At 41.5% G+C, this 60948-nt stretch overlaps 5 protein-coding genes across 8 annotated transcripts; 3 read left to right on the top strand and 2 right to left on the bottom strand.

Annotated features, from left to right (window-relative positions):
* Nucleotides 1–253: 253 nt before the first annotated feature.
* On the bottom strand, nt 254–3262 carry LOC139559403 (uncharacterized). The gene is made up of 3 exons (XM_071375404.1): nt 3065–3262; nt 2210–2404; nt 254–2132 (listed from the first exon to the last, which is right to left on the bottom strand). The coding sequence occupies exon 3, from the start codon at nt 1802–1804 to the stop codon at nt 818–820; it is 987 nt and encodes a 328-aa protein (XP_071231505.1). The 5' UTR covers nt 1805–2132; nt 2210–2404; nt 3065–3262; the 3' UTR covers nt 254–817.
* A 10602-nt stretch (nt 3263–13864) lies between these two features.
* On the top strand, nt 13865–19501 carry LOC139559375 (nucleolar protein dao-5-like). Its single transcript, XM_071375345.1, has 9 exons — nt 13865–14062; nt 14141–14269; nt 14556–14708; nt 14837–15016; nt 17667–17774; nt 17916–18065; nt 18171–18338; nt 18461–18622; nt 18824–19501. The coding sequence occupies exons 1-9, from the start codon at nt 14044–14046 to the stop codon at nt 18907–18909; spliced, it is 1155 nt and encodes a 384-aa protein (XP_071231446.1). The 5' UTR covers nt 13865–14043; the 3' UTR covers nt 18910–19501.
* A 3957-nt stretch (nt 19502–23458) lies between these two features.
* Nucleotides 23459–25557, bottom strand: ccdc127b (coiled-coil domain containing 127b). 2 transcript variants are annotated; one of them, XM_071375343.1, is made up of 4 exons: nt 25421–25557; nt 25225–25312; nt 24652–24783; nt 23459–24301 (listed from the first exon to the last, which is right to left on the bottom strand). In XM_071375343.1, exons 3-4 carry the CDS (start codon nt 24776–24778, stop codon nt 23616–23618), a joined length of 813 nt encoding a protein of 270 aa, XP_071231444.1. In that variant the 5' UTR covers nt 24779–24783; nt 25225–25312; nt 25421–25557; the 3' UTR covers nt 23459–23615. The 2 variants fall into 2 exon arrangements, with proteins under 2 accessions (XP_071231444.1, XP_071231445.1); XM_071375344.1 differs by lacking the exons at nt 25225–25312; nt 25421–25557 and adding an exon at nt 24985–25176.
* On the top strand, nt 25468–35819 carry LOC139559373 (succinate dehydrogenase [ubiquinone] flavoprotein subunit, mitochondrial). Of its 2 annotated transcripts, XM_071375342.1 has the most exons (16): nt 25560–25600; nt 27879–27956; nt 28154–28315; nt 29965–30108; nt 30940–31006; nt 31300–31464; nt 31656–31804; nt 32010–32134; nt 32521–32689; nt 33211–33406; nt 33652–33826; nt 33970–34088; nt 34252–34363; nt 34523–34653; nt 34941–35054; nt 35257–35819. In XM_071375342.1, the coding sequence occupies exons 4-16, from the start codon at nt 30095–30097 to the stop codon at nt 35341–35343; spliced, it is 1623 nt and encodes a 540-aa protein (XP_071231443.1). In that variant the 5' UTR covers nt 25560–25600; nt 27879–27956; nt 28154–28315; nt 29965–30094; the 3' UTR covers nt 35344–35819. The 2 variants fall into 2 exon arrangements, with proteins under 2 accessions (XP_071231442.1, XP_071231443.1); XM_071375341.1 differs by lacking the exon at nt 30940–31006 and having other exon boundaries at nt 25468–25600.
* A 1188-nt stretch (nt 35820–37007) lies between these two features.
* Nucleotides 37008–45030, top strand: LOC139559372 (proteasome subunit alpha type-2-like). 2 transcript variants are annotated; one of them, XM_071375340.1, is made up of 9 exons: nt 37008–37053; nt 38444–38562; nt 39112–39188; nt 39483–39615; nt 39854–39976; nt 44193–44274; nt 44372–44445; nt 44554–44611; nt 44753–45030. In XM_071375340.1, the coding sequence occupies exons 2-9, from the start codon at nt 38462–38464 to the stop codon at nt 44867–44869; spliced, it is 765 nt and encodes a 254-aa protein (XP_071231441.1). In that variant the 5' UTR covers nt 37008–37053; nt 38444–38461; the 3' UTR covers nt 44870–45030. The 2 variants fall into 2 exon arrangements, with proteins under 2 accessions (XP_071231441.1, XP_071231440.1); XM_071375339.1 differs by lacking the exon at nt 37008–37053 and having other exon boundaries at nt 38425–38562.
* Nucleotides 45031–60948: the final 15918 nt, after the last annotated feature.

Genomic DNA, 60948 nt, shown 5'->3' with positions numbered 1-60948 from the left:
ATTGTTTTTATCATTAGCTTACTAGCTATCGTCGATGCATTTCTGACTGAAATAGTTCACAATGACTACGTTTAAATTACAGCCCCCCGAAGGAGGTGCTAATGAACATTGTTCAGTGCCTTTGTGTTCAGTTTCTTCCAAATGTAATGGTATTGTGACCTTCCATCGTTTCCCAGTCGATGTAGAGCTCAGAAAAAGGTGGTTAGAGGCAGTACGTCGTGCCAACTTTACTGTCACCAAACACACAAAGGTGTGTAGTACACATTTCATCGAAAGTGACTTTGTTGAGGGAAAAATTGGGGGGCGACAATACCTAAAAAGAGGTGTTGTTCCTACTGTCTTCGCGTGGAACTGGCAAATTCAAAAGAGACCTGGTGTTTGGGAAAGAAGACTGAAACCTCCTGCTCCGACTGAGGGGGGTGAAGAACAAGGTGCGCTGCCTATGGACTGTGCCGTCTCTGATCCGATCCAGAGCATGGGCCAAGCCAGTGTAAATGTACATGTGTTTATTTGCTAGCAGCAAAATAATAATTTGTTTATCTACGACATGTATCAATCATTTGTGTTGTAGTGAATATCAGTTTGTGTGGAGCTTGTATTGGCTTTAATTAGGCAATGAGTAACAGGGGTGGGGGAAAGAAATCAAGTAAACACAGTACAGCCAGAATGCAAGATTGAATACAATGTTAGAGATGTTGAACATTTGCTGAAATACATTTTTTAAAACAAATCTATTATACTGTAGATTTCTTCACAAGAACATCAATACTTATTTTTCATAAAACCACTAAACTTGGCACCCATGCAGGGGATCCATTCAGGTGCGAGATAGACACTTCTGCAAGTAGTGGTAAAAATAAAAGTGGTCAACCATCTCTCTTATAGTTTTTGAAACCTGTAGATCTTTATATATCCTTTCAACTAGGATGTCCTCCTGTGCACAGATGACAAAGTCACACCAGCTACAACCTGTGAGAAGGATTTGACCTTGCACCTGCCAGTAGTAAGCATGAGATCTCTTCAACTTCAGCTCTCCATTCTGTATCTTCAGGTAAGGGCAGTCAACATAACTTGGTACATTTGGGCACTTGACCTCTAAGAGTCCAAAGTGTGGTCTTACACTGGGATCAAATATGATGCCATCTGGAGAGGATCCTAACCATGGAGCATCTGGGGGCACTACGAAGCCACACGGAAAGAATGTAACATTCTTCAGTGTGCAGTACTCCTGTACAGCCACTGGCTCCATGGCTAGCCCCCTCTTCATCTCCATGGTCTGCATACCAGATCCCTTGAACATCCGCTCAGCTTGGTGGTCAGCTGAGGTCTCTCCCCGAACATGGCAAACCTCTCGGAAACGAGAGGATGTTATTCTCATTTTCCTGAGCTGATGCCATTCCGGGCTGCTGCTCTGCTCCCTTGTAGCAACCTCGACTTTGTGTGACATCTCGTAGGTTGTCTCTAATGCCTTGAGGTGGAACTGCTCCTGATGGCTAAGGACGTAAGCACACTGGGAAGCCTGAAGCCTGTAGCCATCTAATGGAAGTATTGGTGGAGAAGGGGCATCGGCAATCTTCACAATTTCACGGGTCTTTGGCTGTGGAAGCTGATAGGACAGAACACTGCCGGCTTGCACTGGCCCGAAGGTGGATTCAACCAGGGGCACGTCAGCTGACATTTCCATTGTTGTCACAAGAGGGGCAGTAAGTGGGGAAAAGTTGGCATACGTTTCTGAGACGCGGAGAAGGTCCACGTCAGGCATGTATCCATTGAGTGCTTTGTCGAGAGAACTTCTGCAAAACATTTTAAAACCTTAACATCAGGTTGGAGAGATTACTATGACAAAGACTCATGTAACTTTTCCAGAAACAGCACAAGCCCGAAAGTTCAAATAAAATGAATTAAAATATACAGATTTATAGATGATATATTTCCTCCCAGTCTTTGTCCCAAACATTTGTCATTACATCGTAAAGACGCCACTGTTTAGGCTTATCATCTGGATACAATCACAAGAAGATGTTTTCTAAAATGTTTCCATTCTAGGAACCTCCAATTTACCTTATTCCATCAGCACACGAGTTAGTAGGTTTACGGAACTCTATCCCATCAACCGGACCTGGCTTCACACCCTAATTAACAAGAATTTACTGTTACATAGGCTGAATACTTTTCAGGTCCATTTCTTTATGGATATTGATAGACTCACAAGTGTTCTTGGCTTGTGCCAACGCTGTTCTGTGTCTGTGCAGCTGTGAACTGGTGGTGCAGCAGGAATGTTTAGTTGAGAGTAGTGCGCTGTCTGGTAAAGAAGGGCCACCAGATGATTGCACAGAGCACTTCCTGCAACACAGGAGCAGTGGCTTTGGACCACTATCACTGGTATGGAGTGCTTTAACACCATCTGTGAAGATAAGTGTGATGAAAGACTGAAGTGAGAAACAAGAATGATGCGGTCCATAAATAACAATAAACATAATAGTGTCTAGTCTTCTTAACTAGGGGCTCATTTAACTATACAGGAATACATTGTGTCTCAGTAACACAATTACCAAACACTGCATCAACAGATCTTTACCAAATAACCTGTTAAGTGGGCAATTCTAAATTGGGATTGGGACCCATCATTAATATCTATCTACTGATAAGATTAAACGTTGACACTCTCCAACACATTTTGACCATGATGACAGTGTCTCACAGAAGATGTTTAAGAAGGTCCCTAGTAGCTATCTATAACCTTTCCCTACTCTCATGCTGTGCTGTGCGGCTTTTCACTCTTCCTCATGGACCTGTGACAGGCAGCCCTCACGGTGATCTCCCCTGTCAATGTATCTTTGTTAGATACTGTGTAGAAGACATGAATAACAATTATTTTTAGCTAGCAAATATAGCTAGCAAGCATAACTTAACCAAGCTACCGAAAATACACACATTCTCAGGTAGATTCTGTCAACGTTACATAATTTTACGAAGTAACTAGCTAGCTACAGTTATGAGTTAAATTAGCTAGCTAATGATTGTAGCTAGCTAATGTCATATCTGTCATTGACTTAGTACTCACCTTCATAGTTGTCTATGTAGCTTCCTATATACATCTTGAACCCCTTTTCATTCTTGCTAGCTGGAGTCTCGGAGGCTGATTTAACAATTCGATGTACATCATTAATATTAATTTGAGGCAAGTCCTGAAGACACCTAGTAAAAAACTGCGACATAGTGGTAGTAACGTTATATCGTCGATAACAACTAGACTGACCTGAAATTGCCAAACCGATAGGAAGTGTGTTTAGAACGTTCGATCATGGAATGTGCATAAGGGCTATTGTGAGACAGCATTGCGGGGCCATGACGAGTCGGCCGACTCCTTGAACCCAGGCGTTTTCAGGTGTATTTTTGAGACCATGCGTGAAGGAGATTACAGGCTACAAAGGCATTATGACGACCAACACATTTTTAAGGGTACATCAAGCACGATCCAAAATGAACTTTTGGATTGTATGTTTGTAGTGTATATAGAAGCTATAGCTGAGGTGTCTGCGACTCCTTTTCCATCTGTACAGGCAGACGAGACCACTGATGTCTCCTGTAAATCACAGATGGTAATAGTGCTGCGCTACATATTACCAGACAACAGTGTGTGAGAGGTTTTTGTAGAGGTGAAACACAAAACTGGTGTTGGCCTCTCCAACACTATCAAACAAGTCCTAGCGCCACTGAATGTCAAGGAGAAGCTGGCTGCACAAACCTACGACAGGGCAGTGGTGATGAGTGGTAATGTACGTGGTGTCCAACCGCTACTGAAGGATTCCTTTCTGACTGCAGATCTCCAGTGTGCTACTGTACCAAGCTATGGCCTGTGGGCAACCAGGAGAAGTTGAAAAGGGAGCTGTTCACTGTCTACCGGCATCCTGAGCTGCACACTGGAAAGACAGCACTTTCTTTAATTGAAATCACTCTACGAGAACAACCTGCAGGAAGCCTTGTCTAAGACGGCCTCTCTTTTCAAAATCATCATCACCACTCCGATGACAACCGCCGAGTCAGAGAGAAACTTTTCCACCCTTAAAAGGATAAAAACCTTCATACGCAACTCCATGGGCCAGAAAAGGTTAAATGCATTGGCCATGCTGTCAATCCAGCATGACTTCATCCAGAGAATGCCAGACTTTTATGACAAAGTAATTGAGAAGTTTGCCCAGAAGAAAGACTGCTGTGCCAACTTCCTGTTCAAGTGAGCACAGCACAACAATGGTGAGACCATAAATATGTCTAGTATGCTGCTGCAAAAGTGATGTATTATGTCAGGGACATATGTACACTACCGTTCAAAAGTTTGGGGTCACTTAGAAATGTCCTTGTTTTTGAAAGAAAAGCACATTTTCAGTGCATTAAAATAATATCAAATTGATCAGAAATACAGTGTAGACATTGGTTAATGTTGTAAATGACTATTGTAGCTGGAAACGGCAGATTTTTTATGGAATATCTACATAGGTGTACAGAGGCCCATTATCAGCAACCATCACTCCTGTGTTCCAATGGCATGTTGTATTAGCTAATCCAAGTTTACCATTTTAAAAGGCTAATTGATCATTAGAAAACTCTTTTGCAATTATGTTAGCACAGCTGAAAACTGTTGTTCTGATTAAAGAAGCAATACAACTGGCCTTCTTTAGACTAGTTGAGTATCTGGAGCATCAGCATTTGTGGGTTTGATTACAGGCTCAAAATGGCCAGAAACAAAGCACTTTCTTCTGAAACTCGTCATGACAGCCTTGAGTTGGGGAGGAGTGAGCACTTTGGGGTAGAGGTCAGGTTAGATGAAGTGAGGAAGAACAGATATAACTAAGGTTCTGTCTAGCAACAGAAATGCATTGGCTGTTCAGTTGTGGAGGAGGAGATAACTGAACAGCCTAGGAGAAAGGGTTAAGTACTATGGCTATGTTCCAATTATCTCTCCTACCTCCCAAAGTGTGCACTTGTTCACTTCCTGTCACTGATTTGAAAGGAAATGACTGGTATGAGAAATATGGTGGTGGAAACTCCCACTAGCCCATGCTTTCACCAATTCAATGCTTTTTAGATGTGATAACGAGTGCACACTAAAGGAGAAAGTGTAGGTTCAAGCTATTGACTACTCAAGGGATTACCTCATTCAATGGGACTCTTTGAACAGCACAGAAAGTAAGGATTAATTATCTTAATCTACGGAAGACACATTTCAGTTGCACAACTGACTAGGTATCCCCCTTTCCCTTACAGTCATTTTAGAGAGAAACTAACGTCCTATCAGTTTGTATAAAAGGGGTGGCAGTTTTCTTTTAGGTTCTGGTGATAGTCCCACTGACTTTTCTTCAGAAGAATATAATTAAATTCAACCCTCCTGTAACGGTTTTCTTCCAGGGGTGAAGGAGAGGACCAAAGTGCAGCGCGGCTAGTGTTAAACATGTTTAATAAAGAACAAGTGAAACACTACAAACAACAATACAAAATAACAAATGTGCAAAAACCGAGACAGACCTATCTGGTGCAGACAATCACAGAGACAGGAAACAAACACCCACCAAATCCCAACACAAAACAAGCCTCCTATATATGATTCTCAATCAGGGACAACGATTACCATCTGCCTCTGATTGAGAACCATATTAGGCTGGACATAGAAACAGACAAACTAGACACACAACATAGAATTCCCACCCAGCTCACGTCCTGACCAACACTAAACAAGCAAAACACATAATAACTCTGGTCAGGACGTTACACCTCCACTTCCTGAGAGAAAGCTGAAAGCCATCCACAGTCTTGGAGCAGGCTTCATTGAAAATGTAAGGGTTTAGAGCTATAATATCTTCTGGGTGATTTAAAAGAAACTGGTTTATCCTGTCACCAAAAACGGTGTCTTGACACACCTAATCCGCAAATTGCTTTGCCGTTCCCATACCGCTTTTAGGACGAGAAGATCTAAGGTGCAGACTACTTTGGTCACGAAGATGTTGCTGGTCAGTGCATGAAGGTCCTGCGTGAACTCTTCAAGGAGCAGGTAATGGAATAACCCTCTACTAGGAAGAGAATATCGCGCAGATGACATTAATACACAGTTTACATTACTACACAGATTTTATTACTACACAGATTACGTTAGTTACTACACAGATTACGTTATTAAACAGATTACGTTACTACACAGATTATGTTACTACACAGATTACGTTACATTACTACACAGATGGCATTACTACACAGAGGACATGACTACACACATTACATTACTATACAGATTACATTACTACATTACTATACAGATTACATTACTACACAGATTACATTACTACACAGATTATACTACTACATTACATTGCTCCACATATTACATTACTACACATTACATTACTACACATTAGATTTTCAAGATATTCAAGGTCTCCCTTGTAAAAGAGGTCTCCTAACCTCAATGGGACTTCCTGGATAAATAAAGGTTAAAGCTGCAATATGTAACTTTTTTTGTATTAACTTGTACCTTATCCTCACGACTTTTCCATTGTCTTGGCCAGGAGTTCCTAGAGCAAGTGAAGTACTTTGTGATGTGGTAGAGCAGACATGTGGTCTCAGATGTCATACAGCTTTGTGAAGACTGGAGGCAACGGGAGGCCTATGACATCATCGCTGAAGATGTCCAAGGAAAAGTGTTCTTTGCTGGGGAGGTAAGATCCATTTTATCATTCTACCCCAATGTATCACACTACAGGGCCCATATTCACAAAGTGTCAGAGTAGAATTGATAATCTAGGATCAGGTTCCACCAGTCCATGTAATCTTATTCTAAAAGGCACAAACCGTCCTGGATCAGTACTCCTACTCTTGAGACACTTCATGAATATAGGCCCAGGTCTTCACAGCAAAGATAATATCGGTGAGAGTAGATTTTCAATGCATTTCATTCTTTGTGTCTTTCTCTCTCCAGGAAACCAACAGAAACGTTCCTATTTGAGTGGTGTCCGTGAAGCAAGTAAAATCGCCTTACCTGTGAGCAGTCAGTCACACAATACCAGCATGACTACATCTCAGTCGTACAGAGCAACGCTTCAGTTCCTCACTCAACTGAGTCACTACTCTTTTAAGTAGTGTTTTCAACCAGTGTGTACTGTACCTCGTGTGTGAGCAGAGATGACCAATGCTGTTTGTAATGCGGCAATGTTATGGACATTGAATCAATGTGGAAAACTGATTGGATTTGCACAAATTAACATAAGGGAATTGCATAATTTTCTTACCCAGCTTTTAACCTAAATGTAATGACATTACGAAATGTTTTGTTGATTTCACGTTAGTTGACAACTAGACATGGAACTGACGTCTGTGCCCAGTGGGACAACTCGTGTTGGTTTAGTTGGAGATCACTGTAATAAGAAATTAAATGATTGGCAGCGCAAGTATGCTTCTAAACAATTAATTTTGATGTACAAATGGACATACAGTATTTCTATTATATATGGATTGTTTGTCAATAACTATTTAGTGAGGTGCATGCCAATGTTGTGCACACATCATCAATGGCTTTCAAAGTTCCAATGTGTTGGTACAATGAGCGCTTAACTGTTGAAGTAATAAAAGTTGATAACTTAAATGGATAAATTAGTAGTTTTTGCATTAGCACTTTTGTGTTTTATAATGATGAATTAATTAATTATAATTTCTGTTTTCAGAACAAAACTGGGCCTGAATATACTTTAAATTACCAAGATAGAACTGCCAAAGGGGGATGAGTTGCAATCTACTGCAGAGTTCTGTCATACTTCCAGGTCTATGCCCAAACAGTTCGAGCTTCTAATTTAAAAAATGAATCTCTCCAGAAATAAGTCTCTCACTGTTGCCGCCTGTTATAGACCCCCCTCAGCTCCCAGCTGTGCCCTGGACACCTGTGGCGGATGAATCAGAATTAGTTGGGTAACATAGATAAATAAGATGTTTTATTGACATAATATGCTTATGTGAGATACTTGTCATTAGAATGTCTCCCTTTGGACTATACTGTTGGCATTTGCACTTTTCCCTTCTCATCTAGGGAAAAGTCACTTGGGGCCCAGAGAGGGGAGAGGTCAGGCTTGTCTTTTACATGTCTCTGGTAATATGCAGAATATCAGAGAGGTGAGAGGTCAGAATGGAACATTGTCTTCATATGTGAATGTATCTGTTAAACCATGTGAAGGGATGGCGTGATTAAGGGGGAACCAATTATCTCTTGGCTCCATAATGTCTGTCCGCAAGTCACTCCCCTCAGTGAGCTTGTCCAGGAGTGGGGAGAAGAGGGGATGTACTTGAGATGGGGGTATCTAGAGTTGACAATTGATATATGCCATTGGATGAGTTGGTGTTTTTGTACTATGAAGTACCAGGAACGAGATTAGAACCTCCTCTTAGAGACCAAACTGAACGATAATTTATAGCTAATGCTATCTGGCTATGGGATACTCCTTTCTCAAGTAAAAGGCCCTTCGTGAAGTTTTACTAAGATCTGTGGTTCGTCATGTATGTTGAGAGAGGTGTGTCTTGGCTATAAAAGATCTTGGCATTCTTTTGTAGGGACTCTCAGAATTCATTATAGACACTGAATTGATCTGAGAGTCAAAGGGCTATGGTGAAGCTCATATAATTAAAGATGAGGTTTAAGTATAACGCTGACTGGTGTGTAGTTTGTAACTCTCCTCATTTGGTAATACAAGAAATTGCCACAACACACCATATGTGAATTGATTGCCCCCCATCTATCTTCAGAGTTCGTTCTATTGGGTGACCTAAACTGGGATATGCTTTACACCCCGGCCGTCCTACAATCTAAACTAGATGCCCTCAATCTCAAACAAATTTTCAAGGAACCCACCAGGTACAACCCTAAATCCGTAAACATAGGCAACCTCATAGATATTATCCTGACCAACTTGCCCTCCAAATACACCTCTGCTGTTTTCTACCAGGATCTCAGCGAACACTGCCTCATTGCATGCATCCGTTATGGGTCCGCGGTCAAACGACCACCCCTCATCACTGTCAAACACTCCCTAAAACACTTCTGCGAGCATGCCTTTCTAATCGACCCAGCCCGGGTATCCTGGAAGGATATTGACCTCATCCTGTCAGTAGAGGAAGCCTGGTTGTTCTTTAAAAGTAATTTCCTCAACATCTTAAATAAGCATGCCCCTTTCAAAAAATGTAGAACTAAGAACAGATATAGCACTTGGTTCACTCCAGACCTGACTGCCCTTGACCAGCACAAAAACAACCTGTGGCGTGCTGCACTAGCATCAAATACAGTGGGGCAAAAAAGTATTTAGTCAGCCACCAATTGTGCAAGTTCTCCCACTTAAAAAGATGAGAGAGGCCTGTAATTGTCATCATAGGTACACTTCAACTATGACAGACAAAATGAGAAAAAAAAATCCAGAAAATCACATTGTAGGATTTTTTATGAATTTATTTGCAAATTATGGTGGAAAATAAGTAGTCCCCACGATATGCAACTTTTCAGGGAAGTCAGGAACCAATACACACACTCAGTTAGGAAAGCAAAGGCTAGCTTTTTCAAACAGAAATTTGCAACCTGTAGCTCTAACTCCAAAAGGTTTGGGACACTGTAAAGTCCATGGAGAATAAGAGCACCTCCTCCCTTCTGCCCACTGCACTGAGGCTAGGAAACACTGTCACCACCAAGTCCACGATAATCGAGAATTTCAATAAGCATTTCTCTACGGCTGGACATGCTTTCCTCCTGGCTACCCCAACCCCGGCCAACAGCTCTGCACCCCCCGCAGCTACTTGCCCAAGCCTCCCCTGCTTCTCCTTCACCCAAATCCAGATAGCAGATGTTCTGAAAGAGCTGTAAAACCTAGACCTGTACAAATCAGCTGGGCTAGACAATCTGGACCCTCTCTTTCTAAAATTATCTGCCACCATTGTCGCAACCCCTATTACTAGTCTGTTCAACCTCTCTTTCGTATCGTCCGAGATTCCTAAAGATTGGAAAGCTGCCGCGGTCATCCCCCTCTTCAAAGGGGGTGACACTCTTGACCCAAACTGTTACAGACCTATATCCATCCTGCCCTGTCTTTCTAAAGTCTTCGAAAGCCAAGTTAACAAACAGATCACTGACCATTTCGAATCCCACCGTACCCTTTCCACTGTGCACTCCGGTTTCCGAGCTGGTCACGGGTGCACCTCAGCTACGCTCAAGATACTAAACGATATTATAACTGCTGTCGATAAAAGACAGTACTGTGCAGCCATCTTCATCAACCTGGCAAAGGCTTTCAACTCTGTCAATCACCGTAATTCTTATTGGCAGACTCAACAGCCTTGGTTTCTCAAATGACGGCCTCGCCAGGTTCTCCAACTACTTCTCAGATAGAGTTCAGTGTGTCAAATCGGAGGGCCTGTTGTCCGGACCTCTGGCAGTCTCTATGGGGGTACCACAGGGTTCAATTCTCGGACCGACTCTTTTCTCTGTATATATCAATGATGTCGCTCTTGCTGCGGGTGATTCCTTGATCCACCTCTATGCAGACGACACCATTCTGCATACATCTGGCCCTTCTTTGGAAACTGTGTTAACAAACCTCCAAACGAGCAATGCCATACAACACTCCTTCCGTGGCCTCCAACTGCTTTTAAATGCTGGTAAAACTAAGTGCATGCTCTTCAACCAATTGCTGACTAGCATCATTACTCTGGACGGTTCTGACTTAGAATATGTGGACAACTACAAATACCTAGGTGTCTGGTTAGACTGTAAACTCTCCTTCCAGACTCACATTAAGCATCTTCAATACAAAATTACATCTAGAATCGGCTTCCTACTTCGCAACAAAGCCTTCTTCACTAACGCTGCCAAACATACCCTCGTAAAACGGACTATTCTACCGATCCTCGACTTCGGCGATGTCATTTACAAAATAGCCTCCAACACTCTACTCAGCAAATTGGATGCAGTCTATCACAGTGCCATCCGTTTTGTCACCAAAGCCCCATATACCATCCACCACTGCGACCTGTATGCTCTCGTCGGCTGGCCCTCGCTACATATTCGTCGCCAGACCCACTGGCTCCAGGTCATCTATAAGTCTATGCTAAGTAAAGCTCCGCCTTATCTCAGCTCACTGGTCACCATAGCAGCACCCACCCATAGCACGCGCTTCAGCAGGTATATTTCACTGGTCATCCCCAAAGCCAACACCTTCTTTGGTCACCTTTCCTTCCAGTTCTCTGCTGCCAATGACTGGAACGAATTGCAAAAATCGCTGAAGTTGGAGACTTATATCTCCCTCACTAACTTTAAGCATCAGCTATCTGAGCAGTTTACTGATCGCTGCAGCTGTACACAGCCCATCTGTAAATAGCCCATCCAACTACCTACCTACCTCATCTCCATATTGTTTTTATTTACTTTTTATTTTATTTACAGTATTTCTACTTGCATATCATCATCTGCACATCTATCACTCCAGTGTTACTTTGCTAAATTGTAATTACTTCGCTACTATGGCCTATTTATTGCCTTACATCTTTACTCCATTCGCACACATTGTATATAGATTTTTCTATTGTGTTATTCACTGTACTTTTGTTTATCCCACGTGTAACTGTGTTGTTGTTTATTGTCGCACTGCTTTACTTTATCTTGGCCAGGTCGCAGTTGTAAATGAGAACTTGTTCTCAACTGGCATACCTGGTTAAATAAAGGTGAAATAAAAAATACATTTAAAAAATTTTTAAATAAGGATGGTCCATTTGGTTTTAATCAGTGACTGGTTCGTGTAAAGACAGTTGTGTATTGGTTGTACTTGCATTGTTTTAGCAAGTAACTTGGACTAATGTCTCTGTATGAAAGGGATATAATATCCTTTTCATACACAGACCAGATTCCCACATATTTACCATGGCTGCTTTTTTTATGTGTGTTTTTTCGTATATCTGATACCAGTACCCATTTCAGACAGAATACGTGGTATATTACCTTTCAAAAATATAAGGCAATGTTTATATGACCCCCTTTCAAACAGCCCCTTATTTACCACTTTCTTGCAGGTATATCCCTTTTAGGGTTGTTAAACCATGGGGCTGTTTACATTTCAAATTAGGGAGATGTTTTTTTAGCAACAAAACCGACAAGGTTCTCTCAGATTGTTGACAACATATAAAGTATACATATAAAAAACACCCAGTTTAAACATTCCTACATTTGCACAATAAGCACTTGTCTCTCAAATACATCGTTACAGTTGTTGGTTTGCTAGCTAAAGAATTGTTGCCATATTAGCATATACGTCAAAACAAGACATGGTATCAAGAACAAGATAAAACTAGCTGAAACGAGCCACCTACGATTCTCCACATTGCAGCTCCTTGTCACTAGGCGGGTAGCCTAGTGGATAGAGAGTTGGGCCAGTAACCCGAATGGTTGGTGGAACGAATCCCCGAGTTGACTAGGTAAAATCTGTTGTGCTACCCCTGAACAACGTTCCCCGGTAGGCCGTCATTGTAAATAAGAATTTGTTCATAACTGACTTGCCTAGTAAAAGAAAAAATGTGAGAACGTTTACATGCACCGTAATAATTCTGCTGATCTTAATCAAAGTAAACATGCACTTATTAAAACACCTGGTTTTCTGAGCAATCTTTCAAATTATTAGAACATGTAAACCCCTTAATCGGCGTTCCAGCAGTGTATTTGATCTGTGCGAGTGAAGTGATTTGGGAACAACTGAATGTATGCGTTCTAGTAGTTTTATATGTCCGAACTCAGAATCAAATATGCTTAACAAAAATAACATGCTTGCTGTGGTATAACGTTTATTTTGATTGTCTGCATTTATTAGAGTAGCCAGATTTCAGATGTGTCCATGTAAACAGGATTATTAGCGATATCGTTTTTCCTAAAACGTGCAATGCCTGTAAACATTTTAATCTAACTACTAATCTGTCTATTCACAATAATCGCATTATTGTGTGCAAGTACTACTTCCGTTCCTCTCTTCGCCCCTACTTGGGCTTTAACCAGGGACACTCTGCACACATAGCCACCCTCGAAGCATCGTTACCCATCGCTCCATAAAAGCCGCAGCCCTGGCAGAGCAAGGGGAACAACTACTTCAAGGTATCAGAGCGAGTGACGTTACCGATTGAAACGTTATTAGCGCGCACCCCGCTAACTAGCTAGTCATTTCACATCGGTTACACATGTAACCATACTCATTGTTGCTGGCTATCCAGAATCACAACAACACACATATTTCTGCCACATTGAAGTGTGTGCATTGTTTTAATGATATTGTCAGCTAACCCTTCTAATGGAAGTGTTAATGAATTTACCTGCAAAAAAAGCAGAGAACCATTCACACAGACCCGATACCTGTATTTTGGTTACATGGTCCGTGAAAATAAACACTCGTGATTATGTATTTTACTTGTCCATGTCCATGTTTTTACCTCCTACTCTTACTCTCTCCAAGTAATTGAGGCTTTTTTGGTAGGCTACCACACTTTGTTTGTAACACAACATGGGTTTGTTGTTTTGTTTTCTATCAGGTTCCTCCATATTCTGTCAGATGTTACCACGTTTGAACATGCCATTCATGAAACGTGTAGCTTAATAAATTAGCCAAACTGCTCTAAATGACGACTGCCTTACTTAATTGAGACTGAAGGTCGACTGCAATCAATTCTCATTATCTGCACACTACATTGGTGTAATGATTAGTCGAAAGAGTTTCTATTGTACAATGATAGTTTTTATTGGACAAATTCAGGTATGTCCCTCCCCGTTTCGTTCTGTTTGCTTCCATTTAAGAAACGTTTTTGCAACAAAATCGGCGTTTTGAATACGTCCCACCAAACGCTGGACCATGACGTCATCAAAAAAGGACAGCGGGCAATCTCGCAATCGTAAACAAAAGGACATTTTATCTCGCAATTTTTCTACTCCTGGAAAAGTCTCTCCGCACATAGACCTTTGCGTAAACAGCTGTCATAATATTACAAGGCGAAAACATGGTGGATATACGCACAGGTGAATATGCCTCTTGAATCTATACAATGACCGATATTGGTTTTATTCTTTGTGTTCACATCTAACATGTTTTTTTAGCTGTACCGTCAGAGTCCTTAAATATAAGATCATCCGACGATGAACCCTTAATTACATTAATAAACAAGAAGCACCAGCCCAATGAGACCCAGGGTAAAAAAAGCCGGAATATCACTAGACAAGATTCAGGTGAGAGAACATGTGAAATGAAAACCTTTATAAACACCTATTAAATAAAGTAACCCTTACAAAAAATATTGCAATTTTCAAACTGCAGTAAAAGTGCAGTTAACTGGTATTTTGGACGCAATAATTGTAGAATATACTGCAGTTATGCTGCACAATTACTGCAGTAACAAAAACTTATTTTGGATGCAGTATTTGCAGCATACTGCAGTTATACTGCAATCTTTTTTCGTAAGGGAAATGACCTTATTTCGAGTAATATGTTGATATTTGCTGCTTGTGTGATTAGGGTTAGATGACACTTCAGATGATGAACCCTTGACCAAGTTGGAGAAACTTCCCAGACCTAAACAAGCCACTGTACAAGCGAAGGGGCAAGGGACTACTTATATCAAAAGAGGAACAGGTAATGGCATCCAGAAGACAAACAACAAGATCGCAGGTGAGAACCTCTCTCAAGCTCCTCTAAATGTATGTCCTGAATACTGTAAAATACACACACACTACTACTATTCTGAATGGATGAATGGAAGGAGGCATCAATTTGTTTGGTCTTTGTTGTAATTATAGGTTCAACCCAGGATGAGCACTCCTATGACAGCTCAGACGAGGAACCCTTGATAAAGATGGTTAAAAAGCTCCCTAAACAGACATTATTGCCATTCAAAAAGAGACCCTTCAACACAGCCAGAGAGGTGAACGATGTGAAGGGCAGAAATAACATCCAGAACACTCATAACATATGCACAGGTGAGACTAGTTACTCAATTCTTGTATCAAGGCTATATTTCTAAGCTACAGGACAGGTATTGAGGAGTTTACCACATCAGTCACCGGCTTCATTAATAAGTGCATCGACGATGTTGTCGCCACAGTGTCCTTACGTACATATCCCAACCACAAGCCATGGATTACAGGCAACTTCTGCCCATAGCTAAAGGCTAGAGCTGCCGCTTTCAAGGAGCAGGACACTAATCCGGACACATAAGAAATCCTGCTACGCCCTCCGACGAACAATCAAACAGACAAAGTGTCAATACAGGACTAAGCTTGAATCCTACTACACCGGCTTGTCGGATGTGGTAGGGCTTGCAAACTGTCATAAATTACAAAAGGAAAACCCAGCCGAGACCTGCCCAGTGACGCAATCCTACCAGACGAGCTGCTGAGGAAGGACGGCTCATAATAATGGCCGGAACGGAGCGAATGGAATGGCATCAAACCCATGTTTGATGTACAGTGCCTCCGGAAAGTATTCAGACCCCTTGACTTATTCCACATTTTGTTACGTTACAGCCTTATTCTACAATTGATTAAATTGTTTTGTCTTCAATCTACACACAATACCCCATAATGACAAATAAAACCCGGAAATATTACATTTACATAAGTATTCAGACCCTTTACTCAATACTTTGTTGACGCGCCTTTGGCAGCGATTACAGTGTAGAGTCTCTTGGGTATGACGCTACAAGCTTGGCACACCTGTATTTCGGAAGTTTCTCCCATTCTCTGCAGATCCTCTCAAGCTCTGTCAGGTTGGATGGGGAGGGTTGCGACACAGCTATTTTTAAGTCCGGGCACTGGCTGGGCCACTCAAGGACATTCAGCGACTTGTCCCAAAGCCACTCCAGCGTTGTCTTGGCTGTGTGCTTCGAGTCGTTGACCTGTTGGAAGGTGAACTTTCGCCCCAGTCTGAGGTCCTGAGCACTCTGGAGCAGGTTTTTATCAAGAATAACTGTGTACTTTGGTCCGTTCATCTTTGCCTTGATCCTGACTAGTCTCCCTGTCCCTGCCACTGAAAAACATCCCCACAACATGATGCTGCCACCAGCATGCTTCACCGTAGGGATGGTGCTGGGTTTCCTCCAGATGTGACACTTGGCATTCAGGCAAAATAGTTAAATCTTGGTTCTCATGGTCGGAGAATCTTTAGGTGCCTTTTGGAAAACTCCAAGCGGCGTGCCATGTGTGTTTTACTGAGGAGTGGCTTCTGTCTGGCCACTCTTAACCATAAAAACATGATTGGGGAAGTGAGGCAGAGATGGGAGAACCTTCCAGAAGGACAACCATCTCCACAGAGGAACTCTGGAGCTCTGTCAGAGTGACCATCGGGTTCTTGGTCACCTCCCTGACCAAAGCCCTTCTCCCCCGATTGCTCAGTTTGGCCGGGCAGGCCAGCTCTAGGAAGAGTCTTGGTGGTTCAAAACTTCTTCCATTTTAAGAATGATGGAGGCCACTGTGTTCTTGGACCTTCAATGCTGTAGATGTTTTTTGGTACCCTTCCCCAGATCTGTGCCTCGACACAGTCCTGTCTCTGAGCTCTACTGACAATTCCTTCAACCTCATGGCTTGGTTTTTGATCTGACATGCAGTCAACTGTGAGACCTTATATAGACAGGTGTGGGCCTTTCCAAATCATGTCCAATCAATTGAATTTACCCCGGGTGGACTCCAATCAAGTTGCACAAACATCCCAAGGATGATCAATGGAAACAGGATGCACCTGCGCTCAATGTCAAGTCTCATAGCAAAGGTTCTGAAAACTAAATGGAATTAAGGTGTATATATATTTTTTGTAATACAATTGAAAACATGCTAAAAACCTGTTTTCGCTTGGTATTGTGTATTTTTTATTTATTTAATCCATAACATAACAAATTGTGGAAAAAGTCAAAGGGTGTAAATACTTTCCGAAGGCACTGTATTTGATACCATTCCACTCATTCTGCTCCCTTGGTGTCCCTATCACTAAGAACCATGGACAACGCCTTGTCCCCCTGGCTGATCTTAAAAGATTTGTCATGGGCCCTCAAATCCTCAAAAAGTTATACAGCTGCACCATTGAGAGCATTTTAACTGGCCGCATCACTGCTTGGTGTGGCAACTGCTTGGCATCCGACCGCAAGGCGCTACAGACGGTAGTGGGTACGGCCCAGTACATCATTGGGACCGAACTCCCTGCCTTCCAGGACTTCTATACCAGGGGGTGTCAGAGGAAGGCTCTAAAAATTGTCAGACTGCCATCCAAGTCGTAGACTGTTCTCTCTGCTACCGCACGGCAATGAGTATTGGAGTGCCAAGTCTTGGACCAACAGGCACCTGAACAGCTTCTACCCCATGCCATAAGACTGTTAGGTTAATAAAATGGCCAACCGGAGTATTTACATTGACACCCTTTTATTTATCTTTTATTTTGTAAATAATTGTCTTACTTTTTTAACTCTGCATTGTTGGGAATGGGCTCGTAAGTAAGCATTTCACTGTGAAGTTTACACCTGTTGTATGCAACGCATTATACCAATAAAATTGGATTTGATTCATATACAGAAATGTACTAAATGGCTTTAGCGGGGAATAAACTTGCTTTTCCTGTTCATCTTATTGTCTATTTAACCAGACTCATCAGGTGACAGCTCCGATAATGTGCCACTGATCAAGATGGTAAACAAGCTGAAGACACAAACCCGAACAAAGACACTCCCTACAACAGCCAGAAAAACACCCAGTAAAGTTCTTAAACACAACAGGAGTATAGTTGAGAACACACAGCATCTCTTGTCTCTATACTTTCACTATGGCATAATATGTCTGACAGTTGTATCATTGATTCTAATCCAATAGTCTTGTTTTCTGATTACATGGTCAGAATCCTCCGATGACAGCTCAGATGATGAACCATTGATTAATCTAACCAGGTCTCCATCTAAAGACACTGTGAGGACAATACTGAAGAGCTGTGTCGCTAAAGAATCCAACGGCAACAACTGTAGTCAAAGAAAAGGCAAAACCAGCAGAGGTAATTTATCCTATAGAGCACATTTTTACAAATATTGCTGAGTATGCTGACAGATCATTTTTTTGATGGGTCTCTGTTTTTCCTTTATCCTGTTTGAATTGTCAGAGGAAGCGGGGAATTCTGATTCTGATGACGAGCACTTAATGAGCCTAGTTAAAAAGCCTCTTAAAGCTGTAAAGAAGACCATGACACCAGCGAAGAAGAGTGTGCCAGGAAAGACAAACAAAGCAGTCAACAGATGGAGCACCAACATTGTTCAAAGCACGAGTGAAGGTGAGAATACTTTTTCAGCACTTGTCGAAGCATGGATTTAAAACAATCCAAAATACACCCTAACATAGATTAGGTTAGGTTGAGTCTTGTTATGCAACGGTTGATTTGTATTGCTTTTTTAGGGTCTTTGGATGATAGATTAGATGATGAGCTGTTGATTAAGAAGATGGTGAGGAATCCATCAATGAAGACCCTGATGGTTATTCTGGAGAGGTGTGAAACTAAAGAAGCCTTGGCAGATTACTATAGAGCCAATGTGGGAAACGCTGGCGAAAGAAGTGCAGGTAAGAATTCCACTTATTGTATATTTCCCTTCCCATTTAGATTATCTTTGACATAGTCGAGAGCTTCACTGTTTGATAAATCACATTGAAATCTGTCAGTGTCTACCTATTATGCAGTACTCATAGGGTTTTTGTGTATTTATTTGGAAGAGGATTAACTCTTGTGAAAAATGGTCACGAATCCCCCTCATTCTTCAACAGAAGCTATGGCAGAGAAGAGAAATCGGTCACAAGACTGCTCTGACGATGAACCTTTGATAAAGATGGTTGGAAACCCAGAGTCATGATTATGGACTAGTATAGATACCGGAATAGTACTTCATTTTAGGACGACAGCATTCAGTAACAAACTTGTTGAAGATGGCACAATAGTTACTGACACAACCACTTTTTTTCTTGCTTGAGTTGACTGTTTTATGGTGAAAAGAAATGTGTGTTGTCTAACTATTAGGTGATTTGGGATAACTATTTTCATTTTTTAATTTGTGTTTTTATAACTTATTTATTTTTGTATCATGTTTACCACATGGATGCTCGTGGTAGCATGTTTTATAGTATATTTATGGCCATGCAAAAGTTGACTCATTCAACAATAGGCCTGATTATTTTTAATTGTTGCCAATTATGGGTCTCCAGCTTAATGAATTACAGTACATTTTTGTGATTAATAGGGGGGGAGTCAGGTACTCCATTTATTTTGACTGGTATGTACCATGAAATAGGGAGCAGTACTATTCTTTTTCAAACACTGAAACTGTAGATGTGCTTGTTACAGTCCACGCATATAATGGCTTGCCATTCAATTGTGTGATATTACATTATAAAAAAATTATTCATTAATTGTTTTCACAATTTTAATTAAAGAACAGAAGTTTCCCATTTGTCTTAGTCATTAACAAAAAACACACCTTCACTTTAATGGGAGATATTAAATCGGCGAAGGATTCCAGCTTCTAAACTGAGGCATCTGTAAAATGAGAGGCTTTTTTTTGCAACTCTGCCTAGAAGGCCAGCATTCCGGGGGTCGCCTCTTCACTGTTGATGTTGAGACTGGTGTTTTGCGGGTACTATTTAATGAAGCTGCCAGTTGAGGACTTGAGGAGTCTTTCTCAAACTAGACACTCTAATGTACTTGTCCTCTTGCTCAGTTGTGCACCGGGGCCTCCCACTCCTCTTTCTATTCTGGTTAGAGCCAGTTAGCGCTGTTCTGTGAAGGGAGAAGTACACAGCGTTGTACGAGATCTTCAGTTTCTTGGCAATTTCTCGCATGGAATAGCCTTCATTTCTCAGAACAAGAATAGACTGATGAGCTTCAGAAGAAATGTCTTTGTTTCAGGCCATTTTGAGCCTGTAATTGAACCCACAAATGCTTATGCTCCAGATTAGATGTCGACGATTATGATTTTTCAACGCCGATATCGATTATTGGAGGACAAAAAAAGCCGATACGATTAATCGGCCGATTAATTTTTGAATAATAAAAAAATAATATATTAATAATAATAAATAAAAAAAATACATATAAAAAATAATAATCATAATAATAAAAAATATATATATTATTTGTAATAATGACAATTGCAACAATACTGAATGAACACTTATTTGAACTTAATATAATACATCAATAAAATCAATTTAGCCTCAAATAAATAATGAAACATGTTCAATTTGGTTTAAATAATGCAAAAACAAAGTGTTGGAGAAGAAAGTAAGTGCAATATGTGCCATGTAAGAAAGCTAACGTTTAAGTTCCTTGCTCAGAACATGAGAACATATGAAAGCTGGTGGTTCCTTTTAACATGAGTCTTCAATATTCCCAGGTAAGAAGTTTTAGGTTGTAGTTATTATAGGAATTATAGGACTAGTTTAAAAATGTATACTTCTGTGTATTGATTTTAAGAAAGGCATTGATGTTTATGGTTAGGTACAAGTTGGAGCAACGACAGTCCTTTTTCGCGAATGCGCACCGCATCGATTATATGCAATGCAGGACACGCTAGATAAACTAGTAATATCATCAACCATGTGTATTTATAACTAGATTTTGCCAAATTTGGAAATTTGGCAATTTCCAAATGCCTGAAGGTACCACGTTCATCTGTACAAACAATAGCTTGTCTTAATAGCTTCTACCCCCCAAGCCATAAGACAGCTAATCAAATGGCTACTGGGACTATTTGCATTGACCCCCCCCCACCCCTTTTTTTTCACGCTCCTGCTACTTGCTGTTTATTATCTATTATCCATGCATAATTACTTTACCCCTACCTACATGTACATATTACCTCAGTTACCTCGACTAACCTGTACCCCCGCACATCGACTCAGAATCGGTACCCATGTATATAGCCTCGTTATTGTATTGTTGCTCATATTCTTTTTACTTTAGTCTATTTAGTAAATATTTTTCTTAACTGCATTGTTGATTTAAAGGGCTTGTAAGTAAGCATTTCACAGTAAGGTCTACACTTGTTGTATTCTGCGCATGTGACAAATAAAAATTGATTTGATGTCAAGGCTTCAAAATTCTTGTGACATCAATAAGGGATCTTAGCTTTCACCTGGATTCACCTAGTCAGTTTCATGACTAGAGACGGTGATCCTAATATTTTGTACACTCAGCACAGGAGGTTGGTGGCACCTTAATTGGGGAGAATGGAATCCTGGTAATGGCTGGGGTGGAATGGTATTAAATACAGCAAACACATGACATTCCATCACTTCGTTCCATCCGTTATTATGAGCCGTCCTCCCCTCAGCAGCTTCCACTGACACTCATTGTATGTCAGGTGTGGATTCGCCATGCCAGAAGGGTTTTCCCCAGGTGAATGAACAATGAGGATATTTATTGCAATTTTTTGTGAGAACCTATGTCCAAATGCTCCAGACAGGCTTGATGCAAACTAGTGCCTGCTAAACATGGTTTCTTTCATTTATTTTCAGTTGATTACATTGTGAAAGATATCTTCAATGATCACACCTTTGATCACACATGGGATAGAAATGTAATGTTCAGTCAATTTTAATGGGTTGTGCAAGTTTATTACCTAATGTGAAATCAGTGTAATGTACTGTAGCATACTATATTCGAAGGCAATTTTGAAACATGTATATTACATTTTTTTTGCTATTGGAGTAACTGGTTGTTAAAATAACTAAATTGAGAATATCATTATTTTGTGTTTGTGATTAAACTCATATTTCACAGATCAATTGTTCTGTGGTGAAAGATGTCTACAAACAAAATGAATGCTCAATGAAAGCTTTTGAATGTAAGTCTGGCTGTGTTACCAGTTTGGAGTTTTGTACTAAGAGTTTTGAAAATTCATCACAAAATTGTGAAAATAGGATCAAAGCGATATAAAAACATGTTCAAACAGTTTGTTTGCTCCTCAACGTAGCTCCCCAGCAACTGTTCAATCCATACACTGTGTCGTGTCTCTGACTTTAATGTGATGACAAGCTATTTTGTTTGATTACGTGATTGAATTAAAAATTGCAACAATTAACTCGTTAATAACCTGGAGCACCACGGAAGAGTTAGTTTATATAGAGCGACTATCTCCCAAATCCACTCTTAAAGATCCCTAGATCTTTTATATCAATAGCAGTCAATCAGTCACTAATTATTCTTGACCTAATATCAGTCTCATCTGAACGTCGTAAAATTCTTGGTTATCTGCACGAACCCAGCCTTTACTATGAATGATACATACACAAATTGGCTGAATTATTTATTTACTAACTAATTAAGCAATTACAGAATATACATTATACAGTAAATACCGTCCCCAATGGACTAAACAAAAACAGTTTGGTTATAACACGATAGATTCAGAGTGTGGGGGGTTGGAAGGAAGACTAAGGAATGGGTCTCTATCGGACATGGGAAGCTATTCTCACATAAATACATATGCCACTAACGATCGCTCGTTAGGTCGCCATTGTTCTTGTAGATTCTTCCGGGTCGTCTTAGAGTGAGATGTTGTGATTTTCTGCATCGGTCAATGTTCTTACTAGATTTGCTACCTTTGCAGCTGCAGTCTGTTAGGCTGTAATCTTGGACTCACTTCTTGAGTGATCAATATTTCAGAGTTCATACCATTTCACGCGTGGAGCAAGCTCTCACGTTTTCTGGCCTGTAGAGTTGAAATTAGATATAGCCCTTTTTAAACAGGTGACTTTTCGTCACGGGGGCTTTTATTCTAGAGTGGAAAAGGGGTTGGTTCATTATTTCCAACCAATTTCTACTCACTTGGGCGGGGCCACTGACTGGGCACACATTACCATAAAACAAACACTTTTCATTTTAGAAGACTAAATCACATTATCTTTTCAAAAGTATTCTTCTACTTCATCAAACATTTTATCCAACATTCAGATGCAAGCCTCAACTGAAGAACCTGTATAAACAGAGTTAGGGTAACGTGCCTGTATTGTCTTTCATTAGGTCACAAACATGAAACAAAACGGACCGGGTGTTAGCTGGCTCCTCCACCAACCGTTTCCACTTTCTCTAAATTAGGAACTATGTTTAATTAGGAGTATTTGGCGGGAGAGTTCCTTTGTTCTACTGTGACCCTCACAGTAGGGGGTTGTTCACATCTCTGCTAGCCGATTCATTGAAAGGGCTAGCGTCATGACAACTGATATACACAGTGCCAGTGCGGTACTTTATTTGCATACCCCACAAACACAGGTTTGAGATGAGATGTACTGTATGATGGAAACATTTAGTTTAATAAAAAATAAAACACTATAGGATTCTATGATTAGGATATTGGTCATGCAAATAACATTTTAGGTTCAATAAGTGCTTTACAGGGTTAACCATATTGTTTACAGTTTTTATTTTTACTTTGTCTTTCAGATACACATTTTTAGATTATCAACAATAATTTTCTGTACTCATTTCAAATGCTTGTCCTTCCTCATAGAACATATTACACATCATTAATAAATATCACTTTGGCTCATAATCCCAGCGATATCATAGATTGCTAGACTGTGTTCCCAACAACGTGGCCTCTGCTCTCCTGTGTTTCTGTAGTGTGACCTGCAGCTGCCAGTATCTGAGGTAGATCCACATGAGACTACCGTTCTTGCGCTTGTCAGTGTTCAGGTACTGTGCACAGTGGCGGTCATTTTTAAAGATGTCCTTGAGGCCGGCCTCCATATCCAGCTGGGCGAGAGCCCGTTCTCTGACAGCTCTGACCAGCAAGTCCTTCTCCATTTCCAGCCTCTTCTCCCGGGGCACCAGGATGCTGCAGAAGGCCCCCTGCCTCTCCACCAGACCCTCCTCCACCTCCCTCAGAGCGGCTATGGCTCCCCGGTGCCACTCGCTCTCCCTCTCCAGAGCCGTGTGGAGGAGGGCCCCAGCTCCGCCAGCCTGCAGCAGTCGGATCTTCTCCCCAGTCAGGGCCTCCCGCTCCTGGCTAAGCCTCCTGCGATCCTCCATCAGCTGCTGGCTCTGGGAGGCTATGGCCTGGCGGTAGCCCTGCACGCGGTTCTTCTCCTTCTCCAGTTCCAGCTCCAGGTGGACCGTCTCCCGTCGGTTCTCTCTCAGCGTGTCCTTGTACTTCAGCTCCATGTCATCACGGATGGCCTGCATGCTCTTGTCAAACTTTTCTTTCACCTCCAACACTTCCCTCTGTGACTCTCTGGACCATATCCACCCTGAAAGATGTTTGCATTTAGCTTGCTATCTACCTGTGCCTTACAAGTTGTGGATGCACAATGTTGCCACTCAGACCTTATCTTACCAACTGAAAGTAAGGAAAGTTTGTCATCAGACATGCCAATCTTGGATTTCAGGATGTGCATTGAGAGTTAATGCATATGGTAAGACATCAACAGTACAGTACATTTTCACTGGCCTAAAATTGATGTATGTAAACTGAGCACAGTGGCCCTCTGATTGCCCAGTAATGCAGTCAGTAACATTGTTATTATGTCTAGTCATAACAGGCAACCTGCTCTGTGCTTCTGAAGTCTTGAGCAGGCAACTTGTGTAATACAGTACTTACGGAAGGCAGCGAGACCGATCATGGGCACCAGTAGGGCATAGTTCCACTTGTTCCCATCGTTGCCCCCACCACCCCCTCTCTGCTCTGGCCTGATGTTCCATTCCTGGGGGTCATTCAGGTTGTTCATCTGGCCTGCAGAGGTAGCATAAATTGAATGAGTGACATCTCTGCATATTAATAATGCATTAACTGCTCACAATCTGGGGTAAACTGCACTGGTGAAAACACAACCAATAAATTATTTATTGACGCAAAAGAATTTAAATATGGGGTATTACAAATGACCATATTCGTCATGATTCTGAAGGGTGCGTTTCTACTGTTCCTACTTACTATCTACATGAACTACAAGTTGACAGAAATGGCTCGATGGTTGACTGTCAAACTGGAGTTTTTCATAAGCTTGAATCAGAGCTAGTTTGTTAGCTAACTAGCTATATTTACTGATCTTGGATCGATGCATTCTGAATTCAGTTCCGTTCAAACCAATTTAGTTAATAGGACCTGATCCATAACCTGCAGAAAGTGTTAGCTACCAAAAGGAAAGCATGGCTTAAGTAATATTGCAGATACCTTCTGTTCAAGAATGATAATGTCTCTTCAATCGAACTGCATTCGTCTCTCTTCCGGGTTAAACATAGCGTAATTTCCCAACTAAACTCTGCAGAGGGGAGTTACATTTGAGTCAATTTAGATATTGTCAATATAATGAGTAACCCGAATTATGAGTTGTGAAATATCAAAACATTAATATAGAAAGTTAACGTACTTGATGATTTAATAAATATATAAACGAGGACTATTTATTTTCCTTTTGAGATGGTATGCTCCGGCACGTGTCGGAGCAGTTTGGGGACGTAGATTTTTTCAGACGAAGCGAGCACCCATCATGGCCGCGGTGTGTACTGCCTCCTGTGTCCTCACCAAAAAGATCCTGTCAGCTAAGGCGGTAAGTATTTGGAGATAAACTGTTGCTATAGAATATCGCTATGAACTAATTTATCTTTTGGACTCATGAATGTGTTCATATGAGCTGGTATTCGCAGAGAATTTAACTTTAACCCACCCTGTTTTGTAACATCAGCTGGTCAATGATATCTCACCATAGACGGAGTTTCGTAGCTAGTTACCTAACTAGAATTTGCTATGCAATACTGGGAGCTAGCTTAATTTGTCACAGCTTAAATAGTTTTCATAATAAATATCCATGGCAATTCGATTCTGACGAATAGCTTAATAAATATAATTTGTATTGCTCGTGTATGACGAGTGAATTAAACCTTGCAGTAGCCATTAACATCAGTGCATTGAAGGTCAACCAAGGCATGTTAGCTAAGAAGCTGTTAACGATGTGGCTGACCAAGCAGTAGGCTAGTTCCCAGTGTTGGCTGAATCTGTGATGAGTTGGTTTGTGTTGTCTGTCAGTCATTGATTTATGTTTGATGACAAATAATGTCTCTCGGCTACCTTTCTTTTGAATGTGTGCTGTGTTTCAAGAGGGGATGTTGAGACTAAGGCAAATTGGTTACTTTGATAGCTAATGTTAGCTAGCTGGAGTTGGCCAGCTCTTAATTGTAATAGTGTGCAACTGCAGCCCGGGATTTGGGGCGTTCCCCCCCCCGAGCACCCCATTGGTTCCTGCATGAACGAGCACAACATCGTCATGCTTGTGTGACGCCTTTGGATGTGGGTCAAAAGGGAAATAATACTTATCTGAGGTTTTTCGCCCCCGACTGCTGTGTACCAGAGCCATCCTTATGACTTGCTACATAAGCAAGCACTGTGTCTTTCGTTCCCGCCTGCCAAACACCTTCCCTCGCCATCGTTAACAGAACTGCGGTATAACAGTACTCGACGGGCAGGGGCGAAAGACACTCTAGCTACCGTTTTCGGCCCGGCTTCTGTGGGGTTTATTGACGGTTGGCACCCAACATTATGGTGCATTACAGCCATCGACTGTACTGGAGCGCCCCTGCTTCCCGCCAAGGGACCGGAGTTATAGCTTAAAAATGTACCAACAAAAAGTATGAAGATGGGTTCCTCGAGATGCTGAAATGCCCACATGCAGGAACGCCCTGAAATGCGGGCTGCTTTGCACCCTTCTCCTGAATTTGGGACTGGGTGTGTTTTGAGGATGTTTGAATAAATAAGCAGGGAAGTTATTTGTTTATATTGGAGGAAGTGAGAGAAAATATGTTTCTAGAGAGCATTTACCTAGTTATGATTTTAAATCAATCTTTGTCGCAAAATATGTAAATGTTTAACACTTTATACACCCACACGTGTATCAGAAATATTGGTTGGGATGCTGCTAAGCACTTATGCATGTTGTGAAATTATTTTTAACACAATTACACGGAACCCAAACCGGCTGCGCGCGTGCGCCATCGTACATACATTTATTTTGTCCCCCCACACCAAACGCGATCACGACAGCAGGTTAAAATATCAAAACAAACTCTGAACCTATTACATTAATTTGGGGACAGGTCGAAAAGCACTAAACATGTATGGCAATTTAGCTAGCTAGCTTGCACTTGCTAGCTAATTTGTCCTATTTAGCTAGCTTGCTGTTGCTAGCTAATTTGTCCTGGGATATAAACATTGAGTTGTGCATTTCAGGTAAAATAACAAGGTCCTCTACTCCGCCAATTAATTGGAAGGAGGAGAGATGACTAGAAATGATTCGGTTGACCGTTTTATGTGTGGATTAATTGTCAGAGTAGAGGACCTTGTGCATTTCAGGTAAAATAACAACCTAATGTTTATATCCCAGGACAAATGAGCTAGCAACAGCAAGCTAGCTAAATAGGACAAATTAGCTAGCTAGCTAAATTGCCATAAATGTTGAATGCTTTTTGACCTGTCCCCAAATTAATGTAATTGGTTCAGAGTTTGTTTTGATATTTTAACCTGCGTTTTGGTGTAGGGGGACAAAATCAATTTATGCACGATGGCGCACGCGCGCAGCCGGTTTGGGTTCCGTGTTAGGGTACATGTTGCTGCAGCAGTCTCACCTTAATTAATTATGTAACCATCAGCTGGCTGTGTTTTCACTGTATTTTAAAACATTGAGCAAACTACACTAACGTTAGAGGCCCACAGACAAGTCATAAATTGACTTGACATTTTGTGGATAAGTCTAGTTCTTGCAATTGAGAACATTCATCAATAGCCATGCATAGCCTATGATATATGTCTATGTTCTATATTCTGTCTCCATTTAGCTTCAGGCAGTATCCCAGAGCTCCAGGAAGCTCCACTTCTCCATCTACGGGAAGAACAAGGCTAAAGTGTCAGATGGCGTAAGTCTGCATACTCCATGTTCATCTTTGACATTACTGTATGAATGGATTCAATAGGTTTGCACAAAATATATTGTCTTTTAGATTTATTTAATTTGTCTCAGTGCTTGTAGAGACAATTTCTATTATACAACTCTAGCTAGAGAAAATACTGAAATGTTAATGTTTTGTGCTTGTGTTTTTGCTGGTCTCTACAGATCTCCACACAGTACCCCGTGGTAGACCATGAGTTTGATGCCGTGGTTGTGGGTGCCGGTGGAGCAGGACTACGTGCTGCTTTTGGCCTGTCTGAGGCTGGCTTCAACACAGCTTGTGTCACAAAGCTGTTCCCCACCAGGTCGCACACGGTGGCTGCACAGGTATATGAAGTTATATTCTACAAGATTCAATGGGAAATGACCATGTAACAGCAGGAAATATCCCAGATTGTCCCCTTAAAAACTTCTTAGGGATAGCCCCCTTTTTAAATTTAATTTTAGCCTAAATTGACATACCCAAAACTAACTGCCTATAGCTCAGGCCCTGAAACAACGATATGCATATTCTTGGTACCATTTGAATGGGAACACTTTGAAGTTGTGGAAATGTGAATTGAATGTAGGAGAATATAACACAATAGATCTGGTAGAAGAAAATACAAATATATATATATATATATATACTTTTTTTTCTACCACCATCTTTGAAATGCAACAAAGGTCCCACATTTAGCCATCACTCTGTAATTCCGATGGTGTCCATAAGATGGCAGCAGTTTGTGCAAAGTTTCAGACGATTAACTTGAAGTATGAGCAAACTACATGACATTTAGTGTGAAGTCATCCAGGTACATTTGGGCAAATCGTGAAGGAGACATTTATATTTTTCTGCAAGAATATCATCAAGTCTGTATACTTGGACTTTGATTTAGCTTTTCCAGTATTTGTAGCCATATTATAAGTTCAACATTTGCAAAACACCCAGTTTTCATAACTTCATAACTCTCCATATTCTTATAATTTTTGTCCAAAAGGAAAAAGCTTACCGTCGCACAAGGTTAGCAGCTACATTTTGCGACATACAGGGTTTCCCGATACTCCTGTAAAGCCTAGCTCATTGGCTATCTAGCTAGCTTTGTTTGACCCCGATTGGTGCTTATTTGACAAAGTTACAGTCGATCAAGTGAAGACCGCCCGCATCATCGGTGTGCCATGAAGGGGTCGCTCTCTGACCCAATTTGGTGTCCTATAGGATATACTACACCCATAATGATATAGTGAAGTCTGGTTATGTTCTAGGATCTGAGGAAAAATACGAACATGATTTGACTGGTTGAAACAACGTTTAGGGTTAGATTTTCAAAGATTCCTTTCTTTGCAAATTGAACGAGTGGAAATACAAAATCGATCGTGCATGCTATATGGACCTTGAAATATGATATGAAAAATTATTTTATCTAACGAAACGACACTTAATGTTATCTCTGGGACCCTTTGGATGACAAATCAGAGCAAGATTTCAGAATGTAATAACACATTTCCCCTTCAGAGGTGAATTTATAAAAAAAAAAGTGTTTTGTTGTTAGGAGCTCTCCTCAAACAATAGCATGGCATTTTTTCCCCGCAGTAATAGCTACTGTAAATTGGACAGTGCAGTTATATTAACAAGAATTTAAGCTTTCAGCTGATATAAGACACTTAAATGTACCGACATTTGTTGTTACTCTAAAATGTGCGATTGTGACAATGCGCTGCATGATTTACAACTGTCCCGTTGGCGGGACACCTATCCCCAAGAAGTTTACATTTTTAAAGTCCTGTGTTGCATGATAACAAGTCTCATCAACTCTGTTTGCATTATACACAGAAGGCAGCAATGCCATTTTAAATTCACAATGAATTAACCATATCCCAATGCAGTGGCTTTATTAGCCAACTTAATATTTTACACTTGTATTAGACCTACATCCATGCAATATCTACAAAAAAAGTCCATAGTTCAAGTCCTGAACAGTTGTTTTTGCATTTAGGGCGGGATCAACGCAGCTCTTGGAAACATGGAGGGAGATGATTGGAGGTGGCATTTCTACGACACAGTGAAGGGATCTGATTGGCTGGGAGACCAGGACGCCATACACTACATGACAGAGCAGGCCCCACATGCCGTTGTGGAGGTGAAACACACACACAGCTTTTTAGATATGTCAAAGAAAACAAAATAGTAAAGCAGGATATTCACTAACTTAAATTAAACTATGCCGCTGATGGTTCTTTGTGTAAAAACGAATGTATGGAAAGGTAACGAGCCTCTTGAAAGGGGAGTTGGTAGATGGGGCCAGTAGGGGAATGTGGCAAGCGTGGGGCAGCAGGTGGTTAATTAAGAAGTGGTTTTAAGAGCGTTGGGCCAGTAACCAGAGGTTTGCTGGTTTGAATCCCTGAGCCAACTAGGTGAAAAATGTGTATGTGTCCTTGAGTAAGGTACTTTACCCTAATTGCTCCTCTAAGTCGCTCTGAACAAGAGCATCTGCTAAATGACAAAAATGTAATGTAAAAATACATGCTAGTGGTAGTGTAAGCAAAAGTCCCATGCTTAAAGGTGCAATATGCAGAAATTGCTCCGCCATTTCCTGGTTGCAAAATTTTTAAGTTGGCCTTCAGTTTGGGAAAAATCATTGTACCATCTAAACAGCTGGGAAATATCTTTTCAATATCCAAAAATATTGTATTTTCAGCTGTTCGACGCTGGTATAGAGAACCGGATGTAAAAGATGCAAAAACTAAAGTTTTTAGACTAGGAAGCATAGACTTATAAATAGTGTACATAGAACAGATCTACTGCTTCTTACGCTTGCTTTCAATTAGTGACAGGTCTATAACTCACATTTCTATGTGGATTTGGTTGGGTTGCTCTACATATTGCAGCTTTAAAAGCGCTGCAGCAGAATTCAACGGCCCCTCCGACTTGTCATATTAATGAATTAATGCTGTGTCCTGTCCTCTTTCAGCCCTTCTGATGTACCAAAACAAGTGAAAGTGCCCTTTCAATGCCCTTATTCTTCTCTGCAATGTTGTGTAGGTGCCTTTACGTAGACTCAAACAATTTGATTTAATACTTTCTGTGTAATTAAATAATTGGCTAAAGTGCAAGCGTATTAGTGTAATTATGTAGCCTATCATTATTTTGGGATTAAGTTGAACCCCCCCTCCCAATCAGAAAGGATTGGCACAACATCAAAACAAGCGCTGATAAAATGAAAACATTCATGTATTATTTCTTGGCTAACTTACTATTTCTAGCTTCCTGTTGTGAAAATAACTGAAAGCTGGTGTGCCAGTGATTTAACAGGTCTTCTTGATGTCCCCAGCTAGAGAACTTTGGCATGCCCTTCAGCCGTACCGAGGATGGCAAGATCTACCAGAGGGCTTTTGGTGGCCAGAGTCTGAAGTTTGGCAAGGGAGGCCAGGCCCACCGGTGCTGCTGCGTAGCTGACAGAACCGGCCACTCCCTTCTGCACACACTCTACGGACGGGTACGTCACAATGTCTTGACTCAAAATTCCATAATCCACCACTTGCAATCGCGCTAAATTTCCATACCCTTTCTCTGCTGTTCCTCTGAATCCCATTTTACTGACAAACTCTGCTTTTAGAATCTCATGTTCTGTCCTGTTTTTGCTGGTTTCACTCATCTATCACTCTTCTACGCTTCTCACCTATTTAGTCTCTGAGGTATGACACCAGCTACTTTGTGGAGTACTTTGCCCTGGACCTGCTGATGGAGGAAGGAGAGTGTAAAGGAGTGATTGCTCTGTGTATGGAGGACGGATCCATCCACCGCTTCAGGTCCAAGAACACAGTCATTGCCACAGGGTATGTAGATGTTTCTATAGTGAATAAGTTTACAGTTAGAAGACTTGTTTCAAGTAATCTGGGAGCTTTGTCTTACCTGTTATACCAGTTGTAATTTTAACTTTTTAACATCCTCACCCTGAGCAGTAGGTGCCTCCTTGATGACGATGTAAAGTTCTCATATTTTGCCCTGAGTCTTACTCCTGCCACTCTGCTCAATCTGCAGTGGTTATGGCCGTACCTACTTCAGCTGCACGTCAGCCCACACCAGCACAGGAGACGGTAATGCCATGGTGACCCGTGCAGGCCTGCCCTGCCAAGACCTGGAGTTTGTCCAGTTCCACCCCACAGGTCAGTGTTAGATTGGCAATAGAGGCCTGTCTGCTAGGGAGTGAACTTAATAACATTAAATAAACATTTATTTGAGAAGAGTTGATAAACACTCAGAATAGGCCTATCCATTAGAAATGTAACCTCGAAAGTGTTTCTGTCCTTAGTCTGAAGGTAACTGCGAATTATCATGTGTGTTTCATGACATCGTTGGTGACAATGGCTAGTATCGTTGGTGACAATTAAATCACATACATGGCCATAGAAGTCAGAGGGCTGGCAGACATGTCTGTTTACATACTGTGGATACATAATCATAGTATAAATATCATTGGGAGTTAAGTGAAGTCCATCGGTGCACTCAGTGCTGGCTTCATATAACATATGACGTAACGTAATCCCTCTAGGTATCTATGGAGCCGGCTGTCTGATCACAGAGGGGTGCCGTGGTGAGGGAGGAATCCTCATCAACAGTGAGGGCGAGCGCTTCATGGAACGATACGCCCCCAACGCCAAGGACCTGGCCTCCAGAGACGTCGTGTCCCGCTCCATTACCATCGAGATCCGAGAGGGCAGGTAAGATCACCACCAAGGCTCTGCCTTCCCTGAGCACCCATAGAAGTATTGTGCTGATGCTGGATAACTGATGTGATACTGCATACTCTATCGATGTCAGATTATTGATTTAATTTTGGCATGCAAATTTTTAAAACAAAGTGTCAAATAGATGGTCAATCTAGAATCCATCTATTCATGCTTTGGTAAACTAAAATCGGCCTCAAGAATGTACAATTTTAGTCATTTAGCAGATGCTCTTATCCAGAGCGACTTACAGGAGCAATTAGGGTTGAGTGCCTTTCTCAAGGGCACATCGACAGATTTGTCACCTAGTCTGCTCAATGATTCGAACCAGCAATCTTTTGGTTACTGGTCCATCACTCTTACTCTTAACCGCTAGGCTACCTGCTGAATGACAGGAAATGGAATTCACATGGAATCTACCCACAAATTCCAATTGAGATGTTTCCACCTTGCTAAGGGTTTCAGGTGTGAAAGACAACTGTCATGCTAACAGACTTTTATCTGTGTGTTCCTAGGGGATGTGGCCCAGAGAAGGACCATGCGTACCTGCAGCTGCACCATCTCCCTCCACAGCAGCTGGCCACCCGCCTGCCAGGCATCTCTGAGACCGCCATGGTCTTCGCCGGCGTGGATGTCACCAAAGAGCCCATCCCCGTCCTGCCCACCGTCCACTACAACATGGGAGGAATCCCCACCAACTACAAGGGACAGGTAACTAGCAGCATCCGTTGAAAAGAAATGTAATACATTTGCATATTGTCTTAAAAGTCCTATGAAATAACCCTAATATAGGTAAGCAAATCTAGTGAGAGATGTAGTGAGTCTTTAAACTGGACCTCTCTTAGGTTTAATGTAATCAAACGATCTTATCATATAATATATATATTGTCAGCTGTGATGTAATATGTCTGCTGTACCGCAGATCATTTTATGATTTACTGTCCTGTTCTCCACAGGTCATCACCTACACGCCCGAGGAGGGTGACAAGGTGGTGCCAGGGCTGTTTGCCTGTGGTGAGGCTGCCTGTGCCAGTGTCCATGGTGCCAACCGCCTGGGAGCCAACTCCCTGCTGGATCTGGTGGTGTTTGGACGTGCCTGCGCCCACACAATTGCTGACATCTGCAATCCAGGTACCAATTATCTTCTTTACCTGTATGTCAAGACAAAAGCACATACATTAATGCATTGTCCCACAACTTTTTAATGTAATGGCCAGGCCAAGGCTCCCTTGGAAAAATAGTTAGACAATCCTGGCAATGTGGTGTTTCTGCAGGAGAGAAGCTCTCCCCCCTGAAGCCCAACGCAGGAGAGGAGTCTGTGGCCAACCTGGACAAGTTGAGGTTTGCTGACGGCAGCATGAGGACCTCCGAGATCAGACTGAACATGCAGAAGGTATGGATGAAAAAAAATTGTGGGGGGAATGGAACTGATATGCAGCACATCCATATTAGGAATTTACCTTGGATGGTCATCAAATCTACTGGTAATGAGCGTTAAATACTTGTACAGTACCATCACTTCTTTGCTAAACCTTTGTTCCTCTCTCTGTCGTCAGACCATGCAGAACCACGCCGCTGTGTTCCGTACCGGCAAGGTCCTGAAGGAGGGATGTGACAAGATGGATGCCGTCTACCAGACCCTGGACGACATCAAGACCTTTGACAGAGGTCAGCATCTCATTCCCTCTGCTGATGTGATATGAATTGTCTTTCAATTGCCCCATCTCGCAAGGGCAGAAGGTCTTTGTTGTCCCATTGCTGGGCTTGATTGCAACAGTGATTATGTTCTGAAGCAGTGTTAAAGTTCCCTCTGTCTCCTCCCCTTAGGTATTGTGTGGAACACTGACCTGGTGGAGACCCTGGAGCTGCAGAACCTCATGCTGAACGCTGTGCAGACCATCAACTCTGCCGAGCAGCGCCAGGAGAGCAGGGGAGCCCACTCCAGAGAGGACTTCAAGGTAAGAACTGAAGAGACAGAAACCACTCCTATACTAGCCTCGCCTGCAATGACAATTTGTTGTCTGGCAAAGCGATATTGCTCGTATGCATACGGTTCCATTTTGTTTCATGGTAGGGGCCTCGATTTTGACATTTTTTTTGGAGCTGAAAGTAATGCATATGAACAGACACTGCTTCTATCATCACACAAACATCCACCATAAACTATAGGAGCTCTCTCCAGTAGTAGTTGGACCAGTCTGTAGACTGATGTTTCATTCTGAAAGATTCCTATGTACCATTGCAGGACCGTATGGATGAGCTTGACTATGCCAAGCCTCTGGCGGGACAGGTGAGGAAGCCCATTGAAGCGCACTGGAGGAAACATACCATGTCCACTGTGGATCCTAAGACGGGAAAGGTAAGTACGCTCACAAAACCAAGTCCAATGCCTAATGATTGTGTTTTACAGATTTTCCTAATTTAATTTTTCTAGATATAAATGACAGGATTAATTGTAACCTTCTTTAATTCTTAACAACACAATAATAGCAGAGTCTGTGCTTGCCAATTTTAATTTGCTATCACTAACCCATCTCTCCCTTTTTGTGCTTCTGTTATAGGTAACTCTGAAATACAGACCGGTTATTGATAACTCGCTTGATGCAGAGGACTGTGCTGCTATCCCTCCCGCCATCCGTTCCTACTAAACTCATAACTATCTGATGCTGACTCAACTCTTTTATTTATGATCAGAATTTATGCTTTTGCAGTTATCCTTTATGAAGTTTCAACAGGATTCTCATATTGCTGCTAATAAATACTATAAGTGAAATATTTGATATTTTCGATAATAAACCGTACTGTAAATTGTGCAAACTTGAGTGTTTTGTGTGTATTTTAAACTTCTAACACATTTGCTATTGTTCTTTTTGGCAAATAAATACGTATTTCATATTTAAATATTGAATGATTGTAGAAATCTGTCAAAAACATTAAGTCACGGTTTGAAAAAAATTAACCCCCATTTTTTAGATATCGACAATACAATACTCAATTTCTTCACTCAGTAGCTATCCTTGGTTAAGGAAAAACACATTTCTAATCTGTATGTCAAGTTCTGTTCAGCTTGCGTGCTTCCTGTTTTGTAGGATTTATCTTGAATAAAGATGCTGAAATAACTCAATCCCTCCTGTCTGTGTAGTATGTCAATGTTCCATCTGAAATACAATAATCAAAGTCGCTGGAGGAAGCACCAGCACCCTGTAATTAGAAGATGTCTTTGATTACAGAAAATAACGATGGTTTAGAAGCTTTGACTTGTGTGTTTTAAAATGAAGGCATTGAGATTAACTTTTTTTGGAAGGGGGAATGGTATGCAACCGGCTATACACTGGTGTGGACCGGTTCATAAAACATTCTCCATTCAGGCTGCAAAGGTGTCAATTTCCTCAACACAATTTAATGGCAAGAAGGTGGGGGAAACAACATGTGTACTTTATGAAATACCATTTTCCACTACCATGCTACAGTGGCTAGTCCTGGTCCACATTAGTGTTTTAAAACTATATGACCAGGGGTGAAAAAACTGACTGCTGCAACAAATACAGGGTCCTTGCTATCTGGGTTCCTTGGGACATTACAACTCTGACATTACCCCGTTGAAATTTTTAAAAGTTTAGGGTAGAACGCTATAGGCAACATCCGGGACTAGCATTAGCCACTGTAGCACAGATGGTTGTACAAATCTTTGACTGTAGCATGTTGGTGGAAAATAGTGTTTCATAAAGAAAGTAGCGATGTATTTTTCCAGCCATTCGCTTTTGACAGTAAGATTAAACAACTCTATATCGCCATCTGCAGGCCTTGGGCTTCGTTGGAAACATCCACAGACAGCCAAAACCCAGTACCACAAGAACAAAACAACGCAATATAAAAGCCCAATCAATTGTATTAATACTTGTAAACAAAAATAAAGTATATTCTATTAATTCAGAGGATCATCTGAAAGTTATGTGCATGTTTCGCAGAGAAATTAGTAGGTTGATAAAATGGTGTCTGGAGAGGGCAAGAATAATATGTATGTCAGAATAAGTGCAGTATTATAAGGAGACATATACTTGGAAAACGGAGGAGGAATGTAGAAAAAATGCTAGGCAGAGGAAGTTCGAGATAAGGAGGAAGAGGGTGAGCTTGAAACGGTTACAAATGGCGGGGAAAAGGGAGATGGTTTGTTAAAGAAGAATGGTAGAAAGTGTAAACGGTGAGCTGTACACCGGATCGAAGACAGGAGGAGAAATGTGATTGAGGGCGAAGTATGTAGGGGTTAGGTGTGGTGAAGTTCTCGGGAGCGCGAGGCTTGCACCGATAGTCAGGATAAAGATGAGTCTGACGGTGGGAGTGACAATTTTGGAAAAAATGTATCCTTGCCTTTTGGCTGATCCATTTGTGGTTTCAGGGTGGGTGAAAAGAAAGTTGGGTACTGTGGAATCGGTGAAGGTAACCAGAAGTGGTCTTGTGATAATTGTTTGTGTTTCTGCTGGTTAGAGGAAGCAGGCGCTCCGCGTTAAACGAATGGGGACAAGAGGTGTGAATTGTTTTACTCTCAAGAAAAGGGCGCCATTGAAAGGAGTGATTACTGGGGTAGCGGTAAATGTGAAAGTTGACCAACTGAAGGGAATGATTCCCGGTGTTTGGGATGCTAGTCGTTTGGTGCTATGCAGACAGTGGCGTGAGTGGTCAAACAGAAGAGTCGTTGCCTGTTCTTTTGAGTTTTGATGTTGAGTCTTTGCCCGCAAAAGTGGTGTTAGGATATATAGAGCATGAGTCAAAGGAATGTGTAGCTTTGGGGAAAGCAGTGGTATGTGTTAATTGTAGGGGTACCCATGAGGCTGAGGATCAGAAATCTCCGGTGCGAGAGAGGCAGGTTGAGGTTTCCAGGGTTAGAGTAGTGCAGAAGTTGTCGTATGCTGAGGCAGTGAAGAAAGTAGAGGAAGATGCGTCGAGGGCGAGGGATCCTGAGAGGAGTGGTGTGAGTAGTAGATCTTTACCAGTACAGGGGGATAGGCCAACAAGTGATATATGCTTCAGTAAGATTGAATGTGTAGGGTTTATTGCAGTGGTTATCAACTGTACTGCAGGGATGGAACGTAAGTCGCAGAAAATTGGGGTTGTGGGTTTATAAGCGCTAATATCGACTCTGCCGTTTGAGCATGCTTTTGCGGCACAGTTGATAGCGCGCTGGACTTCGGGATAGAAGGTCTAGGGTTCGAGACCTGCTCCCTGCTGTTTCATTAAAAATGACTCAAGTAAAAGTCACCCAGTAAAATACTACTTGAGTAAAAGTATAAAAGTATTTGGTTTTAAATATACTTAAGTATCAAAAGTAAATGGAATTGATCAAATGTACACTCCAACACGCAGACATAATTTACAAACAAAGCAATTATGTAGGCATTAGGGATGTTCTTTGATAAGTGAATTGGACCATTTTGGACCATTTTCCATTCAAAATATAACGAGTACTTTTGGGTGTCAGGGAAAATGTATGGAGTAAAAAGTACATTATTTTCTTTAGGAATGTAGTGAAGTAAAAGTTGTCAAAAATATAAATAGTAAAGTACAGATACCACAGAAAACTACATAAGTAGTACTTTAAAGTATTTTTTTTTACCTTACACCACTGGGTATTTGTTTATTTTTTTATTTTCAAGGAAAGTTTAAGGGAGTTATACTTCAGTCTAGTAGGTGGCGGTAAAACATTATTTATTGGATGCCAACCGCGGTTAAACCTTATCGAAGAACAAACAGCGCAATGAGCGGAACTTCATGAAGCTCATTTCCGCCATCTGGTCCGTCCAGCAAAGCTTTCCCCAAGACAGATCAACAATGGCTGAACGAGGATACAGCTTCTCCCTCACTACTTTCAGGTAACTTAAAATAACAATATACTTCTGCGTAGAAACACAAGACGTACTCAATTAACACCTTACCATGAAGCCATTTTCTGCGATAGTTGTGATCTTGCTCTTACTACATGGCCATTAAATGCACTTGAGGCAACACTACAAGAGATGCAGTGTCACGCCGATGATAGCTAATGCCTAGCTAACTATCTTCCTACCGCTAACTGTTGAGTTGAAGCCACTGATGTATAGCTTGAGGCGGGTTAGTTAGCGTAAGCTAATTCATCTCTAAGATAGTTAACATGTCTAATGTAGGTTATCTAATGTCAGAATATGTGTACTGCAGTTGCTAACTATTTTTGGTGTTAGCAAGTTCGATACAATCCCCATAGCTTCTGTGTAACGTTAACTGGCTGACGTTAGCTTGCTACATGGACACAACTATTCAGGTTTTGACTACACAGCTAACTAGTTAGTGAGATATTTAGCTAGCTAGTTAAGTTAAGTTAGCTATATGGTTGTAACTAAGATTGACTACATACCTTAACTACATACATTCCCTTTTTCCAACAGCCCCTCTGGGAAACTGGTCCAAATTGAATATGCTCTGGCAGCTGTAGCCGCAGGTGCTCCCGCTGTGGGAATCAAAGGTAAGTACCTAGCTAGTAAAAACAGCAGTTTGATGCAGGTAGTTTACATCCACCCTGTCTATTTATTCGTGTAACACTTTTAAAGCCACTTTGATACCGAAGTGACTTTCGTAGCAGTTTAGTGAAAACGTGTCCCCTGTTTATTCAGTGTTTCATTCATCAGTACCCACCCAATTAAACACATCAACAGGGTTGTACAAGTCACTACTCAACTTTCAATATCACCTTCTCAAGTAGCCTAATGAGAGCAGATTCCAAGCATTGAATTTTCATGTATTTTTGTTCCCCTTCCAGCCTCAAATGGAGTTGTCTTGGCAACAGAAAAGAAACAGAAGTCCATCCTGTATGACGAGACCAGTGTTCACAAAGTGGAGCCCATAACCAAACACATCGGCATGGTGTACAGTGGCATGGGACCTGACTACAGGTAATGAGACCTCCTGCTTAATGGAATTTAACTTCAACACATAGCATGTACTATTCGTATGACACACCCTAGGTACTCTAGTATACTGGCCACTTCATAGGCACAGAATAGGCCTATTTGTAAGATGTATGATCTCTTAGGGTACATGATCAAATAAGGTAAATAAACAAAGTGAACTAAAGCTACAGTCCTTGACTGTAATGAGTACTCGGAGAGATGCTTTTTGTTGTGTTGACAGGGTGCTGCTCCGAAGAGCCAGGAAGTTGGCCCAGCAGTACTTCCTGGTGTACCAGGAGCCCATCCCCACAGCTCAGCTTGTTCAGAGGGTGGCCTCTGTCATGCAGGAATACACACAATCAGGGTATGGAGTAGGCAAAAAGTCAACTGTTGTTTATTCAATGTTTGTTTTCAGACTGTTAAATAAGAATTGTAGAAAAACTCTATTAAAACCCAATTATGATAAGTGTACCATATTAGGTATTAGATCGTTAAAATACAGAAATGTTACATTACCTTGTAGTTTACCAATAAAATGGGCTGGTGGTGACGTAGACATACTTGGTATTCATATTCCTAAAGATATAAATGAACTTACCACAACCAATTTCAATAGAAAGTTATCAAAAATAGACAAGATTCTATAACCATTTATGAAAAAATCACCTTGATTAACTCTTTAGTGCTATCAGTTTACTTACTTGTTTTGTAATTCATATGAGCAAAGAATATTTATATTAATATACTTTATTTGGCACTCTAAGCCAGAAAATGTAAACGTATCTATTTATATAATGAATATGAGTTTGGGGGACTGAAATTATTCAATTTTAAAGCATTAAACCTGTAACTAAAAGCTTCACTGATACACTTAAACCCGAACTGGTTCTCCAGTAGATTACTAAGAAAGGCTCATCCTTTGTTCAAAAATGTATTTTTTTGCCTTTAGATAACTTCTCATTTTCGATTATTTGAAAATGAAACTTTGTTCAAAGTCGCTGTTTTTAAACAAGCCATACAAAGGTAATTTCAATTTTATTCTCCAGAAAAGACAGAACAAATATTATTGTTAAACTGAAATATACTGATAAGCTTCTTTATGGAATACATTTTATTTTTTATTAATGATATTATGAATAGGAATGGTGGAGTTATGTCCTGTGCAGCTATGGAAAATATATGGGAATGTTTGCTCAATCCAAAGTTACAACCAACTGATTGAAGCATTACTGTGAAAAATGGAGGAGGAAAGTAGAAGAGGGAGAAGGTAGGGAACTTGTTGGTCTGTCATATCAAAGACCGAAATTGGCTGAAAAAGATACTTTCGCAAGCCACTGTATGACTATTCACCCCCCTTGGCATTTGTACAATTTTGTTGCCTTACAACCTGGAATTAAAATATATTTTTGGGGGGTTTGTATCATTTGATTTACACAACATGCCTATTTTTTTATTGTGAAACAAACAAGGAATAAGACCCACAAAAACAACTTGAGTGTGCATAACTATTCACCCCCCCCCCCCGCCCCAAGTCAGTACTTTGTAGAGCCAACTATTTCAGCAATTACAGCTGCAAGTCTCATTGGGTATGTCTCTATAAGCTTGGCACATCTAGCCACTGGGATTTTTGCCCATTCTTCAAGGCAAAACTGCACCAGCTCCTTCAAGTTGGATGGATTCCGCTGGTGTACAGCAATCTTTAAGTCATGCCACAGATTCTCAATTGGATTGAGGTCTGGGCTTTGACTAGGCAATTCCAAGACATTTAAATGTTTTCCCTTAAACCACTCGAGTGTTGCTTTAGCAGTATGCTTAGGATCATTGTCCTGCTGGAAGGTGAACCTCTGTCCCAGTCTCAAATCTCTGGAAGACTGAAACAGGTTTCCCTCAAGAATGTCCCTGTATTTAGCGCCATCCATCATTCCTTCAATTCTGACCAGTTTCCCAGTCATTGCCGATGGAAAAACATACCCACAGCATGATGCTGCCACCACCATGCTTCACTATGGGGATGGTGTTCTCAAGGTGATGAGAGGTGTTGGGTTTGTGCCAGACATGGTGTTTTTCTTGATGGCCAAAAAGCAACATTTTAGTCTCATCTAACCAGAGTATGTTCCATATGTTTGGGGAGTCTCCCACATGCCTTTTGGCAAACACCGAATGTGTTTGCTTATTTTTTTTCTTTAAGCAAATGCTTTTTCTGGCCACTCTTCTGGAAAGCCCCGCTCTGTGGAGGGTACGGCTTAAAGTGGTCCTATGGATAGATACGCCGATCTCTGCTGTGGCGCTTTGCAGCTCCTTCAGGGTTATCTTTGGTCTCTTTGTTGCCTCTCTGATTAATGCCCTCCTTGCCTGGTCTGTGAGTCTTGGTGGGTGGCCTTCTCTTGGCAGGTTTGTTGTGGTACCATATTCTTTAACATTTTTAATAATGGATTTAATGGTGCTCTGTTGGATGTTCAACGTTTTTGATATTTTTTTATAGCCCAACCCTAATCTGTACTTCTCCACAACTTTGTCCCTGACCTGTTTGGAGAGCTCCTTGGTCTTCATGGTGCATCTTACTTAGTGGTGTTGCAGACTCTGGGGCCTTTCAGAACAGGTGTGTGTATACAGTTGAAGTCGGAAGTTTACATACTTAGGTTGGAGTCATTAAAACTCGTTTTTCAACCACTTCACAAATTTCTTGTTAACAAACTACAGTTTTCGGAAGTCGGTTAGGACATCTCTTTGTGCATGACAAGTAATTTTTCCAACAATTGTTTAGACAGATGATTTCAATTATAATTCACTGTATCACAATTCCAGTGGGTCAGAAGTTTACATACACTAAGTTGACTGTGCCTTTAAACAGCTTGGGAAATTCCCCAAAATTGTCATGGCTTTAGAAGCTTCTGATAAGCTAATTGACATAATTTGAGTCAATTGGAGGTGTACCTGTGGATGTATTTCAAGGCCTACCTTCAAAGTCAGTGCCTCTTTGCTTGACATTGTGGGAAAATAAAAAAAAAACAGCCAAGACCTCAGAAAAAAAATTGTGGACCTCCACAAGTCTGGTTCATCATTGGGAGCAATTTCCAAATGTCTGAAGGTACCACGTTCATCTGTACAAACAATAGTATGCAAGTATAAACACCATGGGACCACGCAACCGTCATACCACTCAGGAAGGAGACGCGTTCAGTCTCCTAGAGATGAACGTACTTTGGTGCGAAAAGTGCAAATCAATCCCAGAGCAACAGCAAAGGACCTTGTGAAGATGCTGGAGGTAACAGGTACAAAACTATTTATATCCACAGTAAAACGAGTCGTATAGCGACATAACCTGAAAGGCAGCTCAGCAAGGAAGAAGCCACTGCTCCAAAACTGCCATAAAAAAGCCAGACTACGTTTTGCAACTGCACATGGGGACAAAGATTGTACTTTTTGGAGAAATGTCCTCTGTTCTGATGGAACAAAAATATAACTATTTGGCCATAATGACCATTGTTATGTTTGGAGGATAAAGGGGGAAGCTTGCAAGCCGAAGAACACCATCCCAACCGTGAAGCACGTTGTGGGGGCGCCCTGCTGCAGGAGGGTCTGGTGCACTTCACAAAATAGATGGCATCATGAGGAAATACAATTTTGTGGATATATTGAAGCAACATCTCAAGACATCAGTCAGGAAGTTAAAGCTTGGTCGCAAATGGGTCTTCCAAATGGACAATGACCCCAAGCATACTTCCAAAGTTGTGGCAAAATGGCTTAAGGACAAAGCCCTGACCTCAATCCTATAGAACATTTGTGGGCAGAACTGAGAAAGCGTGTGCGAGCAAGGAGGCCTACAAACCTGACTCAGTTACACCAGCTCTGTCAGGAGGAATGGGCCAAAATTCCCCCAACTTATTGTGGGAAGCTTGTGGAAGGCTGGCTACCTGAAACGTTTGACCCAAGTTAAACAATTTTAAAGGCAATGATACCAAATACTAATTGAGTGTATGTAAACTTCTGACCCACTGGGAATGTGATGAAAGAAATAAAAGCTGAAATTAATCATTCTCTACTATTATTCTGACGTTTCACATTCTTAAAATAAAGTAGTGATCCTAACTGACCTAAGACAGGGAATTTTTTACTCGGATTAAATGTCGGAATTGTGAAACTGAGTTTAAATGTATTTGGCTAAGGTGTATGTAATCTTCCGACTTCAACTGTATGTATGTATGTATGTCTACAGTACCATTCAAAAGTTTGGACACACCTACTCATTCCAGGGTTTTTCTTAATGTTTTACTCTTTTCTACATTGTAGAATAATAGTGAAGACATCAAAACTATGAAATAACGCGTATGAATTCATGTAGTAACCAAAAAAGTGTTAAACAAATCAAAATCAAATATATTTTAGATTTCTCAAAGTAGCCGCCCTTTGCCTTGACAGCTTTGCACACTCTTGGAATTCTCAACCAGTTTAATGAGCATTGCTTTTCCAACAGCTATTCTAATCTGATATTCAATTAATGTAAAAAAATACCAATGAAGGCATTCGCGAGTTAGTCAATTTGTTTCATATAGGCTTAAATGTTTTGTCTATTTCTGCAGGGGTGTCCGTCCTTTCGGAGTATCCTTGCTGATCGCTGGTTGGGATGAGGACAGACCATACCTTTTCCAGTCTGATCCATCTGTAAGGGCTCGTTATCACATTTTGCTATCTGATAATGTTTGCCTTCTGTATTTCTTGTGAGATTACGATGACATCATGGTTTGATTTCTCTACACAGGGAGCATATTTCGCCTGGAAAGCAACTGCTATGGGGAAGAACTACGTCAATGGTAAAACATTCCTTGAGAAAAGGTATTTCAATCTATTTCTCCCCCAGTCCAATTGGCACCATACTCAGAACAGTTGAGGTTAAACTGCAGCTGTTAGTAACCCTTTATGTAAATTTAATGTCTTGCTCAGATACAATGAGGACCTGGAACTGGAGGATGCCATTCACACAGCTATCTTGACTTTGAAGGTGAGTTACTCTCTTGAAAGCCTCTCCTGCTGGGCTTCTATGCGTTCCTGATGTCAGAAACACATTTATTAAGAGACCAGCCTCTTGTGATCTTACATTTGGGTCATGAGCAGAATCCCGAATGCTATATTTTATTCACAGGAAAGCTTTGAGGGTCAGATGACCGAAGACAATATTGAAGTGGGGATCTGCAATGAAGCCGGCTTCAGGCGACTGTCACCCGCAGAAGTGAAAGACTACTTGGCGGCTATCGCTTAAAACAAATGTGACTTGTGTTAGTGTGATTTGATTGTTTATCTTTGGTTATTGCAAAAATAAATTGACTCTACTGTATTTTCAACAACAGCATTTATTTGTTTGTATTCCAGTCCCTCCCTTCTGACAAGTTCAGTAACTTTCAATAAATTCCAGAAAGTAAAGAAGCTATCATGTCTTTATTTTACATCTATAACTTGAGCTTCTCACAAAATAAAAGTAAACATTTCACACAATAGACAAAATACACTACATGGCCTTGTCAAATCTCATTACAAAATCATGGGCATTCATATTTTTGGTGTTTTATTAGGATCCCCATTAGCGGTTGCAAAAGCTCTTCCTGGGGTCCACAAAACATGAAACAATACAGAACATCATTAGACAAGAACAGCTCAATGACGGAACTTATCTCAGCAAAAAAAGAAACGTGCTGTCAACTGCGTTTATTTTCAGCAAACTTAACATGTGTAAATATTTGTATGATCATATCAAGATTCAACAACTGAGACACAAACTAAACAAGTTCCACAGACATGTGACTAACAGAAATTGAATAATGTGTCCCTGAACAAAGGGGGGGTCAAAATCAAAAGTAACAGTATCTGGTGTGGCCACCAGCTGCATCAAGTACTGCAGTGCATCTCCTCATGGACTGAACCAGATTTGCCAGTTCATGCTGTGAGATGTTACCCCACTCTTACACCAAAGCACCTGTAAGTTCCCGGACATTTCTGTAGGTAATGGCCCTCACCCTCTTATCGACAGGTCTTAGACGTGTTCAATGGGATTGAGATCCGGGCTCTTCGCTGGCCATGGAAGAACACTGACATTCCTGTCATGCAGGAAATCAAGCACAGAACGAGCAGTATGGCTGGTGGCATTGTCATGCTGGAGGGTCATGTCAGGATGAGCTTGCAGGAAGGGTACCACATGAGGGAGGAGGATGTCTTTCCTGTAATGCACAGCGTTGAGATTTCCTGCAATGACAACAAGCTCAGTCCGATGATGCTGTGACACACCGCCCCAGACCATGACGGACCCTCCACCTCCAAATCGATCCCGCTCCAGAGTACAGGCTTTGGTGTAACGCTCATTCCTTCGACGAAAAGCATTAAACATTTATGGCAATTTAGCTAGCTAGCTTGCACTTGCTAGCTAATTTGTCCTATTTAGCTAGCTTGCTGTTGCTAGTTCATTTGTCCTGCGATATAAACATTGAGTTATTTTACCTGAAATGCACAAGGTCCTCTACTCTGACAATTAATCCACACATAAAACGGTCAACCGAATCGTTTCTAGTCAACTCTCCTCCTTCCAGGCTTTTTCATCTTTTGACTTATATGGTGATTGGCATCTAAACTTTCATACTATTACCACGACGACTGGCAACACAGTTCGTCTTTCAATCACCCACGTGGGTATAACCAATGAGGAGATGGCACGTGGGTACCTGCTTCTATAAACCAATGAAGAGATGGGAGAGGCAGGACTTGCAGTGCTATCTGCGTCAGAAATAGAAGTGATTTGTATTTTAGCCCTTGCAATTATTGAATAACATAGATTTCTACATTTATTTTGCAACGCGCACGCGACGCGAGCGGTGTAGTCAGCCTGTAAGGCACGTTCACGCAGATGAGCAGGGACCCTGGGCATCTTTCTTTTGGTGTTTTTCAGAGTCAGTAGAAAGGCCTCTAGTGTCCTAAGTTTTCAGAACTGTGACCTTAATTGCCTATCGTCTGTAAGCTGTTAGTGTCTTAACGACCGTTCCACAGGTGCATGTTAATTAATTGGTTATGATTCATTGAACAAGCATGGGAAACAGTGTTAAACCCGTTACAATTTTTACGAATTATCTTTGAAAGACAGGGTCCTGAAAAAGGGACATTTATTTTTTTTGCTGAGTTTACATACATTATGGAATTGGTCACCCCTTTGCTGCTATAACATTCACTCTCTGGGATTGCTTTCCACTAGATGTTGGAACATTGCTGCGGGGACTTGCTTCCATTAGTGAGGTTGGGCACTGATGCTGGGCGATTAGGCCTGGCTCGCAGTCTGGGATGAATTGGAACGCAAAGGCGTTCCTTGGTTGAGGTCAGGGCTCTGTGCAGGCCAGTCAAGTTCTTCCACACCGATCTCAACAAACCATTTCTGTATGGACCTCATTTTTGCACCCTAAACTATTGCCACAAAGTTGGAAGCACAGAATCGTCATCACTCCAGAAAACACATTTCCAGAGTGGTGCCTTGGCTGCTGACCATGGAAAACAAATTCAAACAGTTCTTGTGCTGCCGTTGCTTCCAGAGGCAGTTTGGAACTCGGTAGTGAGTGTTACAATCGAGGACAGACAATTTTTATGCCTTTTCGGCTCTCGGTGGTCCCGTTCCGTGTGGTTGTGTGGCCTACCACTTCACGGCTGAGCTGTTGTTGCTCCTAGACATTTCCACTTCACTTCATTTCCACTTCACCTAAGAAGGGTGCCATGTTAAAAGTCAGTGAGCTCTTCAGTACAGGCCATTCTACTGCCACAGTTTGTCTGTTGATTGCATGGCTGTGAGCTAAATTTTATACACCAGTAAGCAACTAAATGGTTGAATCCACTAATTTGAAGGGGTGTCCACATACTTTTGACAATGTAGTGCATATTAATTGCTTGAAATTACATTAGGATACATTGTAAAACTGTCCTCTCCGAACACAGTTTTTGTTGCTTCATTAAAATAGATTGTTTAAGACCCTGATCAGTCTGCAAGGCTTCTTTAGTGTAAACATGAAAATAACAGGAGAAAGGTAGGACAGTATCCAGGTCATAAATAAAGATTTGTTCCTGCTGATTCTGATGTAGTAGAATAACGTGATAATTCTACAGAGAATGATGAATCTTATATAGCGACCATTGTAATAGTTGACAGTTTACACACATTGCCATTTGGCCTTTTGATAAATCTAAAATGTCTATTTCACAATGCTAAAGGGCAAAGGTGGCTTCATCCGGTTTTCTAATTCTGGATTTCTATATCTGAGATAATGAAAGCCAAGGGACTTGATGACAGTGCCTACCCAAACAGGTTAATCTCCATGACTGGACTTCTGTTTCCACATAGGGATCTGAGAGGAATGGAAATTCATAAGAGTGAAGGGTTATAGATTCACATTTTACAATCACTAGGCAAGTTGATGACCTAGCAACAACTCACCATTCTTTCATTTGATATAAAGACTGCATACACATCGTCCAAAGGTGTTTTGAGTCTTGATGTGTTCACATAGTTTCCAAATATTTTCCTCACTGAAAAAGCAAGATTTTTTAAATGTAATTCATGGACCCATTGTGTGTATTTTGCTTAATTTTGATCATGCATGCATTGCTGACATTTATTTGTAGCAGCTTGTGTAAACGCATTCATCCCCGGATGGAGTTGTGTTGACATACTTTGATGAAACGTGTTCTGTATGCATATCTTCCCTGCAATTATAACAGACTGACGCTACAAAACAATTGCATTTAAAAACCTCAGACAACGAGCAGTCGATTTTGCGTCAGCCTAAATATTTTGGTGTTACATTAAGTGTCCGGCAGAGGACGAGAGTCATCTGTAAATTTCGCCCGACTGACGTCGCCACATCGTTCATGCTACAAATGTTTTTGTCGGTAGGGGGGGACATCACATTGCAAAATGTGAACTTGTCCCTTCTCCATTTCCAGAATTTGTTTAAAATTGGCTTCTTGGCGTTCATAGCCATGGTTATCAACTGTACCGCGGAAGTGGAACGTAAATCACAGAAAAAACATTATTGTGGCAGCTGCAGAGAAGTACTTGGGTGTACGAGATTTTACTGTAAAGATGTAGATGTTTTGAACAATAGTGTCTTAGCCCCATCTTGCCTGGCAGCCTGGGAGGACAAGTAGTGGAATAGTGATGATAAATCTTTTTTAGAAATTAATGTCATTTGTATGGTAAAAATGAATGACCGTTTATTGTGGCGTGTAGCGATATTGGTGTTACTCATATTGATAATACACAGGAAACGGAAACCAATTGTTACTTACAGTCTTCATGTACTGGTTAACAACATGCATAGTAAAGTTAACTATATATCTTAACTATATATCTTTCTGTCGTGACTACAACACAAAGCATATTGAAACATGGTGGCAGCGGCACTCAAACGAACCTGGATCTCATTTATGTAAAGGATGAATACATTCCAGGCAGCAGTTTGGAAAAGTTCCACGTTTACAAGCTAACGTAAACTCAAATTCAAACGAGGCTACAAAGAAAACTAATGGGACTGTGTTGACTTCAAAATCGGGGGTGTGAACTAGGTTTCTATTCAAGCGTTGATCGACATGGTAATGGCTCTATAGTATTGGAGAAAAGTTGAAAAAACTGACCCTCCGTTACATCTTGACGTGTCATGTCGTAACGTACAGCATGCATAAAGCAACTATTTCTGTCTTACAATCTCTCTCCACCAGGTGTAGCACTTCTCTCATCGTTTAAAAACAAGAAATGGACAGTGACGGGGTAAGGGGGGGATACCTAGTCCTTTTTTTCGTCATCATTGCATGCGATCATCATTCTCAAAGCTGCTGTTTACTTCTAAGATCACTTTAGCACCGCCCTAAAAACCCGATTCAAATTCGACACAAACCTTCAAATAGGTATGCAATGACACATTATATAAACTCTTTATAGTCTTTTATTTACATTTTAGAGGCGATAAGGTGATAAGTTGGACAGATCGAGTGAAAAAAGCAATTTTCCCACAAGACATCTGTCCTTCTCACTACCATGCATTAGTTTCGCTTCCCCACCCGCCATTTTTAAAAAGACCCGACGGGGCTCATTGCCTGCTTGAATTATGCAGAAACGGGGAGTTTTTAGGTCATGTAATCGATTTTGTTGGAAAGGGGAGAAATTGTACTTTACAATGGTATTGACATTACAGTTGATCTGGAAGTATTACGTTTTTGGGGCGCTAAAATAAGGGCAATTGCACGGACCAAGGCGATGTACGAGTTTACGTTGGTCATCGCACCGAACATCAACGCTAGCTGGCAATCGTGAGTGACTGCTAAAATCTAACTGGCTATTGGACTCAAGCAGATTTGTGAGTAGCTAACATTCCATTTTACAACTAAATCTCCATGGAAAATGCACTGAAATCTCTGGGAAAAATAGACTTTGATGATTGGAATTTAGCACTTACCTGGAAAAGATGGAAAGAGGAATTAAATTTGTACACGACTCTTACAATGGGAGAAAAACCTGATGACTACAAAGTGAAGCTAGTGTATTATCTCATTGGAGAAAAAGGCAGAGATGTGTGAGACACTCTGTGAGACACTGTGTGGGCAGTACAAAAGACAATCTCTTTGTTGAGGAAGTAATTGCAGCAATGGATGCATTTTGTGTTCCCAAGAAAAATGTAACAATTGAGAGACAATTTTTTCATGCGCAGTCAGGGCCAAGTTGAGTGTAGTGGCCACCTGCAACTTTGGAGTAATCACAGACTCTTACCAGGGACAGGATTGTGTCACACTTAAGAGAGAGCTTACTCAGAGACTGATCTCAGTTTGGAGAAATGCATACAGATTGGAAGAGCTGCAGAACTGTCCTGACAGAGAGCTAAAGTCATAAATGTGCAGGGCCCTGTAGCATTGCATGCAGTAACACAGACAGAGGGAGAGGAGACCCAGAGGGACAGAGCATTATACCATGCAGATACTGTGGACGGACACATGAGAGAAAAAATAAATCATTCCCTGCATATGGACAAAAATGTAAGTCCTGTGGAAAAAAACAATCACTACTCGACAGTTTGCAAAAGTGCAGGGACCAGCAATGGAAAATGCATCAGCTTACTCAGAGCGGTGAGGATGATCTCTGCATCACACTAGGGCCAAAGTCAGAGAGCAACAAAATAATAAAGGAGAAAACCACAGACCCCAATGCAGCTCTCTTTGCAACCATGCTGGTCAACAAAACGTCAGTCAGATTTCAGCTAGATTGTGGTGCTAGTTGTAATGTTATCCCTGCAAACCTCCCAAAAGACAGTCACCTAGAGCCCTGCATTCAGGTATTGGTGATGTATAACAAGAGTAATCTGACGCCACTGGGGAAGTGCACACTTAAAGTGATCAATCCACGCAATAAGAAAACCTACAGAGTTGAGTTCATTGTTGTCAACAACAAAGTGCACAGGCCCATTCTAGGCAGTAAGGCCATCCAGACAATGAAGTTGATTACTGTGCAGCATCACAATATCCTGGCCATCGAGAAAACAACAGGATCCTGGACTAAAGAGCAAATAAAGTACACTGATGTATTCCAGGGAGACTGATGCTTACCCTGCAAACTAAAGCTGGAAGTGGATGAGCAAGTGGAGCCTGTCCAGCTGCCAAAGAGAAGAGTGCCAGTAGCGCTATATAAACCACTCAAAGAGGAGCTTGTGGAGAAAAGAAGGATGATAAAAGCAGTTGAGAAAAGCACAGATTGGATTAGCAGCCTGATCGTAGTGCAGAAACCGGCTGGAAAACTAAGAGTGTGTATTGATCCAAAACCTCTCAAGGCGCTCAAGAGGAGCCATTACCCACTTCCCACTATTGAAGACGTGCTGCCAGACCTGAACAGAGCATGTGTGTTCTCTGTTTGTGATGTAAAAATGGATTTTGGCATGTGGAACTGGACACGGAATCGAGCCACGTTCTCTGCTCCGATGGGATGCTAAAGGTGGCCGCGCATACCGATGGGAATCAGTCAAACCCAGAGATCTTTCAGAGGAAGTTGAACCAGGCAATGGAAGGTCTTCCAGGAGTCCAAATCATTGCATATGACATCCTGATTGTGGGAAAAGGAGACAACAATGAAGCAGCGACTCTGGACCATGACAAGAACCTTAATGCTCCTGGACAGATGAAGGAAGCTCAATATCAAGCTGAATCCGGAGAAGCTGCAGCTCAGGCTGAAGGAAGTGCCCTACACTGGCCACCTGCTAACATCAGAGGGGTTGAAAGTGGACCCAGGAAAAGTGACAGCCATCAGACAGATGCATAGGCCTACAGATGTGCAGGGGGTGCAGCGCTTCCTGGGCATGGTAAACTACCTAGCCAAGTTCTGCAGCCTACGCCACGGAGCTCTGCGAGTCACTACGACAGCTAACACAAAAGGACTCACTATGGAAGTGGTCAGAGAGACATGATCTGGCTTTCAAGAAAATCAGGAATATTGACCCCTGTGCTGAAATACTACAACCCAACAGAGCAGATTGTACTACAGTGTGATGCTTCAAAATGTGAGTTAGGAGCAGCCTGGATGCAGGGTGACAAATTATCACGGTTTTCAGTATTATCGTGGTATTGTTAAAATGTGCTGGACATGTCTAAAAGGTACTGATAAACACACTGAAATCATTTCACCAAGTTTTATATTGAAAAACAACAAACAACGAATAAAATTAGCAGCACTATGCACTTTTTGTGTGCATAAACATTAAAATAATAACATTAACATTAAAGATGGCACCATGTGGCCATGAGAGGTAAAAGTTCCCCTGGTGCAGGTTTAAATGAACACAACCTTAAGTAAGCAAATCAAATGTGCATATAAAAGCAACACAAGTAAAGCAATGTACAATTAATAACAATACAACCATATGTAAACACATCCAATGTGCAGGTGTTGACATTAAAATAACAACACAAAATATGTAAACCAATCAATTGAACAGCACTGATTGTATGTCCGTTCTCTCCTTCATAAAGAAATAAGGTTCTGCTGGCCTAACATCCTGTATGTATGCATCTTCGTTCACTTGAGATTGAAATTTGAAAATGTCAGCAAATTTACTTTGTCCGGTTTAAGTAGTGATCTGCGAGGGTAGACAATGTGCCCGCTGGCACTGAACACTCTGGTGGCATGCTGGTTGCTGGGATGTACAAAAGCTTCCTGGCAACCCTGGCAAGGTGAGGCAGCTCTGATGCCTCACCTCCACCACACCAGTGGATCCTCTTCTGCTGGAATGGGTGGCAGAGACAGGTAGACCTTGATCTCTTCTTTCACTCTGTCTTCTGGGGTGGTCAGAATCTGACCCTCTTCACCTCTCTGCTGATTGTTGAGGTAATCTTTCTCAGCAACCCAGCCAGGCCTTTCCCCTCCGATGCCGCTATGGGGGTGGTGGAGGTGCTGCTGGTGCTTTGTGGTTCATCCCTGACTTGTGTAGCTGTCAGCTTCGAGGCTTCCTGGGCACAGCTGTCAGTGTCAACTTTTGCAGCCTCAGGCTCATCTAAAAAGCTCCTTTTGAAGCGGGGGTCAATGAAACAAGCCATGTGCATGACTCTCTTTGCCTTCTCTGTGTATCTGTTGTTAAGGTCTTCTCTGTGTATCTGTTGTTAAGGTCTTCTCTGTGTATCTGTTGTTAAGGTCTTCTCTGTGTATCTGTTGTTAAGGTCTTCTCTCATTACTCTTTTTATCTCCTTGGTCAGGGATGGCTCTGTATCCTTTTCCACCAGAACATCACGGGTGATGTGGTGCAGGACAGGCTTGATGGCTGACAGTGTCACTCGTGTCTGAGGCAAGTGCATCTGTAAACTTGCTCAGAGGTTCAAGGATCTGGCACAGTTGCTCCATGACACTTATATCGGCATTCTTGGGCATCAGATGCCATGTTCCTCTTTCTCCAGCCAGTGTCGCACAGACAGGCTGCTGTTGGCTGAGGAAACGCTCAAGCATCTTGTGTGTAGATCCCCATCGGGTCACCACATCATGGATCAGAGCCTTCTGTGGCATGTTGAGGGCAGATTTCTTTTCTCTGTGCTCTCCTTCTCTTCCAGCTCTGTGAGAAGCCTTGGACCAGATGACAGCAGGCCTTGACTGCTGTGTCAACTCTCTGAATTTTCAGAGCCTTTGAGATGTCCAAGTTCAAATTACGGCCAAAGCACCCAAGCCACAGATCTGGGAACTCTTCAAAAGCCTTGATCATGTTTGTTGCGTTGTCTGTGGTTATGCAGACCAGGTCTTTCTTGTTGATCCCCCACTCTTCCAGCATATTCTCAAAAACCTCTCTGTTGAGAGCTGAGTGATCTTCTGGGAAGAACTGAGTTTCCAGGCAGTTTGATTCCAGTAGCCAGTCTGGGGTGAGGTAATGGATAGTGAAGCTGATGTAGGGTTGACCACCCCCGCTTTCACTGGTTCAGAGGTCAGTAGTTGCAGCAAACTATGTGCCTTTGAGCCAAACTTTTTCCAACATCAGCTTTAACCTGGTTGTACAGGTTTGGGATTTCAGTCTTGTAAAATAATGTTGGTGATGGCACTTTGTAGTGAGGCACGGCAACCTTCACCAGCCTCAGAAAGTCTGGCCTCTCAACAATTTGAAATGGCATCATGTCCTTTGCAATGTATTATGAAAGGGCTGCAGTGAGGTCTTGAGCATTTTTTTGATGTGGGTGCATAAGCAGCCTGCCTTTTTAAAATGCTTACTTGAGTGTCTGTGTCACAACTGTAGATGAGGAGGGACCAGTAGCATCACTGGGTTTGCCTGCTGCTCGCCCACTCTGTAAACAAGGGAACAGCAAATGTATTATTATTATTGGTGTTACATTATAATAATTATTATTCACACACACACACACACACACACACACACACACACACACACACACACACACACACACACACACACACACACACACACACACACACACACACACACACACACACACGGTCTATCTTCTGTGTTGCATTTGAGTATATGCAATGACCCCATGCACAATTTACATAAATACAAATGAGTCTTAAGAAGACTGATAGTAATTGCAATGAGCCCAACAATTTATATAAATACAGGAGTCTTGTATAGGACTCTATAGTGTTTCTCCTGTTGGAACACTTTTACAACCAAGTAGACGACTACCGGATTTTAAATGAACAAAATATGTTGGTCGGGTGACTAAACTAGATGGCGTGTTATCGTGTGCAATGGGCAAATAGAGTCTGCAGACACAACGCATACAGCAGCAGAACAACATGTAGTGTTTTTACAAGAGTAGGTAACACTGAAAGCTTCAGTTTACATTATTGACAAGCTATTAGCAAGTTAGACAGACAAACCATGACATTTTCCCCCATTCCGAAGTCCCCACATCATGCATTGAGCTAAAAGTTAACTTACCTTGCATTCGCTAAAAAGTTGTGGGTGGTGGTCACGAAGATGACTCAAGAGATTTGAAGTGTTGCCCCCTTTGGTCCTCTTAGAGGGCTGAAAAATCTCCCGAGCAATGTCGCTGCCTTCCCCCATGTTTTCACACAAAACAAACCCCACATTGCATGCTGCGCCTGCGTCAGACTGTTGCTAACTTTGGTTGATGCTGGACAGTATTTACCTTGAGTTTTTCAATCCGTGGTAATCAAACACGGTTTTAATGATAATAAACATTTGAAACGGTAATAGGCAATGAAGACTACCCTATGGCAAGGCACTACAAGTCCTTACACCATGGCAACCCTGCCTCCCTACAAGCTATGGGTATTGATCATATTCCGGCCTCTATTAGAAAAGGGGACCGTCTTAAACAGTTAAACCAAAGGGAACGTTTTTGGATTTACAAACTACAGGCCACTAAATACCCTGGTTTAAATGAAGATATGGATTTCTCACCCTTCCTGTAGGGTCGTGATAGGTCCATTTGCTGTCATCTAGTGGACATTTTGCTCAATTGCCCTCAGCTATGTTTAGACTGTTGTTGTTCATGTTTTGCTGGGTTCTAGTGTACTATGGAATATATTGCTTTCTTATTCTTGACACTTCTCCCAGTCATATTTAAGGTTAGAACTACCTTTCTAAGTGTTCTGATACTTCTAGCTTGGAGTTGTATGTTTATGATAACATAGCTACAGTACTTCACTTTTTAATGTGTATAGTATTGCTTACTAGGTGTGTCTAATCAATTTTGTAACCACTCCCTTTTCCAATTAGGGCTAATTGGAAAAGCTGTTTAAAAGAGGACATTGTACTCTTTTTTTTGTACTCCCTGACGAAGGCCATGTAGCCGAAACGCGTCGGTATTAAAAAAAACTTTTTCTATTGAACATGCCATACTAATAAAGGCATTTTAATTAATTATATGAAGAGTGCCTTGGTCCTCCTTTCTTTTTGATGACCAATTTACCCCTTTTACCAAAGAGCACCTTCTATCTACCAAAATGTACTATTGTGTACCTTAGTAGCGCTTCCCTTCCTCCTCTTTCTACTAGGTAATACTAACTGTCGGGAATTTTACCGTGGTTTATCGTGAAACCGGTAACCGTTTAATCCCTACTCCAAAACTACGAGGTCAGTCTCCGACACGTTCCTGGAAAACATGTGGTGCTGGCCGACACCCTGAGCAGGGCGTACCTAACAGAACAAGAAAACAGAGGCCCTGTGGAGGTCGAAGTGGAATCAATCAATATGATACACTACCTCCCTGTGTCAAGCGAGAGACTAAAGGCCATCCAGAGAGCCACTGAGCTGGACCGGGAGCTCCAGACACTGAAAAATGTGATCCTGCAGGGGTGGCCTGAAGTGAAAGAACATGTACCCTTGGAAGTAGCCATATATTTTCACAACAGAGATGAGCTGAGTGTGCAAAATGGAGTTATCTTCAGAGGTGAGCGAATCCTCGGGTCCTCGGGTCAGATAATGCAAAGAATCCATTCCTCACACATAGGAATCGAGGGATGTCTGAGAAGAGTTTGCGAGTGTGTCTACTGGCCAGGCATGAATGCACAGCTGAGAACATACATGGAACAATGTAGCACCTGCACTGCATGTGGTGTGAAGCAGCAGATAGAGATGCTGAGGCCACACGAAGCACCAAAGTGTCTCAGGGGAAAAAAATAGGGATTGACCTGTTTCAGTTCAACGACAGAGACTACATAGTCACAGTTGATTACATTTCAAACTTCTGGGAAGTGGAGAACACACCATTTGGAGAACACAGAGTCGAAAACGTTAATTCGAAAAATAAAGACACACTTTGCACGCTACGGGATACCTGACATCCTGTACTCAGACAATGGTCCCCAGTACTCTTCAGACGAGTTCCGAAGTTTCAGCAAGGCTTTAAACGCAAAACATTGTCTCTAGGATACCCGCAAAGTAATGGGAAAGTAGAATCGGCAGTGAAAACAGCCAAAATACTAATGGCAAAAGCAAAGAGAGTAGGTCCTGACCCATACCTGTCCATGCTGGATTACAGAAATACCCTTCACAAGGAACATACAGCAGCCCTGCAATGGTGCTCATGGGAAGATGTACAAAGACACTACTGCTAATGAGTGAACCTGCTGAGACCGGTGATGACAAACTGTCAGCAGGAGAAGTTCAACGAAAGACAGTAGAGACAGGCAAAGTACTATGATACCTCCGATAAGGATCTCACAGAGCTGCAACGAGATGACAGGGTGAGAGTTCAGCCACTCACAGGACAGAAACAGAGGTGGCAGAGGGCCACAGTAGTCAGACCCGTGGAGCAAAGGTCCTACGAGGTGAAGACAGAACAGGGACAAGTCTTCAGGAGGTACAGGAGACACCTGAGGAAGAGCAGAGAAATAGCAGAGAAATAGACAAGGATTTCCCCACTGTTGAGGAGCCTGGCACAGAGCCAGTAAACAGAGCACAAGCTGATGCCCAGCAGGGTACGGAACACAAGCTAGAGGTGGACGCTGCACATCAACAAGAAGATCCAAACATCTCAGGTCAAGCACCTCCTGATGTAATCAACACTCCCCACACAAGGCCTGGTAGGGCCATCCGAAGACCTATACACCTGAAAGACACTGTGTGAATGTACATTTTAAAATAACAATGTAATGAACAATCAGAGAGATTAAACACAAATTCAGTTCACATTTAAGTTTATTACAGACATGGACTACAAGCCAAAGTTGGGTGGAGTCTGCCTTTGTTTAAAAAAAAAAAGAACATTTAGAAATATTGATGTTACACAGGAAACGGAAACCAATTGTTACTTAATGTCTTCATGTACATGATGTGCTGGTTAACAACATGCATAGTAAAGTTTGCTTAACTATATATCTCTGTCTCGTGACCACAACACAAAGCATATTGAAACAACATGAACACAACCAGTCATGATATTTTCATCAAACAAATCACTTCAAATAGTAGGCTACCTGTACATGTTTGTCCACTCCAAAATAATTCCAGCATCCAAACTGCATGTATTTTGGCGCCATTTGATGAATGGAAAAAGACATCTGTTACAAAACACCATAAAGTGTTCCTAATGGCATTCAGTGATTGTCATTGATTAGGCCTACATTAATTGATGCGTCTTGCTGACAAATCTACCTTTTTATAGCTTGAAAAGTAAGGACACAGCTGAAATGGGGCTGAAAATGTCCTGGGAAAACGGGATGGTCACCCTAACACACATGATAAATTTACTAGATTAGGCTGCAATGTGTATTACCAATAATGTAGGCCTATGCCATTGCAAAATCGAATGCTTCTAACCCAACGTTAAAACCACCTCTAACAGAAAGAGTCACCTTATAGGCCTACTGTCATTAACTATAGCCTACTTGTTGGATGGATTGGATGCGTATTGGTGTCTAGCATGTCGGCTAGTTGTCGAGTGATATTGTCGACCATAATCAGGTGATCCAGGAAAGACCAAATATTGATAGAAAATAAAGCTAAATAAATGGTCTACTACCCTCAAACTCAACTCTGGACCTGGAAGTCAGTTTCACTGCATTTTGTCATTGTTCCACTCTAATCAGGCACTAATTTAGACCTTTGACACCCATAGCCGTGGGAAGTAGGGGTGCTGAGAGTGCTGTAGCAAAAAAGTAATGCACTGGGCCTTTACTAGTCCTGTATTATCAGACTGATATAGCCATCTGTAACGCAGGCAATTTGTTTTCTTCATTCGGGTAAATCAAGTCTGAAATTTAAATGTGGAAATTCCAAAAACATTAATTCAAGGCTTTTTTAAAACTCATACACTACAAGTTTGCATTTCCTGATTCGCAGGAAAATTATGCGCAACAAAAGAGTGATCCTACATCTGCACAACGCTGTTTTTATTCAACTGTTTTAGAAATCATGAAAAACGCTTCTCCACTTCGACTCGCACTCTCCCTTATTTCAATTTATGCTCTGATGTGCCGCGCAAGTAGTAGGCTACAACAACTGACCTCTGACCAGTGTTATCATATAGCCTAGATACAACAACGGACCTCTGACCAGTGTTATCATATAGCCTAGATACAACAACTGACCTCTGACCAGTGTTATCATATAGCCTAGATACAACAACTGACCTCTGACCAGTGTTATCATATAGCCTAGATACAACAACTGACCTCTGACCAGTGTTATCATATATCCTAGCTTGAGACTTGAGTTTTGAAATATAAGGGTCTCTACGTTATTTATAATAAAGGGTAGGCCTACATGGAGAAAATCAGACCTCTCTTATATATGAAAAGAGACAAATGAGTGAAACAATTTATTTCCATTTAATGTAAATAGCCTATCATTTTTAGGAATTTAAATGAATTGGAAATGTATATTTTCTGTGCTTCTCCATCCATTCACTATACTTAGGCCCTAGAGGCTACTGATCATTTAATTGCTATCACAGAATAAATTGTAGGGACACTTGATCTCCAGCGCCCAGCAGAGAATTACACTAAGCTTGCAATTTGATTTCGTAAAGTGATCTCGTCTAAGAAAAGGTTGGTGACCAGTGTTCTAGCCTATATAAGCTATGGCTGCCTATTGTGAATATTACTGTTATTTTTATTTTATGTTTTATTTCACCTTTATTTAACCAGGTAGGCCAGTTGAGAACAAGTTCTCATTTACAACTGCGACCTGGCCAAGATAAAGCAAAGCAGTGCGACACAAACAACAACACAGAGTTACACATGAAATGAACAAACATACAGTCAATAATACAATAGAAAAAGTCAATATACAGGTTGTGCAAATGAAGTAAGATTAGGGAAGTAAGGCATTAAATAGGCCATAGTGGCGAAATAATGACAATTTAGCAATTAAACACTGGAGTGATAGATGTGCAGAAGATGAATGTGCAAGTAGAGATACTGGGGTGCAAAGGAGCAATATAGGAGCATATATTTAACAATATGGGCATGAGGTAGTTGGGTGAGCTATTCACAGATGGGCTATGTACAGGTGCAATTATCTGTAAGCTGCTCTGACAGCTGATGCTTAAAGTTAGTGAGGGAGATATAAGTCTCCAGTTTCAATGATTTTTGCAATTCATTCCAGTAATTGGCAGCAGAGAACTGGAAGGAAAGGCGGCCAAAGAAGGAGTTGTCTTTGGGGATGACCAGTGAAATATATCTGCTGGAGTGCGTGCTACAGGTGGGTGCTGCTATGGTGACCAGTGAGCTGAGATAAGGCAGGGCTTTACCTAGAAAATACTTATAGATGACCTGGAGCCAGTGGGTTTGGCGCCGAATATGAAGCGAGGGCCAGCCAACGAGAGCATACAGGTTGCAGTGGTGGGTAGTATATGGGTCTTTGGTGACAAAACGGATGGCACTGTGATAGACTGCATCCAATTTCCTGAGTAGAGTGTTGGAGGCTATTTTGTAAATGACATTGCCGAAGTCAAGGATCGGTAGTATAGTCAGTTTTACGAGGGTATGTTTGGCAGCATGAGTGAAGGATGTTTTGTTGTGAAATAGGAAGCCGATTCTAGATTTAATTTTGGATTGGAAATGCTTAATGTGAGTCTGGAAGCAGAGTTTACAGTCTAACCAGACACCTAGGTATTTGTAGTTGTCCACATATTCGAAGTCAGAACCGTCCAGTGTAGTGATGCTAGACGGGCGGGCAGGTGCGGGCAGCGATCAGTTGAAGAGCATGCATTCAGTTTTACTTGCATTTAAGAGCAGTTGGAGGCCACGGAAGGAGAGTTGTATGGCATTGAAGCTCGTCTGGAGGTTTGTTAACACAGTGTCCAAAGAAGGGCCAGATGTATACAGAATGGTGTCATCTGCGTAGAGGTGGATCAGAGAATCACCAGCAGCAA

The sequence above is a fragment of the Salvelinus alpinus genome, chromosome 29 (assembly GCF_045679555.1).
Source record: "Salvelinus alpinus chromosome 29, SLU_Salpinus.1, whole genome shotgun sequence".
Classification (NCBI taxonomy): Eukaryota; Metazoa; Chordata; class Actinopteri; order Salmoniformes; family Salmonidae; genus Salvelinus; species Salvelinus alpinus.
This window is presented reverse-complemented; position numbering and strand designations above follow the sequence as displayed.

Bases quoted from the DNA above. Each gene is read 5' to 3' on its own strand.
- LOC139559403 (XM_071375404.1), bottom strand. From the start codon at position 1,804: ATGTTTTGCAGAAGTTCTCTCGACAAAGCACTCAATGGATACATGCCT.
- LOC139559375 (XM_071375345.1), top strand. The intron at 14,270-14,555 runs GTGAGAGAACAT...TTGTGTGATTAG, and splicing joins TATCACTAGACAAGATTCAG to GGTTAGATGACACTTCAGAT. The intron at 15,017-17,666 runs GTGAGACTAGTT...CTATTTAACCAG, and splicing joins CACTCATAACATATGCACAG to ACTCATCAGGTGACAGCTCC.
- ccdc127b (XM_071375343.1), bottom strand. From the start codon at position 24,778: ATGAACAACCTGAATGACCCCCAGGAATGGAACATCAGGCCAGAGCAG. The intron at 24,302-24,651 runs GTAAGTACTGTA...AACATCTTTCAG, and splicing joins GATCGGTCTCGCTGCCTTCC to GGTGGATATGGTCCAGAGAG.
- LOC139559373 (XM_071375341.1), top strand. From the start codon at position 25,541: ATGGCCGCGGTGTGTACTGCCTCCTGTGTCCTCACCAAAAAGATCCTG. The intron at 31,805-32,009 runs GTATGTAGATGT...CTCAATCTGCAG, and splicing joins AACACAGTCATTGCCACAGG to TGGTTATGGCCGTACCTACT. The intron at 34,364-34,522 runs GTCAGCATCTCA...TCCTCCCCTTAG, and splicing joins CATCAAGACCTTTGACAGAG to GTATTGTGTGGAACACTGAC.
- LOC139559372 (XM_071375340.1), top strand. From the start codon at position 38,462: ATGAAGCTCATTTCCGCCATCTGGTCCGTCCAGCAAAGCTTTCCCCAA. The intron at 38,563-39,111 runs GTAACTTAAAAT...TTTTTCCAACAG, and splicing joins TTCTCCCTCACTACTTTCAG to CCCCTCTGGGAAACTGGTCC. The intron at 44,612-44,752 runs GTGAGTTACTCT...TTTTATTCACAG, and splicing joins CAGCTATCTTGACTTTGAAG to GAAAGCTTTGAGGGTCAGAT.